This window comes from Castanea sativa, chromosome 1, assembly GCF_040712315.1.
Source record: "Castanea sativa cultivar Marrone di Chiusa Pesio chromosome 1, ASM4071231v1".
Taxonomy (NCBI): Eukaryota; Viridiplantae; Streptophyta; class Magnoliopsida; order Fagales; family Fagaceae; genus Castanea; species Castanea sativa.
Window position 1 is genome coordinate 79,744,058 of NC_134013.1, and position 72,089 is coordinate 79,816,146.

At 33.3% G+C, this 72,089-nt stretch overlaps 4 protein-coding genes and 1 pseudogene across 7 annotated transcripts; 2 read left to right on the plus strand and 3 right to left on the minus strand.

Moving 5' to 3' along the window:
* The first annotated feature begins 13,102 nt into the window (after positions 1 to 13,102).
* Positions 13,103 to 19,820, plus strand: LOC142620742 (uncharacterized). The gene is made up of 6 exons (XM_075794064.1): positions 13,103 to 13,366; positions 16,498 to 17,487; positions 17,892 to 18,065; positions 19,031 to 19,170; positions 19,307 to 19,417; positions 19,530 to 19,820. Exons 1-6 carry the CDS (start codon positions 13,244 to 13,246, stop codon positions 19,609 to 19,611), a joined length of 1,620 nt encoding a protein of 539 aa, XP_075650179.1. The 5' UTR covers positions 13,103 to 13,243; the 3' UTR covers positions 19,612 to 19,820.
* A 243-nt stretch (positions 19,821 to 20,063) lies between these two features.
* On the plus strand, positions 20,064 to 31,449 carry LOC142635138 (cell division cycle protein 48 homolog; annotated as a pseudogene).
* Positions 31,450 to 32,515: 1,066 nt separating this feature from the next.
* LOC142643715 (uncharacterized) lies at positions 32,516 to 35,733 on the minus strand. Its single transcript, XM_075818427.1, has 5 exons — positions 35,244 to 35,733; positions 33,894 to 34,718; positions 33,693 to 33,772; positions 33,507 to 33,578; positions 32,516 to 32,999 (listed from the first exon to the last, which is right to left on the minus strand). Exons 1-5 carry the CDS (start codon positions 35,568 to 35,570, stop codon positions 32,648 to 32,650), a joined length of 1,656 nt encoding a protein of 551 aa, XP_075674542.1. The 5' UTR covers positions 35,571 to 35,733; the 3' UTR covers positions 32,516 to 32,647.
* Positions 35,734 to 48,560: 12,827 nt separating this feature from the next.
* On the minus strand, positions 48,561 to 50,197 carry LOC142607596 (uncharacterized). 4 transcript variants are annotated; one of them, XM_075779163.1, is made up of 4 exons: positions 49,930 to 50,197; positions 49,597 to 49,778; positions 49,390 to 49,508; positions 48,561 to 49,185 (listed from the first exon to the last, which is right to left on the minus strand). In XM_075779163.1, the coding sequence occupies exons 2-4, from the start codon at positions 49,762 to 49,764 to the stop codon at positions 48,888 to 48,890; spliced, it is 585 nt and encodes a 194-aa protein (XP_075635278.1). In that variant the 5' UTR covers positions 49,765 to 49,778; positions 49,930 to 50,197; the 3' UTR covers positions 48,561 to 48,887. The 4 variants fall into 4 exon arrangements, with proteins under 4 accessions (XP_075635278.1, XP_075635262.1, XP_075635270.1 ...); XM_075779147.1 differs by having other exon boundaries at positions 49,390 to 49,511; positions 49,930 to 50,069; XM_075779155.1 differs by lacking the exon at positions 49,930 to 50,197 and having other exon boundaries at positions 49,597 to 49,912.
* A 15,039-nt stretch (positions 50,198 to 65,236) lies between these two features.
* On the minus strand, positions 65,237 to 66,468 carry LOC142639975 (uncharacterized). Its single transcript, XM_075814098.1, has 3 exons — positions 66,030 to 66,468; positions 65,786 to 65,895; positions 65,237 to 65,576 (listed from the first exon to the last, which is right to left on the minus strand). The coding sequence occupies exons 1-3, from the start codon at positions 66,198 to 66,200 to the stop codon at positions 65,420 to 65,422; spliced, it is 438 nt and encodes a 145-aa protein (XP_075670213.1). The 5' UTR covers positions 66,201 to 66,468; the 3' UTR covers positions 65,237 to 65,419.
* Positions 66,469 to 72,089: the final 5,621 nt, after the last annotated feature.

Consider the following 72,089-nt stretch of genomic DNA (forward strand, 5'->3'; position numbering starts at 1 on the left):
ATTGCATTATTGTACGAATCTCAATCATGATCCTTCTCGGAGAAGGTGAGGGTGATGTCCCTTCATCAATTGTCCCGACTCTCATTGTCGGTGGAGCTCGTCTCAGGTCAATTATTGCCTCTTTAGTCTTAGAGCGTTCACACCAATATTCCAGTTTAAGACCTATTTTTTCTATCGATTTTGTTAACGTGTGCCGTTAGGACACACAATAATTAATTATTTTTAAAAATATTTTTTTTAAAATTAAAAAAGTATTGATAATTTTTTTAATTTTTAAAAAAATGTTTCCAAAATAAATGGTTTAAGATCCTTTTTTATTTTACACATTTATTTTTACAAAAAATTTTACTAATGTGTGCCCTAAGGGTTAGGGGTGTTCAAAAAACCGACGAACTGAAAAAACCGCTTCAAACCGACCGAACCGTTGTAAAAATTTCAGTTCGGTTCGGTTTCGATTTTACTATATAAAAAACCAAAATTTTCAGTTCGATTTTCGGTGTCAGATTTAAATGCACCAAACCAACCAAAATATATTATTATATTATATTTTTTATTAAATATATATAAAATAATATAAAATTTCTAAACGTGGGCTTGGCCTTGCCAAAATTACTCAAGCCCACTGTTCTTTTTTTTTAAAGAATTCCACTGCCCATTAGATAATCTAGATTAATTAACTAAATTTAAACTAATTAATTTAAACTAATTAAATTAAATAGAAACTAATAAAATAAAAACCCTACCCTTACCCTACTTACCCCACTTTCACTTACACGCCATCTCCCTCATCTGAGTCTCCCTCACGCCTCCATCTCCCTCATCTCCCTCACGCCTCCATCTCCCTCACGCCTCATTCCTCCATCGCCCTCATCTCCCTCACGCCTCCATCTCCTTCATCACCCTCACGCCTCCATCTCCCTCATGCCTCATGCCTCATGCCTCTGCTGCCGCCTCCACATGCCGGCCTTCACACATCGGCCTCCCCATGCAGCTTGATCTTTTCATTCTCACGGTGACCTTCTCTAGCCTTTTTTTAATTTCTTGATAACCCTCTCTCTTTTTTGTATTTTGGGTTTTGTTTAATACTGAATCAATACTATTTTTTGTAAATCTGATGTTGAGCTGTTATTTTCTTATTGAAAAAATGTGATGTTGAGTTGTTTTTTTCTTTTTGTGACTGTGAATCTGTGAAGTTGACTGCAACCGAATACCGATCAAAACCGAAACAAACCGAAACCGATAGTGTTTCAACTATTTTGGTCGGTTTCGGTTTCGGTTGGCCAGTTAAAAAAAAAACGACCAAAACCGAACCGAAACACCCCTACTAAGGGTATACAATAATTAATCATTTATGAAAATATTTTCTGGAAAATTGAAAAAGTATTGACAGTTTTTTCAATTCTCAAGAAAATGTTTCTGAAAATAGATGGCTTAATGTGTGTCTTAAGGGCACACATTAACCGAACCCTTTTACAAAATATTCATATTAGTTTGTCTATTATTCACATTTATTTAAATAAAATATTTATTTTATTAACACTATAAACAGTAACCGTGAGAGTGAGGTGAGAAAGAAAATGAGAAAAAGAGAGTGAGGAGAGAAAAAAAGAATAAAAAAATTATTTACATGATGAACAGTAACCGTGTATGTATGCACGGTTAGAACAACCATATCAGTCCGTTTAAAAATTTACATCTATTTTACACTAAAAATCTACTTTTTCTATTTTACACTATCATATTTCCAAAACATCAACGTCAATTTATCTATTTTACAAATCTTTTCTAATTAAATAATATTATTAATTAATACCATTCTCTCTCATAAATACACACAACATCAAATCTCTCACATTCCTCAAAAAAAAAAACTCTCACCCGTTCCTCTCTTTCCCTCACTATCTTCCTCACAACCGCCTTACCCAGCCCGCCATCGCCACCAATCCAGCTCGTCGCCTCAACCCTTCGCCGATTTGGCCTCCCTCTCGCTTTTGCCTTTCCTCTTTCCTTCGCCCGTCCCTCTCTTCCTCCACCACCAACCCTTCGCCTCCCACCCCCCAACCGACGACCCTTCGCCTCCCACCCCCAACCGACTACAGCAATGGAAGTCCGGCGGTAGCAATAGAAGACCATCGGGCGACAACAATGGCAGCAAATCCGGCTCCGTTGGGCATTTCACGTGAGTTTTCCGTTAAGTATGGTTTGGGTTGGGTTTTCTGATGGGGTTGGACTGTTTTTGGGTTGGATTTACTGGTGAGTTTTGATTTATTTTGAGTTGGGTTTTTAGTGGGTTTGTCTTGATTTTTAGTTGGATTTTCTAATTGCTTCTCCGTTGATTTTTGGTTAATTTTCTGTTGATTTTGGGTTAATTCTATGTGCTAAGTTGTGGTGTTTGGTGGTGGCGCTGGGTTTGGTGGTTATTCTAGCGTGCTGGGTTGTTGTAATGGTTGGGAAGAGAAGTAGTTTGATAGAGGAGAGAGAAAAAAAAGAATAAAAAAATCGTTTAAACATGAACAGTAGTCATGTATATTTACACGGTTACTGTTCATTTACACAGTTGGGTGTATATTTTGCACAATTTTACACCCACTGATGTAGGTGTTTTTCTGATCAAAATGTATAAAAAGAGCTGTTTTTTGTATTTTACAAGACTATCCATGAACTGATGTTGATGCTCTTACTATTTATTTACAAGACCATTGTGTATATTTAGACATTTTTACAAAGATTGATGTAAGGGGTTTTTGGGTTAAAATGTGTAAAATTGAGCACTTTTTGTATTTTAGAAGACTATCTATGAGCTGGTGTGGTTGCTCTTACCACATTACATTACTTACGTTGTTGTTGTTATCCACGAGAGGTAAGTGGTGGTGTTCATAAAAAAATAAAATAAAAGGACTAAATGCACTTTTTAGTTCCTATATTTTGGGTCCATTTTTATTTTAGTCCCTACTTTTCTATTTTACCGCTTTTAGTTCTTAAAATGAAAAACGCGTTCCATTTTAGATTTTATTGTCATCTCACTAATGGAAATTACTGATGTGGCAAACATAGTGTATTGTTGACACAATAAATGCTGACATGATTATTAAAATAAGAGAGGTGTTAAGTCCATAACATTTTTACAACATTTTCAATAGGTGGTTTAGGGCTGTCCAGAAACCTGGTCAACCCGACCCACTCGCCGCCACCGACCGAACCCGACCCGTCGCCGACCGATCCGACTTCCCCGGCGGTCGACAACGGGTTTGATCCTCAAAAACCCGAGTTTGGCGGGTCGGAGGTCGGTTTCCCTTCTCCAGAATCCGATCCGACCGAGCAACAAGATTTCCGGTGATTTTCGGTAGATCCGGTGAGATCTAGACCATTTTCTTCAAGAACTCGGCGAGATTTTGCCGGATCTAGCTGAGATCTTGTTGAAAATGGCCTAGATTAGGCCGGATCTAGAGAAACTTCAAAGATTTTGGCCGTTTTCACGCCAAATTTTCGCTGTTTTCACGCTAGATTTTCTCCGTTTTCTGGGTCTTCGATGCTGACCGACCTGCTCACCGCCCGTTGATGGTCTGATATGCCCGATCCGAGTACTCCGGCAGTCGGCGGCGAGTGCATTTTTTTGCCACTAAATTTTGGCGGGTCGGTTCCGGGTTAGGCACAAACCCGACCCGAACCGACCCATGGACAACCCTAAGGTGGTTAGTTGTTATTGGTTCAAATTTGAACCTAACATTAAGATTATTTTTTTGCCTCAATAATAACAACCAGTAACAACTTGCATTTAGAATTTGTTGTAAAAATGTTGTGGATATATCATTTCTCTTAAAATAATATTAAAAAAATTATTGAGTTTCGGCCATGAGTCTTGGGTCTTCAACCATGAGTTTTCGGCCATGAGAGAAGAGACAGAGAGCTTGAGATCTTCCACCAGAGATCGCCGCCTCAATCGGAATCTTCCACCACGATGCTGGATTAATGGGTTGGAGTGGAACACTAAAACTTGTTTCTTGTTAGCCTTGATATTGGGGTTTCTTGCCTTTTCTTTTTCTTTGGTGGATGAGGCAAAGAGTAGGAGAAAATTTGGTTATGGGTTTTGTGCGTTGAAGGGATTTGATGTTTTTGGGTAGGCTCTCTTTTTGCATTGAAAGACTTTTGTTTTGTTTTGTTTTGTTTTTGTTTTTGTTTTTTTGGATGAGACGTCTGTTATTGTTTTCAATTAAAATTAAAATTGAGAACCTGATATTTGGAGAAGAACTCTGATGAAGATTGAAGAATATGACCAAAAAAAGAAAAGAAAAGAAAAGAATATTTAATTTTATTACTTAATTTGATTTTTTTTTAAATCATAAGCTTAGAAATTTGTTTTAATTGTTTTCCTGATGTGGTTTTTTTATTATTATATATATTTAAAATTTGAAGTGGCATATTTTAAATACTATATAATTTTGTTAATATTATTTTAATAGTAATGTTGGTATTTACTGTGCCAACAGTACACTCTGTTTGTCACATCAGCAATTTCTGTTAGTGAGATGACGTTAGAGAGTAAAATGGAATGCATTTTTCATTTTAAAGACTAAAAATGATAAAATAGAAAAGTAAGACTAAAATAGAAATGTACTCAAAATATAAGAATCAAAAGTCCAAAAAAAGAGAAAGGAAAAAAGAATTAAGGTGGTCGCTAATCGCAGAGGCTCATTCTGAAGATTCTTTTCATGACCTTGGGCTTGGCCCAATGGGAAATTCATAAGCCTCCAAGCCCAGGCATTAAAGTTGTTTTTTATTTGAGAAACAATTTTGTTTTTGTTTATTTTTTCTTAATAAAATGGTTGAATTCCGACTTTTATCTCTCAAACCTTAAATTTTGTATTTGTTAGTTGACTATCGCACTAAAAATACATGAATAGAGACAGAAGTGTTATATAACCTTCTTTTTTTTTTTTTGAAAGAAAGAGTGGTATGCAACTTATATATGTTCCCTCTTTAAAATGAAAAAAACTCATAAAGGACCAAAGTGGAGTGAGGTGGGTATGGGAAGAATATGGTAGATTAAAGGTATTTTTTTTCATCCCTGTTGATATGGTTTCGGCATTAATGTGATAAAAATGAAAAAAAAAAATATTGGACAATCGTGAAAGTATTAATATATATAAAAAATAAATATTTATTTGTACTACGTAATGCAAGTTTGAAGTCCATATAATAATTTACCTCTCTATTTATCAACCATAAAATTAGGGTTAATTTTGGAATATACGTTGCCCATGCCAAGAGATCGTCTCATCTCATGGAGTGGTTATATATACAATCACTCCCTCACAATATGTAGTCTCTTATAACTCTCCATAAAGATAATTTTTCTTAAGACAAAGTTTAGTTTCAAAATTGGTTGTAGCCTTAGACTACAAACTCACTTAATATCTTTTTATTGGAGGTAAATTTTGACAAATCCACCATTGGATTACATCTATTTCTTATATCCTCTCTATTTACAAAATTTCAAGAAAATTAAAGATCAATAGTTATGTTATCAATACATTTTTAAATTGCAAGTTTTTGTAATTTAAAATTATGCATAAAATATAAGTTTATAGATTATATAGTAAATAATATCCAATTGACATAAAATTTGATATATGTATTAAGAGCGTAAAGAACATGCAATTCAACGTTTAGATTTTCAAAATATGCAGTAATATTTATTTTATTAAGTGAGTTTGTAGCTTAAGGTTACAATCAATTTTATAGCTAAACTTTGTCATTTTTCTTATATATGATAGTCTCATGCCTTTTGGAACCAAGATATAAAACGGTTTTAACTAGAAATCCTCGACACAATTATCAAATATATATTTTATAATTCATGAGAAATAGTTTGACATAGAACTATAAACAAAACTGCTATCATAAATGGAGCCATCACTACGATGACCATGTTATAATTAAAAATCAAGCATTGCCTCTCTCTAGAAATTTTTATAGTTTCTCTCTTACTCTTTTTCTCTCCGGAATTCTCTAGAGCTTATCTGCATTATTTAATTTCAAACACAAATTTCTAAGACATCTAGAAGGTTGGTGAAAAGCATTATTTTGTTGCTAATAAAAAGAATGAAGCTGGAAGCTTCAAAGTTGGTTTCTTGACCAACATAAATCTAGTATAAATATATGTGACTTGTGAAGTGTGTCATAAGCGCAGGATTGAGATCCTTGCAATTTAACCATGCAATTAATCTCATTTTCTTCACAGATTTTTTTACTTTTTAATTTTAATTTTTTACTCATTTTTAATATTTTTTTATTTAATAATTGAGATTGAAAATTATTTTTTTCAACTCTCAATTTCAACCATTCATCACAATTGCATCAAATGCAATATGTATTTAAAATATTGCACCTGATCTCAACCCATAAACACCAAGTATTGTAGAGTGAAAAGTGAAGCAAAGTTAAAAAGAGAGCCATAATGTCGGTAGGTGTTTAAAGAAGTGAGATGTGTGCAAGTATATTTGGTGAGTGAGTGTATTCAAGGTTAGCAACCATGTGTGAATGTAAAAGTGACGTGTGTGCGCACTAGCGTAAATAGTAGTACTTGTAAAGTATTGTAATTAAATATAAATGTGTATTTTTTCATGTGTTTTGGTCAACAATTTAGTATTAGAGTTTCCGCTAACTCAACAGACCATCTTAACAAAAGTATTCGTAAAATTAAAAAATAAAATAAAAAACACTTCTATATTTCTAAGAAAGTATTAGGAAACAGAATTCTAACCCATGATCTATATATATATGGAGTTCGAACAAATGAAGAGATGAACACACACATAGACACCAAAACACCAAAATTTACATGATTAGCTCAAAATTAGATTTCATCCATCCATGTAGTTGCTACATTGATCACTAACGACGTATGCAACACGTTTAAAATTATAATAATGAGTCTAGGAGGATGTTCAGTTTAACATATTCTCAAATATTGAAAGTATCCTCAATAATTTTAGTAACACCAATCTTGTGCGATCCAGGGCCCCAAGAGTCCGTTGACCCCCCCCCCCACCAAATTTTTGGAATAACCAACATAGTAGATAAAACTTCATAATGCACATCCGATTGGGTAAGACACGAGCATTTGAATGTAATTACTTTAAAAAATCATACAACTACTTCCATCACATAATACCACTGTTTTAAAAACCGGACCGGACCGGCCGGTCCGACTGGTTCAACCGGGAAACTAGTGCAGTCCGGTCCGGATAAATACCTCAAAACCGGTCAACAACCGGTCAAAAACCGGGAAAAACCGGTCAAAAACCGGAAATTTTGAAAAAAACGGTTTGATTCTCGGTTCGGTTTTTAAAACCATGCATAATACCATCCATGCATGTTGATGCTATATATATATATATAATTTTTTTCTTTCTTAAAATTAAGAAGAAATATCATATTTAGTATGGATAATTCTCAAACTTTTTTCCTTAATTAAGAAGAAAAATACCATTAGATTTCAAGCACTAATAAATACCTTTTTTTGGGTCTAAACGTAGGAGATGTATCTAAGTTAATTCACTTATTTTTTCTACGTCAATATAACGCTTTATAAGTGTTAAACTACTTTAGAATCATAGATTCATAATACTCATTCGGTGATTCCATAGAGCTTGAGATCGATGACTAGTGAAAAGGAACGAAATGGAAGAGAAAGAAACCAACCAACAAGTAAAAAAGTATGGACTAAACCATATATGTGCATACCCAAAACAGGTATAATGGACTTGGCCTATATTTGGGCTCACAACTTATTTGTGTAGTGGATTTTGTGTTTCCTACTATGGGTAATCCCTTATCAGGCGACCCAATAGCACTCTCTGGTTTTTGTGAACGACTATGGACTAAACCATATATGTGCATACCTAAAACAGGAATAGCGGACTGGGCCTATATTTAGGCTCACAACTTATTTGTGTAGTGAATTTTGTGTTTTCTACTATGGGTAATCCCTTATCAGGCGACCCAATAGCACTCTTTGGTTTTTGTGAACTCCTCTCCCTTTTCTCTCTAGGGAGCTTTCCTCCCTAATGATACTGATACTATCACTATTTTCTTTGTTTCCTCTCCAGAATGCCAATCTCCACCTCTCATTCTATTCTCCTATTTATAGCTTGAGATGGGTGGAAGGGTTATGATTACTTCCTGACCTCTTTCGTGTGGATGGGGTCCAATCTCATTGTTTTTGATAAGAAGATGCTCTGTTGGAAATGGTGGTAATGACATTGAAACTGGTTCCAGCCTCCAAAAGACTGCTTGACAGAGATACTCCCCAAGGCAATATCGGGATGTTCTCGACACGCGCATTCCCAAAAAGTTATAACTAATCGACATAGGCTTATTTCTGATATGTTCAGGAAAAGATCCAATAATGAGCATGAGATTGTGTATTATGCCACAAAACCAGAGCCCAAAGTTTAATGGGCCTGGGCTCATACCCCGTACAATATATAATAACAATCGTCTCGTTATTTTTTTTCCATTGATTTTTTTTTTCTCTGTAATTAATTTTTTATATAACATCTTAGAGATATATCTATTGATAGTGATTAACATGTCATATTTGTTACAAAGTAAAAAAGAGTAAGATACATAGATAGTAGTGCAATAAAAAACAGTAGCAAAACTTATTAAGCTATAGCTCCTGGCAAGTTCTCACGCCATATATAGAGTATGCACAGCACATATGCTGCAACTTCAAGCCAGTATATGATGATCAAGGGTGGTGATGAGGCGGATGTGGTTTGTGCGGTTCAGGAGGGCCTGGTGGTGGTGCATGAGGACACGGATGAGGAGGATGAGTGGATGACCATGTGGAGGAGGAGGTTCTGGATGTGGAGGACCTGGAGCTGGTGGTGGTGCATGTGGTGGTGGTGGTGGTGGGTGGTGGAGGGTCACGCATCTTTTTCTTTTTTTTTTTCTTTGACACGATGTGGCAATTGGCAAAACATGTAGAGGTTGCTTGTGGAATTTATTATACTAATGGCCGAGGATAGAGGTTAGTAGCTTATTTCACAACTGCAAGTCATACCCGTGTTTGTTTCTGGTAGCTGGGCTACCTAAAATTCATGGATTTCTTTAGATGATTCTAGTCCCATACTCCCATTGATGAGACTTGAGAAAAGCATTCATTGCAAATATGTGCTTCTAATAAATATTTTTTGAAGAATAATGAATCATTGTTGGCCATCTGGACAGTATGAAATATGACTCATACAGTATGACAAATGATGCATTGCTGGCTGTTTGATAAGCTAACTCATATATAGGCGTATGGCTTGTGATTAATCAAATAGTGACCCTTTTTCCGAGTCAAATTATTTGGTGTTTTTTCCTCTCACATTTATGATGAATCTCATAATAAATTTAATTAATGGGATTCAGCATGAGTTTAAGAGGGAGAAACACCATGTTATCGTGTTCTAATAACACCTAATAATTATTAAGTCTTAGTAACTAGTTGGCTAAAATGCGACTCACCTTTTATGTTTGACAATAATTTATTTAAGTTCTCCAACTTGCTTTCGTTTATTTTAGTCTCTAAGTTTTAAGTTTATTCAATTAAAGTTTAAACATTATGTAGTACTTGAGAATTCGAGAAATAACATTTCATTCATAATTGGTTACAGAAGGAGTAGGTATTCAATTTGGTAAGGTAAAAAGTAGAGTTGTAACTCAATGGTTAGAGCATTAGTATCCGCCTCAATGCATTTTTAGACAAATTGACTCGAAAAATTCTACTTTTATTACTTTAACTAATCTACTATTCATAGACCGTTACATCAACCTCAATATTCTATATTCATTCCATTTAAATATTATTTCCCCTCTTTTCCAAAAATCAATCCAAGCAACTATCGCAATCCAAAAGCTTATAAAGAATCAACCCCCAAATCAATCACAACACCCACAACAAATCAATCCAAACCAAAGAATCAACCCACAAATCTCCAATTGGCGAACCAATGGCGATAACGTCAATGGAGAGAGTGTGGCCAACATTGACAGAGAAAGTCAAATCAAAGCACCACCACCCAATGCACCTCGTAACACCACCAAACCATCAACCAAATTGAGAGAAAAAGGGAGAGAAAAAAAAAAACTAATTTTTTTAGCAATGATGATGAACACTTCAGTGATAATATTGAGGTATATATTGTTCATTTGTTATTACCGTGCAATGCATTGTTGGGCCTGATGTGCATTGTTTTTGAGTTGATTATTTAGGATTTTTGCTAAAATTAACGTATAAAGAGACATGTGCGAATGCTCTTAGAGTTTTGGTATAAATTAACTCTTGAATTTGAATATTAACGAGTGTTTGTGTATTAGTTTAGTTCGAGGACTATTACGATATTGTCTCCTAGCTTTTTTTTTTTTTAAATTTTTGAGAGAAGCCTCCTATCCCCTAAAACCTCTAATCTTAGACCCTATAGGTGAACCTTTATGGCTCAACTCATAGTGTTTTTTTTTTTTTTCCTAAAGAATATACTATAATGATATGATAATGTTCAAGCAGGATTGCACAATTAATCACCCCTTATCTTCTTCTCAAAGAAAAAAAAAAAAATCACCCCTTTATCTTTTATAAATATAAATGGTCTATTGTACACATGTAGAGGTCAGTGAAATCATTTGTACTTTGTAATTGTTTAGAGCTCACTAATGTTGAATTACCTCCACCTTATCATAATTTAGAATATAAGATGGTTTTGAGTTGGAATTTATCACTGAGTTTTTGTTTATTAAATCATCCTTCCATCAATTTCTTTGTCATGTCAAAATTTTTGGTGGAGTTGTTTTAATCAGATTAGTGTGGATTGTGGTCATGCCTACTGATCACTCAATATAGCCCATTTTGTATTTTATGAAAGAGATTAAATTTTATAAAAATGTGATGTAAAACCCAAGATGTTTTTATACCCTCCAATCCTAACATGCCATGTTATCTTATCATACATTAAAGAATAAGCACAACCACACTTAATTAATTCTGATACCCATTTGAAAATCCAACCAAATTGAAAGTATATTGAGATATTATTAAATGTGGTAGAATATATTGAATTTTAAATAAAAAAACGATTTGAGAATTTTTTATTGGATGATTGTATAACATAAATTTTACGTTCGTCCATACTAAATTCGAACTCTTTTACAAAATCCAAGCCTACCCAAGACCCCAAATTGGGCCTATTCTGCTCAATTTCAGCCAAAACGACTTGTCGGATTCATGGTAGACCTTATCAAGACCGAATAAACGACACCACACTGCTCTCCCTTTCTAGTTTTTCCACAGTCCACACCACACACACACACACACACAAATGACACAATTCCATTTCCAAGGTCAATAATTAAAGACGAAGCAATTGCTGAGAGAGTATCAAGAAGTTTACCTTGACCCTCCATAAAGAATAATTGAGCTAGTTTAAGGACAATATTGACTATTGAGGTGACTTTCTACCATCAAACAGAAAGTCATGAAAATCATAAATTTTATAAAGTGGATTAGTTTGGGACACGACCATTAAAAAAAAGATTAGGTTGAGCCTGCTTATTGTAAATTTAATTTAACGGATAATTTTGTAAAAAATAATATATATTTTTAGCCAAAGTAAATTCTACAATCTACTACAGAGTACAGACATGTTTGATTCTGTTTTCAGAAAAAGTATTTAAAAACTAATTACAAGTAACAGAATAAATTACTGACAGGATGATAATTTCTATAATAAAAATCTTAAAATAATATTTGAATATTCATTTGGTAGTATTCTGTTGCAATTTGTTTCAATTTTTTTGTGAATTTAGAAGTAAGAAACATCACATAATGATAATAATAATAATAATAATAATAATAATAATAATAATAACTATTTTGAAAAATTAAGAACCAGACAAGCCTTGCTAAATTTGCGTGGATTCCACTCATTTTATTTTAAAAACACATTTTAAGTAACATCCACTTTTTAAGAGCATTTTTCTTCGGTTGTGCAAAACAAATGCTTTTGTTTACATTACCAAAAACCACTTTTTCCTATTTTGCAAAACCACTTTTACAATACATTATACATTTCATTTTTTATTTTGCATACATCATATATATATATATATATATATTTTTTTTGTTTTCTGTTTAGAGGAGTTTAGAGGAGAGAGAAAGAGTGAATATAAAACAATGATGAAAAAGTTTTACATAACCTACAATGTGTGTGTATATGAACATAGTAGGATTGTGTATGATTTCATGCAAAAAAAAGAAAAAAAAGAATGGAGCTAGTCTTTTCCCCCACTTGTTTTAGCTACATTGTTAATTATTTTGCATTTTAAAAGGTTTTACATAATTGGATGAGGATGCTCTAACAATGTAATTTGAACATTATTTTTTTTGGGCTTTATTTTACTCAATTAGTAAAATCATTTGTCATAGAATAAATGATTTAGGTTCTAATCACGCTTACACCAAAAATCAATTAACATATTAATTTCATGAAAGAGTATCATAATAATAAATAAATAAAAATCATAAGTAAAAGAATCATCCAAGTTTAAGCCCCCTCATTCAATTATTAAATTATATAATAAAGAAACTATGATGTTTCTATTTTTTTTAAAGGGTAAAATACAATAATTACTCTTGAAATTCAAACTAATGCCAACCAGATTCAAGACATTTTAAAATTGATCAACTCGTTCCCCAAACACAGACAAACATTGAAAAATTTTGTCTATATTAATTGTAACAGTTTAATTGACTTTCATATAAGTTAGTTATAACGCCATTTATGAGAACATTACGTGCCATTTGTGTTTAGAAACCAAATTGATCACTTTTAAAATACCTTCCATTAACCTAAACCTTTATGTTACCCCACACACAAAAAAAAAAAAAAAAAAAACTAAAAGTACCATTTATCTATCATACCACATGGCAAATATTGAGCTTCTCATTATTTTGTAAATAAAATATTTGTTCCATTTAAAAAAGAACAAAAGAACAAAAGTTAAAAAAAAGGGAGATGTACAAGACAAGACGCGCTGTCTCAAAAGTCTTTGTCTTTAATCCCAAAACAATTAAAATTTGAAAGCAAAGCAAAAGCTCCAACTCAGAGAGAGAGAGAGTTGGGTTGGGTGTGTGTGTTTTCCATTTTCCATTATCATCGTCATCATCATCATCTCTCTCTCTCTCCCTCTCTCTAACATGGGTTCCAGCAATAGTCGACTGGACTCACGCCCTTCTCGGCCTCCTCGAGTCAACGGCACCAATCGCTCTAACCTCTTCTCTCTCATCTGTGGTGGCTCCTCTTCTCGCGCTACCCATCAGGTACACCATTTTCAACCCCCAAAAAGCTTTTTATCTTTTACTTATTTTTACCAATACCCATTTCGTTTTTTGTGTTTATTTTCCATCAATTCTTGAATCTTGATATTCAAGATATGGCTTTTTGATGATTTGGGTTTTGCTCAATCGGTGCCAAAGATCGTCCCCATTCATCATCACCATCGAGGAAACTTGTTCTTTTTAAGCTGTAAATCTAATATCCAATTTATGGTTTTTGATTGTTTTCATCATCATCAGTGTGAATTTGCAATTGAAAATTTTTGAAGGCTTTTTTGGGTGATTTGGTACTGACCAATTGATGCAAAAGATGGGTTCCTTATTGGTAATTATAGGGTTTGTTTAGTTATTTTGATTATCGCTTTATATGAAGGAAAAAAAAAGGTTTGTTTTCTAGTTATTTATTTATTTTAATATTTGTTTCTTGTGTTTTATTATATGCATGAATATGTTTATTGTTGAATTTATGGTGTTAATTGTAATAGTTTTTAATTATGTGGTGTTTTGGAGTCTTAAGCATCTGGAATTTTGGTGAATTGTGTCATTCATTTGAAGTCTTAACTTACCCGAACTTTTGTCTCTTACTATTTCTTAGGTTCACAATACAATCACGCCATATAGAAAAGAAAAAGAAAAAGATTAGATATAGGATTTAGGGTAAACTATATAGTTGGTTTACTAAATTGGACACTTAACTCGGAAAGTCGAAACTATAATTTTTTATTTATTTTTAATATTTTTATGATTTCAGCATTTAGTTATGTAAAGTTCTATTAATTTTAGTGAATGGTGGAATGCTCTTTAGGGCAGAAACTTCTGATCCTGGACAATTAAAACTTATTGAACTGATCTTAATTGAAGGTTCTTGATGTGGTAATTTTCCTAAAGTGGCTGTTAAATTTGTGTGGTTTCCTTCTTAAGCTTGGAAGTGGTCCGTCATTGCATTGGATGTCATATTTATGGAATCTGCCTATGGTAAAATAATAATAGCAGTTGTTGTTCTAAAGTTCTTAGGAATATATATATATATATATATATATATATATATATATATATATATATATATTTGGACGGTGGGAATGAAGAAATGTAATTCTTATACAAAGTAGTATCATTTGTTTTTTAATGATGCTTGGTCAATATGCTTATGAAGACAATCTGTAATTTGGCATTTTTTCTTCTTCCTCTTTGGAAGGTGATGAAGAATGTCCACTGGGTGTGTGGCCTTTGAATGGGTCTCTCTGGGAATCAGCAGTGATATAATTAACAATCATTGAGAAGAAGTTCCTAAGGGCCCTTTTGCAGATGTGCTCTAGTATGACTTCTATAAATTGAACAGAGCAGGATATTTATTTACTTATAAGATACTTTCTTGCTTCAATTTTCCATAATCGTCATAACTTGGGGTCCTCTTCATCTTTAGAGTGTTCTTGGGACAGCTGAATGGTTTTGCAGTTTGGACCATCTGTGTGGGTAGAGAGCTTAAAACAGTATTGTTAACTCAACTGTGAGGATGTAGTGAGACTTATCAAAAAAAAAACTGTGAGGATGTAGTGAGGGTGGCACTATTTCAGTAATTCCTGCAATATTGTGTTATCTGGATAAGTCTAATTTTTGGTATTTGAAATAAATCTCTCTCTCTCTCTCTCTCTCTCTCTCTCCATGTTGGTAAAACCATAAAAGAACCAGGTGCACTTAAGCAGTGTAAGTGTGCGCTTGATTGAAGGGAAGCGCACATTTTTGATTATTTAAAAATTTGATAATAATTATTAATGTACAATACAACAATCAAGTGATCAAATATTCATATATATTTAAATAAAACATTTTATTTAATTCGTATAGCATTTATATAAGCCCCTCCTTTTGCAATATTACCACAAAAATTGCAAGTCAAGTCATTTTTAGTATTTGGAAAAGCTAGATATGAGTAATTATGTCAAGATCCTTCCTTGAATCTCTGGTTGCCATAATGCGCTATGACTGCTTACTATCATTAGTTAATAATTTAATCACTTAATAAGTATAAGTCTATAAAAATTAGTCAATATAAGTCATAAGATCAATGGTGGACTATGGAGTGATTGTGGTCCTGAATGGGTCTTATAGAATTTGTAAAGTTGGAGAGGTTGGGAGGTGTATCTGTGAATGGTAGCACACCATAACATTGAATTTATATACCAAATCAATAGTTTATATCAATAGTGTTTAGACTTAAGATCTTATGGTTATAATTCAGTTTTGGTTTTTTTTTTTTTTTTGAAAAAAAAGCGTGCTTCTTTGAATGCGTCCTCACTTTAGAGGCGAAAAGTGCTGGAGCTTTGGCATTTTGTGCTTAAGTGCGTTTTTATCAACGCTGAATCTCTCTCTCTCTTGGATGTGCGTATCTTGTTGGTAATTTGCTGTGTCCTTTCAGAACTATATATCCTGAAAAAATCTATATCAAGGGATTCAGGCACCTTTGCATGTGAATGTAATTTAGGACCTTTAACTCTATTATATAAGCAGGACAACTTTTTTAATTGAATTGATGATGGTTAGAAACCAATGGCCATATTATATAAGCGGGTGAATGGTTTGCTGCTGTTTTGCAATGGACATAGACTTTTTATGTTTAGCTTCCTGATTGAAACACATGAATATTTAGATTTAAAAGATCCTGAAGGGAAGAGATCCTGAAAAGTACACAGCTTTTATACGGAGGCTTTTAGGCAACTTTGCATGTGAACGTATTTTGGGACCTCCGACTCTATTTTAAACACAACTATTGTAATTGAGGTGATGCTGGTAAAATCCAATGGCCATATCATATTAGAGGGTGAATGGTTTGGTGTTGCACCAATATTTTAGATTTAAAAGAATCGGAAGAAATGAGAAAGCAAACAGGTAACAGAGCCTTCTAGTTGTCCAAGCATTAATGTGATAATCCCTTAGTCTCTATCTAAGCAACAATATCAAGTGATCATGAATTATTTCAAAATTTAGAATATTCTATATATGTGGTCTTGAACATTCAACTATTCATATTGTTCAATTTTCTTGTGACGTGAGTTTTGCACTTAAAAAAAATTATTAAATGATGAAACAACTAATTGGAGGATATTCTTCTACTGCAGTTGGAAGATCGTCCAGTTGAATATCTGGTGGATTCTGCAGAACATTCTAATCAACTCATCAATGAAGTTCAGAACATCACAGGGGAAACCACTCTAAGTACTGGTACTGGAAGGTTCTCATGCTCAAATACTGAAATTGGTGCCTCATCTGAAAGCAATATTTTGGCTAGTGAGGATACTTCAGTTGAACATGGTTCAGTATACATTGAAACTAATAATCGAGGGAAGTGCTTTTCTGAAAGTAAGGAGCTAGTTCCTCCTCGTCAGGTAAGTGCTGGTCATAGTCATGATGAGTCTTATAGGGATAGTAGTACTACAGCTAGTACTTCGTTAAAAGAACAACAATCTTCAGACCCAGTCTCTGTTAATGTTTCCACTAACAAGGATGCAGTCAATGGTATTGATGATTCAGTGGACAGGAGAGTACCTCAGACATGTCCCAAAGTTCATCCTAGCAGCTCATCTTCTCAAGAGATAGGAGATTCAAGTTCCCGTAGAGTGTCTGTTGAGAATCACATTGGTGAAGTAACTGCATCTGATTCTGATTCTGTTCCTCATGAGTCCAATTTACCAGTAACGTTTCGATCATTGGGAGATGGATCTCTTCCAGAGGCAATACCTTCAGGTTTAGGATTCCTTGTTTCCAATAGGGACCGGAGCTGGGCAGATGGAAGTGTACTTCAGGTTGATGTGGTGACTATCTCTTCCAACATTATTTCAAGTAGCAATGCCGATGAAGGTAATCGGGAGGTCAGAAGGAACAGTAGAAGACTGTTTTGGGATGCTTTTTCAAGACGCAGTTCTAGAAGGAACAGTGATTCTCCGGCCATTCTTTTGTCAACGGATGATACTGATGATTTAGGATCTCATGATAGATGGCTCCTTGATTTGAGTGGTGACTTTTTTGATGATGGTGTTGGAAGTGATCGTGGATATCTGGGCAGTAGAATTCACAGATTGAATGAACAACGACGGCATTCAAGATCCGAGGTGATTCTTGGAACTCGTTATTATATTCTCTCTATGGCTTCATTCTATTGGAATTGTTTTAGCTCATGGTCAGTGTGGTGTAGTTTTTGGAAACTATTCATTTCCGTTATATTCTCATAAGTACACTTTTTACCTACACCTGATAATGTTTGTTGAAGTTTCTCATTATTATTATACATTGTCAATGTAGTTATTGTAATGGGCATATGTAGCTAGCTATATTTTGTGTACTGTCTAATCTTACTTCATGCTCCTTGGCAATTTTTATCAACTGCTCCTGCATAGCTCTTTGTAAATCAGGGAAAGACTGTATGTAGTCGTTGTAATGGGGCAGCTAAAGTGATATATGGTACTTTTAAATTTTACTTTTTGCTCATGAACTGCTTCTGCATAACTCTTTGCAGATCTGGGAAAGACTTCGTGGAAGCCTTGATGACAATGGCAGGCTAAATACCACTTGTCCATCAGGTCTTCACCAAGATGGTAGATGCTCATGTGAGTCACTCTCGATGAATGAAGAATCTAGTACTCGTGCAAGTATATCACGCATAGTCATGCTTGCTGAAGCTTTATTCGAGGTGATTTTCTTTTCTGAACTAGCTGATTGCCTGTAAAGGGACACTTTCTTTTGGGGGTTTGGGGGGGGGGGGGGGGTGGGGGGTTACTTTGCACCAGAAACTGAGGTATAAGTGTAAGGCCAAATTTTTTTACACTTCCTAATATGCCACCAAACCCTTTTTTAACAATTAACACTTAGCACTTTATCAAGGTTTCTGCGGCCATAATTTGGAGAAGATGGGTTGGGGTGTGTGGGTGTCTTTGGAACTATATTCCATCATATAAACTTAAGAATGTTTGGGGTTCTATAGGAATATTTCACTTTGTTTCATGTAGCATTTGAAAACATAAATAGGTTAACTTTTGTATCAAATTTGGATTTTGGTTTGTTCAGAAATGCTCCTGTTTCTGTGATTTAGTATGTTAAATCAGCATTAATTGGGGACATTGGGAGATCCACCAAGTTAAAGATTAGGCCTAGGTTTGATTCTTTGATGGTTCAACAGTTCACTATCCTTCAACGCTAAATCTTCCCTATGATATTAAGTTTTCTTCTAGTTGTTTTAATTTGGTATTGTTGTCATTCTATTTTTTGTTCTGTTTTGAGTCTTTGTGTCCCTGTGCTAATCATGAATCGCATCTATTTGATTGTATATTTACTTGTTTTCTGATCCCTTAGTTGTAAGAGATGGGATAGTTGTGAGATTTGGGTCCTCAGAGAATGTGAAATTCTTGCTCATGGCTACTTGGATAAAATTCTCCGTTTATCAATGATCCTTGAACCAAACAGTGTCTCCTTCCCCCATAAATAAGCAGTGTGGTGTAAGGCCACAGACAGATCCTGTGTTGGTTCTTGAGTTGTATTTTCCTATCCAAAATATTCTTATTATTCTTTCAACTGTTGAAGTATTGGATCACAATAACGTCTGTGGAATTCCACTGATTATATTGGTAACTTAGTTTTGTTGTAATGTGTGATTTGCAGGTTTTGGATGAAATTCACCGTCAGCCTGTGTCACTTTCCCTATCTATGGTTTCACTCCCAGCCCCTGAATCAGTTGTTGACTCTTTTCCTCTCAAGAGTCACAAAAAGGTTGAGACAGCTGAGGGCAGTGAAGCAGAACAGTATGATTCTTGTCATATCACTGTCATTTATGATTATGTGTGTGTGTGTGTGTGTGTGTGTGTGTATTTGTTAGTGAACTATCATGTGCATTGAGCATGCTTGTGTACGTGTTGGTAATGAGTTATATTTTGATAGGTGTTACATTTGCCTGGCTGAGTATGAGGAAGGGGACAAAATCCGAGTTCTTCCTTGTCACCATGAGTATCATATGTCATGTGTTGATAAGTGGCTTAAAGAGATCCACGGGTATGTCATTGCCACTCTGTACTTCTTCCTTTATTGTCTTTTTTCTCCGCCATTCATATTATAATCCTTTTTTCTCCTGATGCATCTCTCTTTCTCCATTGGTGTTTTACAGAGTATGTCCACTTTGTAGAGGAGATGTTCGTGAGGGTTTGACTGAATCTTCTGTTTCTAACTCAGAAATCCCTTCCCTTTGATAGAATTGTACATACTGATGTAAATAGTGATAACCTCTCACACTGTCACGCATAAAATGTGTATTCACGGTCTTTATATGTTGAACTGTATCACAATTTAATGTTACTTTTTCTTATTTTGTAGCTTCTGTTCCTCATGATCTGGTTTGTGCAACTTTTCATACCAGTTTAGAAATTGAGATTTTGCTGCTCGGCCCTTTAGCTTCTTCATTGTTATACCTTCTATTAAATGTTTATAAATATGATTAATCTAACCTACCCAGGCCCATGCATGATGTTGACTCAGCTGCAAGGTTCCTGCATGTATTGCTATGGTTTTTAGTAATGTCATGTTGTAGTCTCCTAAATGAATGTCTAGAAATGATCACTGTAATGGAAGATGCACCTTTACATATTTTTGGATGGGACTTGGGAGGGAGAGGACAGCAGAGTGAAGTTGAATTAAAAAAGAAATGTTTCTTGGGGATGCCATTTACAGAATTATTGAATACGACCTCTCAGAGCAGGTTATGATCTTTAAATAAGGGAGACACTCTAAAGGATATTTCAAACAAAGTATGTCTAGGTGGTATGCTGTGAAAGCACATGGGACAAATTGAATATTTTGCTGCATTAGTTATCAGCTGCAAAGGCAAAGGTCGATTTTCTTCAACTGATTGGTGGTTAGCCTTATATTGAGTGAAAAAATGGCTCTTGTTACCATTGTTTTGGATCTATAATAATGTGAAATAACCCCCCCCCCCCTCCCCCACACACACACACACACACACACACACACACACACACACACTTATATTAATGAGATTTGTATATTAGCCAAAGTTTAGAGAAAATTCAATTAAATTTTAATTGGATTTTCAATTTTGCATCATGTGTTTCATTTAATTTTTAATTTTGTGTTAAGTGAATTATTGAGTGTAAAAATCGAAAAGTTTAAATCTAATTAGATTCTAACTTGGATTTTAATTGGATATTAGCCAAAGTTTAATTGGAGTATAATTTTCTGCTATGTGTTCATCTAAGTTTTGAATTTTGTGGCAAGTGAATTATTGGATGCGAAAATCGAAGAGTTTAAAATTAATTAAATTCTAAATTATATATATATATATATATATATATGATGGTTTTAAAAATGTATGGTTTAAAAAAAAGTGTAAGTTAATACTATGTATAATTTGAATATCTTCTAAAAAAAGGTATAATTTGCATTATTGTTTTAAATTGTATCTGTGCATATGTACATGCTACACACTAGTCTAACATAAGAGAAGTACTGCGTTCACAACATTTTTACAAAACTTTCACAACAAATTATAGGTGATTAGTTGTTATTGGTTTTAATCTAAACCTACCATTAAAATTATTTTTTTGCCACACCAATAACAATCTATCACTTAGAAATTTTTGTGAAAATTTTCTAAACATAGTATTTCTCTAGCTCATTGAACCAAAGAATATACAGAAGACATCCTAGAAATATATAAATAAATATTTTTATATTTTTTTAAATATAAAATTAGAGATATTATGGACAATTTTTTTTTCCTTTTTGAAGAAACCATAAATGTGGATTTGATGGTTAGGAGTTAAGAATTATTTAATTTATATATATATATATATATATATATATATATATACTTGATATAAATAATTTGTTAAATATAAGAAAATAGCATGTGTTAAATCATGTTATAAACATATATTTTTTTAAAAAACCATTACAAACATATTTTATGTGTTTATATATGTTATATTTTTATTTAATTTCTTTATGCATATTTCGGTTTCCCCCTTAAAGAAATTTTGTAGTTTCGTCATTGGCTCAAATGCATGCCATACCATAGAGTCATAGACATTATTTGGAGGGTTAGCAGCGTGAAACAATAAAGTAAATAAGTTCCTATTCTTATTGGATTTACTTCACAGTAAGATAAATCAAAATCTTTCTATCAAAAAAAAAAAAAATCAAAATCAAAATTTGGTTACGCTCCAACCTACATTATATGTGTATTTATATATTAGCCTCTGAGCACGATCATTTTTTTTTATTATAAAAGTTAATAATTTGTATTCATTATAATTATGGATTATTACATTTTTTAATCACAAAAAAACCTAGAGGTGTAATAAAAAAAATTCCACTTGTAAACACCTAATACTCATCACACCCATTGTAATTTTTTTAAAGAGTATTTTTTGATAATCACAATTCCTATGGAGTCTCGTTTCAGTTCAATCAATAGAGAAAAATTAAGAAACGAAAATTGGCTGGACAACATCATCTGAATTCTACGTCCACAGAAATTTCCAATGACTTGTCAAAGTCATAGTAGCATTGGAACGTTTTAGAAGAATTGACAATCAGGTTATTGTGAAAATGGCCGGTTCTTGTGCGTCAAAATGTTTTACAAATTTTCACTTCAATTTTGTATTTCGAAACTTGAATTGATGGTTCGATTTTTGCTCTTAGTATATCATTCTAATAGTAAGGAATTATGATTTTGTTTGAAATTAAACTTTTGTTCATCAGATCTAACGGTCAAAATGACGTTTTTATTCTTAAATTATAAAAGGACAAATTAAAATTTACTCACTTGTGGTTTGACTCGAATTTAAGTTACTTACTTGTGATTTAAAATTTGACACTTTATCCACTTGAGCTCTATTCCGTTAAGCTTCCATTACCCATCTTTGTATTTGCCGTTAGAAAAACAAATTTTAATTCCAAAATATAACATAAAATATATCAAAAAGCAAGGTTTAAAATTTTTCAAAAGATGGATGAATATTACATAAAAAATTCAAACAAATACAAATTAATATCAAAACTTCTCTCAAACAAAGTTCTAATTGTGAAAGATTTTTGTGACAAACCCATCAAAATGAAGCAAACATCCACAATTAGCCTAAAAGACAAAAAAAAAAGGGGAAAATAGAGCATGAATATTGGTTGGGTTTGAGAGCGAGAACTTAAACTCCACTGAATCAAACAATGTATTTTGGTTTTTTCAAAAATGTACAATTACTGAAAAAATGGGAGGTCACTGTCCCACAACTCTTTGAAGAGGTTAAGAAAGAGCTTGATCTTGTTCCCACTTCCCAGTCCCACAACTCTCTTCTGCTTGCCCGAAATTTTCTATGAATATGAGGCTGAGATTAATGAACAGATCAAGTGGGTCTTTTTTTTTTTTTTCAAAATTTTTTCTTATTATTCGGTCTGAAATTTGGAAAATGACAATGTTACATTTTGTGTGTTGGGTTTGTGATTTTAATTCGTTTCTTATTATTGTCAAAATGACAGTGAAGAATACAATGTCTACTAACGTTGCGTTGAAGGGTGTTGCCAAGTAAGGTCTTTTTTTTTTTTTTTTTTTATATTTTTTTTAAAGGAAAATTAAATCCTCAATTTTCATTTTTTTTATGGGCAACTTGATATAGTGTGAAAAGATTTCTTCAAACCCTAACCTTTTGATCTTTTTTGTCATGTTTTTGTATTAAAATGTGTTTTTTAACAAAAAGTAAAGAGATAGGTAACGGAAGCTTAACGAAATAGAGCTCAAGTGGGTAAGTGTTAAATTTCAAATCACAGGTAGATAACTTAAATTTGGGCTAAACTACAGGTAGGTAAGTTGTAATTTTTTCATTATAAAATTATCTTTTTAGCTTTAAATTTTACTTTGAGGTTAAACATCGGTTGAAAAATAAAAAATAAAAAATAAAAGACTCCATTGTGATTTTTTTTTTAAAAAAAAAAAAGAGAAAGAAAAAGGGAGAGAGAGAGAGAGAGATAGAGAGAGAGAGAGAGAGAGTTGGTTACCCTTGTTTTTTTTAGTTATTCTATAGTGGAGTTGTTTGGAAGTTAAAAATATGATTTTACTATATTGTTCTTCAATTTTGTCCAAGGTGTAGGGGTATTTTTGAATTGTGAAAAAGAGGATTCAAAACAATGGAGGACCCTTAAATAGTAGTATATATGATTTTTTATGTTAATATTGTCAATAATAATTTCAAAAAAAAAAAATCATTGTAATTTATATATATCATTAATAATAAGTGTTTTTATTTATTTATAAAAAAAACCATGTCCTAGCACAAAAAATTAATTATTTTTTATAGTAATTATTTCTCTTCTAATTTTTTTTCCTCTTGAGTTGTATGAAGTAATTTGCCACTAAACTAGGATTATTTAAATTTTAAAAAAGTGAAAATTAGTGGGCTTTTCCAAGTACAAGTGTATAACGGCCCAGAGGCGATTTAGTTGAGAATCCAAATCCGAATTCCGACAGAACTCGGTGAACAATGTTAAGAGTCCGAAACTTGTTATGAATTTCCACCGACCGTGACTCCACGTTTCCTTATCCCCACAGAATTCGGTTTTTAACAAAGGTTAAGGTTGAACTGTTCTTATAAATACATACCCCCACGTACTCCCCCAACACTTTACTCATGCTTTTGTTCTGTTCTGTTGTTTCCTTTGTTTCTATTAAGTCCATAACATGGCAGAGCAAGCATCAACATCCAAGGAACGACAGCTCTGTGATCTTACTACACCCTGATACCATGATACCATGCGCACCCTCAACTTCTTTCATGGTGACACTGTGTTGATCAAGGGGAAGAAGAGATGGGACTCTTGTAAAACAGCGGAAGCTCACCAAAATTGATTGTGAAAATATTTTAGGCTTGAAAAAGATCTCCAAACTAATCATTAGGAATGAAAAAAATAAATCCAAACGAATAGGCACAAAAATACCAAGATTTACATGGTTCATCAATAGCCTACATTCATAGGCGACGACGAACAAATTTCACTATAACACATTTGGAATAAAACAAACTGGTGTAGAGGCACTCTCACAAACCCAAATTCCAAGTACACCTAAATAGCTCTCTCACACAAATACAAACCAAATGTTCACATGTACCAAATATGAATACCAAATACCAAATGCAAATTGCGCACAAACCAAAGAGAGAGCCACAAATCATATCCAAAAGTTGCAACACATCAAGAGAGAGCAAATCACCAAACCGCAGAACCAAAACTAAGCAGTAACAAACTTGTCTCACTATTCCAAATTGCAACTCACAAATATCAAATAACCAAACAAGAGAAAACCTCTTTTTCACACGAGTCGGCTAGTATATCCAAAATCAAGAAGGACTAGACTTCTTTTTCACACATAAAAGGAGAATTACTGCTATTCCAAACAGATCTCAAAATCAAGTGGTAGACAAGATTTCTGATAGAGCTTGATAACTTCAAACAACAATAATCCAAAAAGAATAAAATTCCTTTATTATCCAAATCCAACATGGAGTCGAACTCCTAATTTAAGCCAATATTCTATGAATCTTCACCTTGACTTGAATTCCATCAAGCATCACAAATGAAACTTGCAAACCTCCAAATACAAATCCTTAACAAGTCTCCACCTTGACAAGACATCTGCCAAACCACAAATGCAAAGTGCTAAATCAAATTAGAGCCTAACCAAACGAACAAAGTGCAAATTATCCAAAACTATTTCCAAATATGCCAATAGAAGCCAAATGCACCCAAAGATGGTGCCAATCCAAATAAGAGTCCAAACAAAGCGTATATCACTACAAATGAAACTTCTCTGTGGCCTCCAACAAAGCCTCTATGGGCTAGGTTGTCAAAATCAAGATCCTATATAAGATCGAGGGAGGTAGATGGGATTGAAAGATCGGATCGTGGATCGTAAGATCCTACATTATTTGAGAAAAAAAAAACACATTGATATCTTAAATAATCACATAAATTATACGTTCATTTATAAAAATCAAATATTTGCATCTATTTGATGTAATTACTATATATCACTACATTCATTTGTAAGCATCATTTAAAGAGGCCAAAAATCTCAAAACGTGACACTATTGTGATGTTATTTTTCAATTGGATCCAACTGAGTTATCTGTCAAGTTAAAGAAGATTACAAGAAATCACAATCATTTGAGATCGTCAAAATCATACGATCTTATATATCCTGAACGATCGCAAAGATTCTTGAAAGATCCAGATCATTTTAGGTATGTGGGATCATAAAATCGTAGGATCGTAAGATCTAAATCAGGATTTTGATAACCATCCCTACGAGCTAATTCAAATTGCAAATACCATACAAGTCCAAGCAACACTTGAACTTGTGCAAAGTTTTAATCACCATGTCACCACCAAAAATAATATCATGATTCCTACCTCCAAAAGAAGCAACCTTAATAGGCCAGGCCCCCATACATCACTATGTACGTAATCAAGTATACCCTTAGTATGATGAACTTCTAAACCAAAATTGACCTTATTTTGCTTCTCCAAAGCAGAAGGCTCACAAACTTCAAATTTGCAGTTCTTAGCACTCTCAAATAAAGTATTATCATTGGCATGTTCCAAAAGTCTAGTAGTGTCTGAGGTAACCTCCCCAATTGTTACTCCACCTACAACAGTACTCCCTTTAAGGAAATAGATGTTCCTTCGACGTGTGCCCATCATCATTACCAAAGCACCATGTTGTATCTTCAAAGTTCCATTCTCCATTGCAATCTTGAAACCCATGGATTCTAATAAACCAACTGAGATGAGATTCATTTTCAATTCAGGTACGTATCTAACCTCATTCAGAAAACGAACTGTTCCATCATGAAATTTCAGCTTGATTTTTCCTTTCCCCAAAATCTCACAGGTTTGATCATTACCTATGATGACTGAACCAAGTTCTGACTCTTCTAGGTTGTAAAACCATTCCTTCTTCTTACACATATGAAAGGTACAAGATGAATCCTAAACCCACTCATCTAAATGGCAAACAAATGATGAACTAGTCAATGCAAAATCAGAATCCTCATCACAATCATGTGCTACATTTGCATTAGAATCCCTCTTGTCCTTGTTTTGCAACAAAGGACAATCTTTCTTCCAATGCCCATTTTTCTGACAATAGGCACATTATCTTTTGCAAGTTTCTTATCATTAGACATGCCCTTAACAATCAAAGCCTCAGTCATCGTGTCCGTTTAAGCTTGCTTATCTTTCATACGATACACGTTATTAGTCAAAGCATTGGACACATCATCAAACTTAGGCTGCATTTGTTTTGGTTGAAAAGCATTCCAAGAAAATATTTTACACCAAGCTGTGTGTTTGGTACGCACAAAAAATTGGGTCAACAGAAATTATTTTACACGTTGACTGTAAAATAACCCTTCCCACACGTAAAATCATTTTCGTTCTTATTTTACCTTCAAATCTCATTTTCCAGACTGAAAACAGAGAGAGAGAGAGTAGCCCAGATCGCACCACTCTCCCATATCGCACCATCGCCCCCAACCGTAGATTGCACCGGTCTCGTCGCACCCCAGCACCGGCGAGTTCACGTCCCAGCACTGGTGGGATCGCATCCCAGCACCGGTGAGATCGCGCCGCCTGAAGCACCACCGAGATCGCACCCCAGCACCGGCGAGATCGCACCCCAGACACCCATCGCTGATCTGCCCTGCTTCTCTCTTCCTCACTCTGCCACCCATGTCATCGATCTACCATTTTTCTCTCTACCCATGAAGAGCAAACCACTGCAAGACGAGCGACCCACCGTGACCCAGCTGCCTTCGCCGAGCGATCTTGCCTCTGCCGCTTCTAGATCGAACCCAGTTGCCTTTCTCTCTTCCTTCTTCTCTCAATTTGATCGGATTTGATGAATATTTTTGTTGGGTTTTGTTTCTTTTGTGTGTATCTATTGAGAAATGATATTATATATTTGTTTGGAAGCTGAGAAAATGTGAGCAACAAGTAGAAAATGTGTTTTCTATAGTATCTTCAAGAACATAACCAAAGACCTGAAAATATTTTTCAAAGTATTTTTTAAAATGCCACCAACCACTTGAAAATATTTTCATTTCCCAAAAATATTTTCACCAGAAATTATTTTACACTAAAACAAACGCAGTCTTAAAATCTTTTCCATACAAAAGTGTAGTAATTAGATGATCATAATTATCAAGCAATGAATTCAATAGCAAGAGTGTCCTCACTGCTAATATCAACTTCCAAATTTTGCAGATCAACAAGTATTTTATTGTAATTATTCAAGTGCTTAGACATAGAAATACTTGCACGATATTGGAAACAGAAGAGCTTCTTCTTCAACTAGAGACGATTCTCCACACTCTTAGTCATATACTTGTCCTCCAATTTCTTCCAAAGCTCTATAACCTTCGTCTCCCTCATAACAAAGTACTTTTGATTCTTGGCCAAACACAAACTAATGGTGCCACAAGCTTGTCTATTACTCTTTTCCCAATCCTTGTTTGACATCCTTTCAGGTTTGTCTTCCAAAGTAAAATCCAACTCTTGTTGGACCAATACATCCATAACTTCGCATTGCCACATGCCAAAGTAATTCGTTCCATCAAATTTCTCTAACCATCATTTGCCAAAGCTTTTCTAGAGGAATCTGCCAAAGATTTTGTAGAGGAATCACCTGACATCTTTCTCTCCAATAATCAAATCCACGAACCAATCACCAAAATCTCCAAAGATAACAAATCTAAACGCCTAGGTAGCAAACCTTGGCTTTGATACCAGTTTGTAGTAAAATAGTGGAAGTTTAAATTACCAAGATTAATTGTGAAAATATTTTAGGCTTGAGAAAGATCCCCAAACTAATAAATTGGAACAAAAAAATAAATCCAAAAGATAATAGATACAAAAACACCAAGATTTACGTGGTTCAGCAATAGCCTACATCCACGGGCGACGACGAATAAATTTCACTATAACAAATTTGGAATAATATAAACTGGTGTAGAGGCACTCTCACCAACCCAAATCTCAAATAGCTCTCTCTCTCAAATACAAACCAAAGAACCAAAGGTTCACATATACCAAATGCGAATACCAAATACCAAATGCAAATTGCGCACAAATCAAAGAGAGAGCCACAAATCATATCCAAATGTTGCAACACACCAAGAGAGAGCAAATCACCAAACCGCAGAACCAAAACCAAGCGGTAACAAACCCTTCTCACTATTCCAAATTGCAACCCACAAATATCAAATAACCAAACAAGAGAAAGCCTCTTTTTCTCAAACACACTCTTTGATTTTCCATAGTAGCACTATGCTTGAGACTTGAGTAAGCTAGCATATTCAAAACCAAGAAGGACTAGACTTCTTTTCCACACATAAAAGGAGAATCACTCCTATTCCAAATAGAACTCAAAATCAAGTGGTAGACAAGACTTCTAATAGAGTTTGATAACTTTAAACAACAGTAACTCAAAAAGATTAAAATTCCTTTATTATCCAAATCCAACAAGGAGTCGAACTCCTAATTCAAGCCAATATTCCACAGGGACACGGTTTGCATTGTTCTTGATGACGCTGCTTGTGACAGTTCCAAGGTTTTCATGAACAAGGTGGTGCGGTCTAACCTCAGAGTCAGGCTTGGTGATGTGGTTTCGATTCATCACTGTCATGGTATTAATTACGGCAATAAAGTTCACGTTCTTCCTATTGATGTCACCATTGAAGGCCTTAAGGCCTTACTGGGAGTATCTTTGATGCCTACTTGAAGCCTTATTTTATGGACTCGTTTAGGCCGGTGAGGAAAAGTGATCCTTCTGTTGTGAGGGGTGGGATGAGGAGTGTAGAGTTTAAGGTTATGGAGACTGATCCTGCAGAGTATTGCATTGTTGCACCTGAGACTGAAGTTTACTGTGAAGGAGAGGCTTTGAGGAGAGAAGATGAAGAAAGATTGGATGAGATTGGTTATGATGATATTGGTGGTGTAGGAAGCAATTTGGTCAGATTCGTGAGTTGGTGGAATTGCCTTTAAGACATCCGTAGCTTTTTGAAAATATTGGAGTGAAGCCTCCCAAGGGAATTTTGCTATATGGGCCTCCTGGTACTGGAAAGACACTCATAGCAAAGGCTATTGCTAATGAAACTGGGGCTTCTTTTTCTGTATTAATGGTCCGGAGATTATGAGCAAGATGGCTGGTGAGAGCGAGAGTAATTTGAGGAAAGCTTTTGCTGCAGCAGAGGAGAATGCTCCTTCGATTATATTTATTGATGAGATTGACTCTATTGCTCCCAAGCGTGATAAGACCGGTGGAGAGGAGGATTGTTTCACAGCTTTTGACATTGATGGATGGTGTGAATTCCCGGGCACATGTTATTGTTATTGGAGCCACCAATAGGCCTAATAGTATAGACCCTGCATTAAGAAGGTTTGGGAGGTTTGATAAAGAGATTGATATTGGTGTTCCGGATGAAGTTGGGCGTCTTGAGGTTCTTCATATCCATACCAGGAAGATGAAACTCTCGGAAGATGTGAACTTGGAAAGAGTGGCCAAGGAAACTCATGGACACGTGGGCGCGGATCTTGCGGCTCTTTCTACCGAAGCTGCACTACAATGTGTATTAGAGAAAAAATGGATGTGATTGACATGGAGGATGAAACCATCGATGCTGAGGTTCTCGACTCCACGGCTGTCACCAATGATCACTTTAGTGCTGCTCTTGCAACTAGCACTGCCGCCTCTGCTTTGCTTGAAACTTTTGTGGAAGTGCCTATGTTAGCTGGGAAGACATTGGTGGACTTGAGAGTGTCAAGACAGAGCTTCAAGAGATAGTTCAATATCCAGTGGAGCATCCTGAAAGTTTGAGAAGTTCGGGATGTCACCATCTAGAGGAGTTCTCTTCTATGGTCCTCCTGGTTGTGGAAACACCCTTTTGGCCAAGGCTATTGGCAATGAATGTCAGGCTAATTTCATTAGCATCAAGGGTCCTGAGTTACTCACTATGTGGTTTGGAGAGAGTGAGGCCAATGTTAGGGATGTTTTCGACAAGGCTCGCCAGTCAGCACCTTGTGTCCTGTTTTTTGATGAACTTGACTCCATTGCTATTCAGAGAGTAAGTGGAATTGGAGATGCTGGTGGTGCTGCTGATAGAGTATTGAACCAGCTTTTAATCGAAATGAATGGGTTATCATCCAAGAAAACTATTTTTGTCATTGGAGCTACTAATAGGCCTGATATAATCGATCCAGCACTTCTAAGACTCGGTCGTTCGATCAATTGATCTATATCCCTCTGTCGGATCAGGCTTCACGGCTTCAGATTTTCAAATCTTGTCTTAGGAAATCACCTGTGTCAAAAGATGTTGACCTTACAGCTCTTGCCAAGCTTACAGGAGGCTTTATTGGGGCTGATATCACAGAAATATGTCAGCGGGCTTGCAAATATGCCATTAGAGAGGACATTCAGAAGGATATTGAGAGGGAAATTGGCACTATGGCAAAGGATTCTGCAGATGAAATAGCTGAGATCAAGGAAGCTCACTTTGAGGAGTCATTGAAGTTTGCGAGGAGGAGTGTGATGGATGCTGACATCTGCAAGTATCAAGCTTTTGCTCAAACATTGCAGCAATCCAGGGGCTTTGGGTCTGCTTCCTATAAAGATCCTGTTGTTGATGATGCACCTCCTGCTACTTCGAGTTCCTCCACATCTGTTCATGCCATTCCAGAGAAAGTGCTTGGAATTCAAGCAACTCAAGGAGACATGTTGCAGTCTTTACTGACCGCTCAGGCTGCACACGGTCAGCTCTTGGATACACTGATGGGCAATATGGCTGATTTGCGTATCCAGCTTCATCAGTTGAAAAGTTCGTTGTCCTCCACACTAGCTCCTGGACCTTCTGATTGAGTTTGATTTGACAATGCGTGACAAAAGGGGGAGTATATGCAAAGTCCAATGTTCAAATCTGTTTGCATCTTCAGCTGATGGGGTTGATGATGCTGAGGTTTTTGATTAGCTGCCTGATAATGTTTTATTTTCTTTCTATTTAGGATTAGAACTTTGATATCCAGAGAATCAGAATCATACAATTCTTTGTAGCTAGAATAAGAATTATAGGACTTTAAATTTAGTTTTCTCTCCCTTCTTACTTTCTGCAATGACCTTAGCTTTAATGCATTTGCTGTAACTCAAAACTATAATGATTGTAGTTGTTTCTGCAACAAGTGATTCAATATAATTCAATTTTTACCTTTAGCTTCCTTTCTGTTGGTCTTGTCAATTGTGACTGTTTACTCTTAATTCAAATTACATTCCTTATTAATAATTTTTTAAATTGCAACTGTATGAGAAACACTTCAGAAATGTTTTTCATAAGCAAATTCTGTGTTTCATGACTTTTTGTTTTATGTTTTCCTTAACCACATTAAGAGATTGGTTAAAAGAAAAGTCCTTGGATTGGCTAATATATAAGCTCTTATAAAATGGTTTGTTTGGTTTTAGGTATGAAATGCACCTTTTTATGCCCTACAATATAGTGAGCTACAGTCAATTTGATTGGGGTGGCTTTCCACTGATTTTAAATAACCAACTTCATAACATATGACAACAATCCAAAAGGGGTATCTAACCAATCTGCCTATTGGAGTAGGAACTTTGTTTTCTCTACCCTTTTTTATTCACACAGTAGATTGTCCCCATATGTTTTTGCTTGCAAATGAAAATATTAGACTTATTTCTTACCAGTTTCTGCAGTATATTTTTTTGTTTTTGTTTTTGTTTTTATCATTGTTTTTATGCAACAAAGTGTAAGATACTTGAGTGATACTTCTCATTTTTCCTTATTTTCTGCTCCCTAAGTTGTGCTTTCAGGTGTAATCTTCATAATTCATCTTCTTTTATAAATTCTGTCTCTGAATAAATTCTCCATTCATTGTGAAACGAATGGATACAATTTTTTGTAGCAAGAAATCATTGAAGTGGAGCCCCAAAAAAGAAAAAAAAAGGGTGGGGGGCAATGAACTTAAGATTGTAACATAGTGGCTTTAAACAATGTTTCCAAAGTAAATTATGGCACAAAAGAATTTGAATACCTTTTTTTTTTTTGAGAAGAAAAGAATTTGAATACTTGAAGAGTCTTTCATGGTTCATATGGTACATAGAAGTAAACTGATAGGGTACTCTCGGGAAAGAGAGAAGAAACATATGTAAAAAACTTAAAGCATCAAAGAAGAGCCATGCCTTGGTGTACAGAAGGGATTCTGGTCTTGGAGAATAGCTGATTCAGATCTCAGCTTATTTCCATTGCTTTCTGTGTAATCATGAAAGAAGGGATTGTTTTGGAAGCCCTTGCTACTGTTAGCATTACTAGAGAATGGATTATCATTATTATGACTGAAGAGATTGGGATGACAGTTCTCATCATCTTCAAATGTTGTCCATCGCTTTGAGTTGCTGCTATGTTTCTCTCTGGCAGCATTTCGCATATTCTCCATCTCTCCGACGTGGTCTTTGAATTCTTTCTTCACGACATCCAACACAACATCACCATATCGATCACACCACGATCTTCAACATTAAAAAACAATCCAAAAGAGAAATAAGTGATACTGTGGGATAAGCTCTAGCTAATTGTTTTGTTCAAGGCTAGAAGGACTGATTTCAGTGAGTGGAGATGGGAGAAGTAGCCCTATGATCTACTGTGTGATATCTAGCCAAAAAGTAGCCTTGTAGCTGCCACTATCTAGACAAAGAGTAGCCTTATTGGTCGAATAGTCTAATGATCTAACTGCTACTTGGGTTTGTTTTAACTTCTTCACATAACTCTTTCAATTTTTTCATATGTAGTAGAGCCCTATGATCTATGTGTCATATACACCCCTGAGGCCTTATTAGTAGTCCTTATAGGTCGAATAGTCTAGTGATCTAACCGTGAATTGGGTTTGTTTTATATATAGGTAGCTGTTTCTTCAACAATGTAATTTGTGAATAAGAAAAAATCTGCATAGCCCTTACAAAGAATGGATTAAGGGCAAAAAAGAAAAAGAAAAAGAAAAAGAGAGAAAGTTGGCTCACTTGGGAAAGAATTTTTTCAGGTCAGCCTTGTCGACAGGAAGCTGGGTTGAAATTGCATCAATTTGATCATTTCTGATAAAGTCACACAAGAAGAGAAAGTTAGCTTATTTGAAAGACAAGTATGGTTGCATTCACACACATACCAAAAAAAAAAAAAAAAAACTCAAATATGGGAACAATGCTTACGAGAATTGAAGATTGGGGTTTGTGGTGCAGAGTTCTGTTTGGATTCTTGACAGCTCCTTCTTTATATTATCCCCTAAAACCTTCATATAGAAAAAAAAACAAGTTCAACTTCAGCACAAACTTCCAAATAAGCTCAACTACATATTTAGCCAATTAAATGAAAAAACAAGAGAAAAGATTCTTATATAAACTATTCCAAACCTTATCTATGAAGAAATCAGAAGGAGAACCATCGGAATGTAACTTCCTTTTGATCATTTTCGTGTCAGGCCCCTCGCCCATAGGGCTTGAGACAAGCCTGCCTGACTCCAAATAAGCCTGACTGTCTGATCTTTCATTGAGAGGCAGAGGAGCTGTCTCATCATCTGAGTCATTTCTCTTCCATTTCTTAAACCCCCATTGCTTTTTTACCGATTTTGCTGCTTTTTCCTCAGAACCAGGACCATTATCATGATCACCAATACCACCACTACCACCCCCATGCCCTTCTCTCTGTTCTTTATGAAACAGAGTCCTAAAAGGTTTCCTCTTCACTGACTCCGGTGGTGGCAAGCTTTCGGGCATTAGAATTGAATTTGTCTCACTTTCTTTGTGCTTCAAATGACTATCCCAAAATGGGTTTTCTTTGGATTGCCACATTTCACTCTTAGCAGATGCAGGGGAAGTGAATTTTGACTCGGTTGAGCTTAAATGAACAGAGGCCAAATCGAATATGCTCTTCTCTTCTTTGTTCTTTCCCGGTTTGTGAAAGCTGAAAGCTGAGGCTGCTCCTTTGATCTGCTTAATTGCCGAGCCGTGCTTTGATTTATTCTTGGAATTGGAATTCTCTTTGTTTAGCAAACAATGCTCATCCTTCAAGTCAATCACAGACCATTCTTCATCTGAGTTTTCTTTGGAATCTCTTGGCCCTGCAACAATTACATCTTTGGCCTCAATTTCAGCTCCTTGAACTGCCAGTCTTTGTAACAAAGGCCTCTTTGAGGAATGGTACTCATCAGCTGAAATGCATTTTGCATAAAGGAGTTCCTGAAAAAAGAACGAAGGGAAATAGTTTTTCATATTTAATTCCCTCTACGAAACAAAATTTGAAGGCTAACCCATTTGCTAGGAGAGTGAACCAAGTAAAAAAAAATTATTTGGGTTTTTTGTCACTAATTTTTAAAATTTTCTTTATTCATTCCTAAATTATTAAAAACGTTACATTTTTCATCCTTCCTTACTTTGATTACCTTTTATCCTACACGTTTAACTAACACTATTTTTAACACTGGAGAATTTGACATGTCTAACATTGACAACTACATTTGGAAAAAAAAAGGACATACATAAGATCAACAGGTGAAATGAAATAATTGATCAAACTTACAATATAAGAGATCTTTTTAAAGTTTAGCGATGAAAAAAGATTTTTTTTTTCATTAGTCTTGTGACTCTAATCTCAAATCTTAAGCTCAATAAAAAGCCTAATACATAATGATGGGAAATTTCAAATTTTTGCTAATTCAGGTTCTAAGCAATGAAAATTTAAGACAAAATTGTAAAGAAATTTACCTGCAAGAATAGCAACTTGTCTCTCAAAATAACCGGCTGCTCTTGCTCTGCCGGAGAAGCGATAAGGGTCTCAAGCAAATGAGTTCGAAAAGTGGAAACCTCCGTCTCAGCCAAAATCCCTTCTTTGTGAAGACCCATAAGGTTCATAATCTGGTGGTAAGAATCTTGCTGCCATTTCAGATTATCCGACTGCAACTTTGAGAGCTTTCGATCTGAGGCCGGCAAGCGTGGCCTCTTCTTGAACCCAAAAGGCAGAATCGTCTTGCATAGAGAGGTTATTGAGTCATGGAGAGTGGAGTAGTATGCGGGTGTGTAAGAGTACACCATTTTGGAGTATTTGGTTTCTTTGTGGTGTGAACTTGTTAGTGTCTGAAACAAAGATTTGGGATTTTTTTTGTGAGGTGCCAGAGCTGGTAATTGAATTTTTCAGGAAATTTTTTTTTGGGATTTCTTTTTTTTGTGTGAATTCCAGGTTTTGTGGGTTATTTGTATTGGAAAGAACAGAGGATTTTGTGTGTTATAGTGTAGTAGTGGTTGTTTTCAGATTTGAATTTGGGTTTTCTCCAAACGGTCACTAGAAACTAGCCGTTACGTGGAGGTTGAAAAAAAGCTAAGGTAACGTGTCCAATGATTGAAGGGCAAACGTTGTCGTTTTACTTGGTTATTATTATTAGCCTTAATATTTGGGTTGGGCTAATCTTGGCCAAGTATAAGCCTGGCCCAGTTATATCCTTCGTGAAACTCTACCCTACCCTGAGTCACTCTTAAATTATTGCACACTTTTATTTATTTATTGTTGTTGTTGGTTTGTTGCTATATTATTGGGTACTTCTCCTCCCTCACATGAGGGTGGGCTCTATGATGGGACCCACTCCTCATATAATAGGAGGGAGTACTGCTTATGAAATATTCAATAATTTTCTTATATTTCATATTTGGTTAGAGAAAATTTTAAAAAAATTTATCCCCAAGGCATCGTAAGGAATTGAGAATTCGAATTTGTTTCAATTTGGGAAATGGAAACGGTATATGGATGCTCTAAAAGTATTGGCTTAAGAAATATTTTCAAAAACTTTTTTATGAGAAAAAAAACAATTGATTTATTTTTTTATATTTTCCATAAAAGTAGTATTAAAACTTTCTTTATATCTTCTTCTTTTTTTTTTTCTTTTTTTTTGAGAGGGAACACATCAAATTTTATTAAGAAAATCCAGCAATGTCATCAAGAATAAACAGAAAGCATGGGTGGTGTAACATTCTTCATCCTTTCTTAAAATAGCTCTTTAACAAAATTGTCCCTCTATTATCATCATCATCATTTTGACCTTTAGTCAGTATCATTATGTCTATTCTCATCAATATCAAGGGTTGAATCAAATCATCACATTCTTTCATCAGCAGCACACATGTAACATGTTGTCCTTACTAGCATAGCATCACCTTCTTCATTAGCAGCACAAATGTAACATGCTGTCCTTACTAGCATAGCATCACCGCTACAACTAGGGTTCTTCAAAAATGTCAAAAGTACTAGAACCACAGCCTTCTTTACCAACCTATTTACCCCAATCTCTCTCTCTAGCATATTCCTCCTACAATTACACATCCTCAACAAAGTCATCATCTCTACCCCTATCCCTGGCAATCTCATTACCACTAGGGCATCCTTATTATTGCTTGCATTGGTAGTTTCATCATAGGGCCAACTCAATACAATTTTAGATTTTAGATAATAATTTTAAATGGGGCATTTTTTAATTTAATTGATAATTTTTTTGAGTAAAAAATTTAATTGGTAATTAATTTTACATATCAATACAACTTCTTGAGAAATACTGTAAAAAGTTATTAATTAAGTTTCTATATTTAGATTTTGCAAACATCTTCTTTTCAATTAATAAAATGGTTAATTCAATTAATTTAAAGTAGGGTTTTATCAATTTTAATTAAAAAAATATTTCTACCAAAACAATATTGAGATGGAGATTTTATCAATTTTTTATTTATTTTATATATTGGGATTTAGCAAACCCCCCCCCCCTTCTTTTTCTTTATCTTTTTGTGGAGACCTTAAAAATTAGGCTTTAAGTCGCCCTTGCAAAAATAACTATCATATCATCAAGTGGGCAAACACATCCAAACAATGCACCATATTTAGCTTTATAGCTCTTGAAGAACACTTGCCATTAATAAAATCTCTTGTCGTCAAATAAGAAATTTAGGATTCAATCTCCACCTATACAAAAAGTCTATTGGTGATTTAATCTAATAATAAATAGTAATTATCAGGAGCGGACACTATAAATTAAAATTCTCTCTAAAAAAAATCACTTGCCATTGTCAAAGCATCATCATTAGATTATATTAACCTACCATTCTCCACGCTTATATTCAAAAATCTATACCACAATCTACCATAACTAACTACCCTAACTATTTAGTATATGTTTGGATAGTGTTTTTTAGTGGGTGTTGTGCGTTTGCGTTTAACTTTAAAATTCAGCAATTTTAACTTTAAAACTGAGTCTCGCGGCACTATTCATACATTTAAAAATTATTTTGCTACAGTGTTTTCAGTTTTCAGCAATAAACGATATCCAAACAGGCCATTAGTCATTTCTTTCAATTTTATGACAGAACAATCATCAGATCATATTTATAAAAAAGAAAGTTTAGCAACAAATCTCACAATATTTTCACAAGATCCTTATTTTGAGTTGTGGTGGATACTAGTATAATTTTTTTTTTAACCCATGGTGGGTAGACATCTCAATTTATTATGAAAATGTTATGAAAGTTTGTTGAGTCTCGACTCTCTAGAAGAACTCTTTATCAAAAGTATGCAAATAGCAATATTACCCCCTCATATACCTAAGTGGATCTTGCAAAAATTTCCACCATTACCAACTTCAACAGAAAATTGATCCACATCTACACATAAATGATGTATATGTTTCAATAGACTAATGATGGAAAATAGCAATACCATAAGACATGTCATTTTTCTAAGAAAGCAAAAACAAAAATTCCAGTAAAAATATTCCAACAGTAATTGACCACTTAACACTTCTTCAATTACATAAAATGTCATAAACATCATGGACCACTACAAAATTTCTATGAATACAATAACACTTCCTCAATCCATAAAATTATAAGGAACACATGGAGGTAAGCATCCAAAAATTGAACCAACTTTTACATATACAGATCAGATGACATTGGTCTAAAATGAAGTTAAACAACAAGGACAAAGAGTAACATGGCCAACAAACAGATGTCTAACAAACAAATTAAGAGCACGTGAGTTTCTAAGTATGGCATAGATTGATATCATACTTCACAAAACAAAGACTAAAAAAATAGAGACCATGCAACCATATGTTCCCAAGTCCATTGTGTAACACATTTTTCTTTTCCCTAAATAAGAGTAGGAGGGGCAAAATCCCACATCCCACATGGTATGGACGAGCACATATACGGGTACAAATATAACAAGACAATTTTTGAAAAAAAAAAAAATGAGACAGGTATAGCAAGATCTTGCTATATTTTTATTTTTATTTTCTATATATTATTAAGTATTTATTTTTCATATAATGTTAAATATATATCAAATTAAGAGTAATAATGGATAATAAAGCAAATCCATGATTATTAAAGGATGTTTAGAAATTAAAATGCAAAGCAATAATAAAAATATTTATTAATTTTCAAATGCACTATTACTATTTTGAGCATGAATGCTTTTTTTTTTTTGGTTTTGTGAAAGGGTATTTGATTCTTCTTGTTTAGATGTCTCTCTCTCTTCTTCTTCTTCTTTTTTTTTTTTTTTTTTTTTTTTTTTTTTAAAGAACACGACTAGAACATGCATGTAAAAATGTCTTATAGACATTATATGTGTCTAGTGTTTGGCTCGGGTACAATACCCCAAATGAAGTATAAGTGCTTCCTAGATTCTTTTATACTATGGGATATAAGTTATTCTACTAGAACAACAAATGTTTTAGCACAGCATCCTTGTATGGCTTGGTGTCCATCTCCATCTCCTCCATCCCATCTTAGGTGTTCCTTGTAGTGGAAAGAGATGAGTTTGGAAGTTTGGAGGGAGAGAAGAGTAGAGGGGAGTAGAGGGGATCTGGAAGAGAGTAGTGGAGAGGAGAGTAAAGGGAAATGGTTATACTCCACCTTGTTTGGATGTTTTTAAATTTAAGTAAGGGGGGAATAATTAGCCTTTTCAAAATTTGTAATTTTGTTAATATGATAAGGGTAAATTTGGTAATTCATTTGATCAAGTATTTTTATGCTCTACTCTCCCTCCAAATCTCTTCAATTTGGGGAAATTAAAAATGAGGGTTAGAAATAGTTAGAACCCCTCCAAACCCTTCCAAATCCCTCCCCCTCCTCCCTTAAAAAACATTTAAATAAGGTAATTTAACTTATTTTTCCTTCCTCTACTCTACTCTCCCCCCATCCAAACAAGCTATTAGGTATTCTTTGTAGTGGAGAGAGATGAGTTTGTTTGGTACAGCTTTTAAACTTGCTCACATACAGCGTTAGAATTTCACTTTTTCCTGAGTGTAAGTTTTTTTTATCCAGTTTTTTTTATAAACACTTCGGTGAATCTCTGTATTGGCAAAATGTAATGTCGGGCCATTCTTACTTGTTTTACATGTGGAAACTAAAACATGGTTATTTGGCAGAAGTAGTGGTAATAGTTACAGTACTGATAGTGTTATGTTAATGGATTTATGACATGGTGTTTGGCTGCTAGTCATGGATGTTACAGTCTTACAGATTTGTCATAAAGATTATATCACACGTTTGCACTCCCTTGTCCCATCCCAGGAGAAAAAGAGAACACTCTATGACCATTTTTTTTATATCAGCTTTTTCTATAACGTGCTTATATGGGGGTTGATTATACGTACGACTTGATTCTCAATCTTTATACATCAGCCTCTTAAATCCGATTTTGTGAATCATATTCAATTTGAATAATTGTCGGTTCAGTTATTTTCTTCGAGACAGAAACATGAGTGCAAAGATTCAAAGATATTTTCAAGTTTCATATAGTGATTAGTGACCCCAATACTAAGGACAAACGAGAGCCAAATCAGATTTCAGGTTATATCTGCCTCATTGGTTGCCTCCTTCACCTTTAGGCAAGAATAAACAAAGCTTCTAGGATATGCAAAAAAAAAATTCCTGTTCATCAACAAAGATGACAGGATATGAGTCATATGATACTGATCTTAAAGTAATCCAAAAAAAAAAAAAATAGAAAGATTAGTGGGGTTGATCCATATAAATTAGTGGTAGAATATGACAGTACTCCACTCTCAGGAAATGACATTACACTTCATCAAACACGTACAATTTTCATTTCACAAACAATAATTTAATAAGTCTCTTATGCGATAAAAGCTCTGGTACAAAGTCTTAGTTGCATCAATGCTATTGGATGGAGTCGATGGACAGACTTGTAATAATTACTACTTTTCTTATTAGATTTCATTTCCTCAACGGCCCACTAGCACTGTGGATAGGCAATAATGGTGAATTATTGGAGGCACATTATTTGAAATTCAATTTTTCCCCAAGTGGGGTAAAGACTAAAGAATAGACTGAATCACCGATAGTGATTTTTGCGGCAATCAGAATTGCTTCCATGTCCACCATGAACCAAAGGTCATCTTCAAGAAAGAATCACTCCTTGTCTGTTTATCCGGCATTTAAGTTTAGAATGGACAGTTGGACACTATAGTTCTCTCTCTTCCCCCAGGGGAGGCGCCACCCTAAGGCCAAGGTGGTCCCAGGACCACCTTGACCTGATTTTTTTTTTTTTTTTTTATATAATAATTTAAAATTTTTTATTTGTCTATCCTTCAAAAAAAATTTAGGAACACTTTCAATTTTTTTTATGCCAATAAAATAAAATTTTGCTTCATAATTTGTTCTACATTCAGTGGATAAATGATTGCTTAGTTGTATACATTGAAAGAGCTGTAGCTTGTAGCATTGATAATAAGATTATCATACAACGATTTCAAATATGAAAAACTCATAGAAGACAATTGTAAACTTTATGTATTTGCATGTTTTTTTTTTTTATTGTTATTGTTATCAATATATAAAATTTTTTTTTATTAGATTGTATAATTTATGCTTCTTAAGAAATACTCTTAAAAGAATTCTTAGAGCCGTCACTGCTGTTACCCCTCTTTTTCAAGGGAGCATCTCCTGGATGCAGCATCCATATCTTCTTTATGTCCCTACTACCTTTTGGCTGATATCTTATGTAAAGCTTTTATCTAGTCTATACCCAAAGGAAAACAGGAAACAAATAAATAAAAAGTTCTACCTAATTATCCAAATCGTTGGCGAATCTCTTCATGTTTCAATTATTCAATATGTGCTGAAGTGTTTAACATGAGCAGTTTTAAGGACTAACCTTATGTATAATTCCTTAGGTATTGCGGTTAAGTCTTAACCTTCATAAAAATTGGCCTTTTATTTTATTAAAATGGGCTTAATATAACTAGAGTTATATTAAACCCATTTTAATAAAATAAAACTTTAGAGCCCCATTAAGATGATGTGGTCATGTTCAGTTGTAGGTTTTAGTAGACTTTAATTCTATTGAGCTTGTAGCCTAGTCTAACGTGAGACAAAGTATAAAGTTTTAAACCGAATCAATAATAGGTAGATGCTCATTATAAATATTAAAGTTAAGTTCCCTCTCTAATTCTGATACCAAACAAAACCCTAACTTGCCCCATCAAGAGTTGTCTTGAAAGGAGGAGTTAGGAGAGGAACTCCTGCTTGAACAAAGTTTCTCTCCAAACTAGTTTGGAGAGAAACCCTACAAACTTATCATATATCTTTATATTGAGTGCGAAATTTGAAAATCTAACCGTTACATTGCATGTTCTTATTACATTCTTAATGCTTATAAAATTTCAAGAAGATCAAAGATCAATTGCAATGTCATCAAATAAATGTTATAATTTCGAGTTTTTGTGATATAAAGTTGTATATAAAAAATAAGTTAGTTGATCAAATAGTAAATAACATCCAATTTGAATGAAATTTGATACGTATGTTAAGAACATAAAGAACATGAAATTTAACGGTTAGATTTTCAAAATTCACACCCAAAAAAATAATATATGAGAAGTTTGAAGAGTTTCTCTCTAAACTAGTTTGGAGAGAAACTTTGTCCATTAAAAATGTAGAGGCCTAATCCTAGTCACGTTTAGAGTTTGTTATATAACTCTAGTCCAAATTCATTATATATAATCCTACTTGTAATGTAACCAAAATGATCCTAATCCTACAAGTAGTGCTAATATTGTAACCCTAGATTAGTCTAGGATTTCACCAATTATAAATATCCTTAAATGTGTTCATCACTTCATTGTAATACATAGACTTTTTTATAATAAACTAGTGTGGGTTGCACATGCTGGCCCTTTAGTGAGATAATTAATATAAATTTTTTTTGTTGAAAAAGTACGAAGTCATGTACTTAAATTTAAAATAGCTATTTGAATATCTATGTATTATGACAATTTCTTAGAACTTATTTATTAAATTTAATATCTACTCACCAAAAAATGCTACAAAGAATGATAATGAATGTCATCATCTTTCTACAATATTTAAATTTTCGCAATGAATAATAATATATGCTACAAATTTTTTGAACATCTTCATTAAATTAAATATTTGCAATCATCTACAATGAAGATTTTGTTATTCATATTTCATTCTTTATTATCTTATTTTATGATTCTAACTACGGTGTTTAGCTTACTTATTTTTAATGAATATCCTTTTAAGTATGAAAATAAATTAAAATAAGAACAAAATAACGAAAGACATATGTCATCAAAGTTTTTATTAGATAAAATTATAAGTGTAGAAGATATAAACCTAATAAATTAGTGTTCTCTAGGTAACAAATAGAACACCATATATTATCATTCTAACTTTCCAAGCATGACTACCAGTCTACTACATAAAATTCAAAATGCACAAAGAAATTTTTTGGGACATTAAAATTTAGTAGAAGTATATTAGACATTGCACAGTGGAATATTTTAGGAATTACAAGATTTTGCTAGGGTTTAACCAAGAGAGAAACAATAAGAGTATATGCTCATTTACAAATTATAAATGATGAAATTATTCAACTTTACTTTAGGGGGGAATGCAACTACCCCGAACATAAAGGAGGAAAGTGTTACTTCGTCAATTTGTGTGTGTGTGTCTTATGTGTGTGTAAAAAAATGTGTGTGTGTGTGTTTTTATTTTTTATTTTTTAAAAAAAAACTTGAAACAAAGTGAAAAAAAAAATCAACCTAAAAAAATTATGCATTAAACAATGAATTTTAGTTCAACAAATTGAATAAACCAAAAAAGAAGTCTAGAAACACAACAAGAAGTCACGATATTTGATGTGCATTGATAATAGCTTAATTTTTCATATTTATATCATTGTTAGAAAGCATTATCATACTTATTTTGAGGTAATTCATGCATTTTATATTTGGTTTTGGAATAATGGTGAATAATCAATTTTGTGCTTAATTGAATCTTATTGCGTGAATTTATCTTTTGTAGGAGAATGAAATTAAATAAGTGGATTTGTGCAAAGAAGAAAGCTAATGGACTTTACTTTTACAAGGGCCATGATGAAGTTAAAGAAGACCAACCCAATTAAATTTAAGTCCAATTAGTGCAGGAAATCAAAAGAAATTTGCATCAAATCCAAGTTCAATTCGGATTAGGATTTTAGCCTGCACATCAATTAGTATTTTTCGCATAACTTTCGGCTCAGATGTCCAATCTAGATTATTCAAGTTGGGCTGGAAAGTTAACTTAAAGGGCTACAATTTTGTAGTTTACAAAAAGTCCAAATTATGACGTTAAATAGGCCAAAATTGTCGGTTAAATGAAGCCTAAAAATCTGGAATTTTCCCCAAACGGGAATTCAACTTGTAATAGGATTCCTTGACCTATTTAAAGGCTCTTTAGGGCAAAATTCATAGGGGGTGAGTGCTAGGGCTGGGGGCTGAACATAGAGAGTGCGGCTTGTAAGTGCACAATTGCACCTGGATCTAAAAATATACGTGGGCTCAGGCCCAATGAGCCTTAAACAATTCAATTTGTAGAGTGTGGGTTCGCAATCTAATTCGATGGTGCTCGAAACTTGATGAACGGACCCTTTGTATATTATTTCTCTTTTTTTCTTATAAAGGTTACAGCTTCTAGTCCTTCTTAAGTTCTTTTTCAAAAAAGGCCCCCTTCTCTGCTACCCCCTTCTCCCCTTAAATACTTCCTCTCCTTCTCCCTTTATCCACGTGTCACCCAAAAATCTTTTCTACCACATTCTTGAAATCTTTAAATACTAGCTAGAAGGCTGAACTCCACTGTTCAGGGGTCACTTCCCAATTAATGCGGCCAGGGAGGTAGGTGCAGGGTCTTTAATGTGGAGGCAGCAGCCTTTTCCTAAGATATTTCTCTTACACCGAAATGTCTAGAGGGTATTTGGATTCCCTCTGTAACCTACAGTCTTTCCAGAACTCTACCCTGATCTTTCTAGCGAATCTCCAAGTAGTCACTAGTCTGTCCAAGGAGTGACTCTTCCTCGGATGAACCCTTGGGCCCTCGGTTTGTGAGCCAACTCATGGCCCTAAAAGCCTTTAGTCAAGAACGAACTAGCGCCCACTGATAAAGCCCAAGGCCCAAATACCCACTTAGGTTCTTTCACTCCCCACACGGCTACTTCTTTGGTTTTCTTTCATGACAGTTAGTTTTATTTTATTTGTCTAGTTTAATGTTTAGTATTTTATTCTTGTGTTTTATTTTAATTACTATGAGTAGCTAAATTTATAATTAGGGTTGAGGATGAAATCTTGTTAAAAATTATTAGTAATATTTATGTGATTTGATTTCTCCCACAATAGTTGTTCTTTAATGATTTAAATTGTTCTTGCTTCATATCAATTGACTAAGATGAGGTTCTAGATATGAGTTCAATCATGTTTTTCTCATGATTTAGGATTTGTCTTAATTAATTGAATGTTTGGTTTATTAATTCTTGATTATAAAATTTGATATCGCTTGTGATTTATCTGTCAATGGATACAATTTATTATTTGATTTTTAGAATTGGATATATCTTGTGATTTGTTTGGCTATAGATACAATTGATGATTTGATTTTATACTTAAGAAGCAAAGAAGAACATGCTTTTGATTTTTAAAATAAGGATTTTAATGAGAATATTTTCCATGATAGCAAGATTGATTTCTAGATTATTATGTAGTAGTTGGGAAAAATTAATGATCATAAATATATGCTGATATGACTTACAAGGCGGATTCCAAAACCTTAATTCCTTTCCCTTGATTGTTTACATCTTCTTATTGTTTTATATCTTTTGCTTAGTTTAACTATTTGCTTAGTTTATTTAATTTCAAAACAACCAATTTTTATTAAACTAGATTAGGATTAATTTGGTTAAGATTTGATTAATTTTCCTACGTTCATTCAGGTCCCTGTGAGTTCGACCTCGTTCTTGTCAAACTATACTTCGGTATGGTTCGTACACTTGCGAGTATTTTAAAATTTCACAACAATATTTTTACAATACCTTTATTTTTAGCTATTGTGGGTCCTAGTCTGATATTTTATTATTTTATTTTAAATCTTAGGTGGTAAATTGCTATTAGTTTTAAATTAGGCTAACCACTTTTAACCGTGTATTTAAAAATAAAATAAAATTCCAATTGAAGAAAATTATGCCTAAAACAATGAGTTTTGGCTTACTAAATTTGACTAAAAAAAAAAAAAAGCCTAGGAACACAACAAAATGTCACACAAAAAAGAAGTTTAGGAATATAACAAAACGTCACAACATATTCGTAATATTTTTTTTTTATTTTCGGTTGTGGTAGGTCCCAGTTTGATATTTTATTATTTGATTTTTACATCCACAACATTTTCACAACGAATCTTAGGTAAAAAATTATTACTGGCTTTAAAATTATGCATTAAAAAAAAACAAAAAAACAATACAAGAAAATTGTGCGTGAAACGTACAGTGAATTTTGGCTCACCCAATTCGATTATATATATTAAAAAAGAAGTCTAAGAATATAACAAAATATTAAAACATTTTTACAATACTTTTATTTTTAGGATCCGAATAGATATATTTTTATTTTATTTGAGAGAAATACTACATCTATAACATTTTTAGAACAAATTATAAATGACAAGTTGTTATTGGTTTTAAATTGAACCAATTACTGATATCACTTTTTTATCCTTCAAAAATACCTTGCTACATGAAATTTGTTACAAAATTATTGTTAAAATGTTGTGGACATAACATTTCTTTTTATTTTTTTATTTTGATTTATAAGGAACTGAGATCTCGCAATCGTGAAAATATTGTAACAAAAAGAAGATGTTATAACATTTTCATAATACATTTATTTTTAGTCGTGATTGTTCTCAATCTCTTATTTTATTATTTTATTTTAACCTTTAAAAAATTGGCACTTCAATAATTATAAAAATATTGTAAAAATTTGTTGCATCAATGTAATTGTGTATGCACATATAATATTTAAAAGCACAAGCAAAACCAGTGTATTGTGAAAAAAAGGCCAATGAACAGTGCAAATTGTCAATAATTGTGAAAATATTGTAAGAATTTATTAAATTAGTGTAACTGTATATACACATATAAATATTTAAAAGAAAAGATAAAAACAGTACAACCAAAACTGGCGTACTGTGGTTTGTGGAAAAAAAAAAGCCTAATGAACAATGTTGTGAAAGTGTTACGAAAAATGTTGTGGATGTACCACTTCTTTTTTCATAATACCTTTAGTTTTAGTTGTGGATGATTCTAGTATGATATTTTATTTTAACCTATAAGGAATTAGCATATCAACAGTTGCAAAAATATTGTGACAATCTATTGTGTTAATTAGCAATTTTATATATAAAAAAATAAAAAAGAGTGGACAGGATATTACTAGTGAAAAAAAGCAGAGAAAAAAGAAAAGAAAAAAAAAAGAAAGCAGTGGGGAAAAAAAAAAAGGAGCAACTGTTCAAAACGTGGAAAAAAAAAAAAGTGACTAACTAAACCAAAGCACTGTTGTAGCTACAGTGCATGTGCGCATTCGCGCTTTTATTGTAAAGAAATGAAATCATCAATAACTTTTTGGGGTGGATGTTGGCCTCTTAAGACCAAACCACATTGATTTCTTATGTTCCATTTCTTTGTTTTCTCTCTTTGCTTTGTTTATTTCCCTTTTCACATATATATTTTTTTCATACACTTTATCATGTTGCCAAAACTATGTATCGCACTATCAAACATGGTATCACCTTATTTGTTATTTAAATTAGAAATATATATATATATATATATATATATATATATATACATATATATATATATATATATATATATATGAATAAAAAATGCTTAAATTGAATCGTAAACCTAATAATTAATGTTATGTTTCGTGCATACGTGTGGGGGTAGAGGTTGTAATAGTGGAGAATATATATGTAAGATAATTGTTGATGGAAACAACCCCATAAAATTCACTTGCAACATGTTTTATGAACGCCAAAATAACGTTAAACTAACAGTGAAAAGATTCAGATGATGAGGTTAATGCCGAGAACTAAGAACCTTAGCTGTCATTTGGACTAATTGCTTTGTAATTATTGCATTGGGTGCAAATAATATTGTCAAATTTGGTTAATATATTCGTCATATCCGCCTTTAATACCCACTAGAAAAGAAAATAAAGAGAGAAAGAATGTGTTGAACCTATAAGAAACCTTTCATTAGCATGATTCGTCATATCATGTTTGGACTGATTCTCTTAACATGTCACAACCATGATTTTAAATATTCTAAACTAAACTAAACATCTTAAGAAAATCAATGCCGTCCACCTCCTTGCCATGATATATTTTTTTACTGATCAGTGATCACAATCTGAAGAGTTTAGAGCAATTTTGAATTTCCCCTCTGTCCTAACCAAGGAAAAAAAGGAAAATAATCCTCCTTCATAGTACTTTGTTGTGCTAATAATGCCTAAGCCTAGCAACAATATGTAAGAGTGTTCTTGACAAATTATAGACAAAAAGCCTGTCAGATTCTTAAAAGACCATTTAATTATCTCATAAAATCTGCCAAAAATCTTAATTTAACTATAAATCATATTATAATTTGGTAGCCGACAATAATTAACAAACAGGGAATGTAAGCGATTGTTTTCGGACAAATTAATGCACATTGGATCTTTTGTCAATGTTGAAACGAACAAACACAATTGGTAGATTTTAGCAAGACAAGCGTCACAATGACGATCACACTTTGCATTTAAGGTGCTATATGGTTTGCACCAAATGCAACTTTAATTTAAGGTATTTGAAATAGTACCCAAAAGAAAATGAAAAATTATTGTATATTCTCAGAGTACTATAAATGCGTGCTCTCTCCTCTCAAATGAATGATGGATCCTATGAAAGAGAGGAGTACACATCTATAGTATTCAGGAAGTAACTAATAATTTTCCAAAGAAAAGAAAATAATATTAATTACTGGAGTATTATTCCCATTCTACAACAAGGGCAATGAGCATTGTTCTCTAGCCATGGCACCAAGCATCTCACATGGAATCTATGGGCACAAGGCAGGTGCACTAGGTTCTCACCAGCTTTGAACAGTTCCAAGCAAACGGCACAGTCATCTTGGTCCGAAGCCTTCCAGCTCAACTTGGTCCAACTGAACCTTCTTGACCGTCTCTTCTTTGACCCAAACACCTCTGTGTGCAATTCTCCCAGTACCATTGACCTTTCCTCCGCACACCTTAGCCCGTCTTTGTTACTGTTATTCCTAGATTCAATTATATAAAATTGGGAAACAAATTATTAATATATCATTCAAATAAGCTGAGAGGGTTGTGGATTCTTGAATCTAAAAGAGATTAATTTTACATAGCCAGCATGCGTGTGTGTTAGCAAAGACCATAAGGTTTTGCTAACATTTGTTTGGAAAGTTGAAACTTGAAACCACAAAGCTACTTATATTTATATATACCTTTTAGTTTCTGATGATTTCCTTGGTATTCTTAACTTCCCATCTAATCTTTCCTTGGCTTCTCTGGCTACTTCTTCTAGCTTCTCATCCTGGCTTACTTGGTTTAATAAAGTTCTTTGCTGCTTTTTTTGGTTGGTGTTAGCTTAATGACATTAGTAACAAATACTCAAAATAGAAAGACAAATAAACTTTGAGAGAGAGATGTACCAGTGAAGAGGTATAGGAATGATGAGTATCATGGTTGCTTGTGTACAAGCAGAAAGAGGAGCGCCTTGTTCCACCGTGCACAGCCATAATTGGTGAATCAGACCAAGCCACACTCTGATGGAACCGCCTTCTTCGAGCACATTCGACTCCTGGAAGGCTTCCAGCCATTGATAACAAGCAACCTAAGCAATTCAAAAGGAGAAAAGGGAAGGTGCTATTAATTTACAATTCATCTTCAAATTCTGATATTTGTATGCCTTATACGCAAGCTATATCCGAAACTAAGAAGAAAAAACAAATGTGTCCATATGATGGGAGAGCAAGAAAAGATACCTCAAATGACAGTTAGATAGGAAATTCTGATTGAGATGGAGTACTCTTTAAATGTGAGAAAATTAAAATTTTTACTGTTACAAATCATTTGAAAGATGGTGGGAGACAAAGCTGGGTCCATGACATTATGGCTGCACAACAATCTTTATCTCACAAACACAAAGTCACAAACACACACTCGCTCAGATTCTTTCTAGATGATTTGTTTAGTTATACTTTAAGGTAATTATTATTGGATCAAAACTCAGAAGGGAAAAGGAAGGAGCTAAGGAAGCTGCAACGCAATTCACCAACCTATGATCAACATCTATTCTACTCGGCTATATATACACAATCCACACTTTTTTGTGGCGTGGTAAACGCACGTGAAGTGACTAACCAAATCGTCATCTTCGTGTTACATTTAGACTCAATTTTTTTTTTTTAACAATATTTTTTGCAATGATTGAAATGGTAGAATGACAACCATTTCAAGAATTACGGCAAATGACCGCTGCTCGCTTAGGTACACTTAGATTAGGTTAGAGTAGAATTTCATCTCAAATAATAATAAAAATAAAAATATGAATTTTGTCAAATATAGTAAAAAAAAGTTGTGTTCGTGACATTATTGTACGTTAAATATTGTTAGCGTTTTCCCTGTAATTAATATGTTATTTGCTAAACCCCGAGGGGCAACACAATTCTATGGGAGTTCAACGATTTTTTTCTAATGTTGGTTTAGCATGCTATTTTCTGAACCTCAAGGGACAATTATATGAGGATCGTGTTTTACACGGTGCTCAGTGTTGTATAATTGGTCACAAGCAATGAGTCTTGACCTAAGGTTGATTGCTGGTATTAGGATTGGAAAATCAACACAAAATTTAGTCATTTTGTTATAAATGAATCATTTACATATACAAGTTGGGAATCTTTATATGCATGAAAAATATGTTAAGAACTCATAATTGAATCCGAATTTTGGCACTAAAACGGTAAAACCCTTTTTATCATCATTGTCATCATAATAGTAGAACATATAGAGAAAAAGCTTGAAGATTGTTAGGTGGTATGTCGATGTCCTCAAGTATTGAAGTTTTTGTCAATTGTGATGTAATAAAACCAATTCTCTATCCCCCTCTCTTTCTTACAAGAGATCTTAAAAGAACCCTCCTATATTCCACCCTCACCAGTTGAACCTTTTAGATTGAAAAAATTAATATCATTAAGCTACGAGATCATTTGCAAATTGCAATGCAACTTCCTTTTCTTTTTTTTTCTTTTTTTTTTTTCTTCTTCTATTTAACGTGGTATCTTATTCTACCACACAGAAAAACCATACAATTAATAGTATTTTATTCAACCGGCAGAGAGAAAGCAAACCAGAAACAAACATGAGTGGTTCATTCATTGAACAATCTGAAACCCAATCTTTAATTAATACACCCGAATTTTAGAACAATTTGTACGTCAACTCGAAATAAAAGTCTTAAGAGAAACCGCGTATTCAGAAAAGAAACCTAGCTATACTACATATACCGGATCACTACAAAGGAAAATAAATTAAAAGATATATAAGAACCTTATTTTTCAGGTCATGTCAATGTTCACCATTAAAAATAAAAATAAAAAGAGTCATGTCAACATGGTGGAGCAAGGATTTCAATTTAGGGGAAAAAATAGAAGAAAATGTTTATAAAAAAAACTTCAAATATGTTAATTGATATTAATCATAAAAAATTGTAAGTGTAATACAAAAACTAATGTTAAAAAAAATATAATTATAAATCTAATTTAATACTATAAAATAAATTGAAAAAATAATTTGTTCTAAAAGTATTTAGAGTATGGCAATATACTTAGGGGTGTTCCACTAGAATCCACCACCAAATTCACCAGATATAACCGACTTAACTTGAGCTGACCGCGCCAACCGACCTGATGCCTTGGCAGTTGGCAATGAGTGCTTCCATTCAAAACTTGCTGACTCTCGGTCAAGTGGCGATTCTACCTCTCCGAAACTCAATTCGAACTGACCTGAATGCCACCCCCTTTGCTTCGTTAATATCTACCTTTGCTCTGCCCATATTTGCCTTCACTCCACGTAGATCTACATTTGTCGTGCTCTTGCCCAAATCTCCCTTCACCATGGCTCGATTTGTCTTCTCTGTGCTCAAATCTCCCATTGCCGAGCTCAAATTTGTCTTCATCCTGACTGGATCTCCCTTCATCGTGCGTAGCTCCACCTAGATCTGCTAAGTTCTCTGCCAAGATTTGCCACTTCAATTTCTTTTTTTTCTTTTTTTTTTGACTGTTTGCCACTTCAATTTCAACCGAAACTAAATTTGCTGCACTCGACAACCGTCTCGATTAGATCCAATCTCCACTTCGGTCGACGATGGGTGCCGTTTTCTACTACCCTACAAGTCAAGCCCAAACCCAAACCGACCCGACCTGTGGGCACTCCTAAATACACTCGTAAAGTTGTATACACGTCTAACTGCCTTAATTGCTTTGTAAAAATTAGGAAAAATTCAACATTTCTTTCTCTATTTCTTTAAAATATTTAAAATTTAAGTTTATGGCAAAATTTTAGAGTTTAAAATTGAAATGTCAAGAGGTGAAGGAGAAGAAGAAATGCTAGAGACTTTAAGATTTTGAACCTTACAAGGATATTAGAATTTCTTTTTCCAATAAAAAAAAATGTATACAACGTAGGACCAGACAAAAACTCTTGGAAGAGTGCCTTTGATATTAGGCCTGACCGCTGGTTGGAGAATTATTTTAGCTCATCTCACAGGAGAGCTCATATTCAAAGGGCGGACCTTGGCCCTATTAGTGTTATGACTTTCTTAGCCGCCCTTCTGTTCCGTAGCCGACTTAGCCGATAGCTTAGTCCTGCCTGCATAAGAATGTATTATGGGTACGGAGAGCTATCCGGACCGATTCTTTCTCGAAGCCTTTTTATTTTTATTAGGAAGCCTTTTTATTTTTATTATGTTACTGTCATGGAAGGCAAAGCATCCAAGACATTTCTAATACTAGTGCGTGTAAGATATTTAATAAGGATGATGTTGGGGGGTCGGGTGGACTGCCCAGTCTGCCCCCTTTACATCAATGTAGTTGCAATAGTGTTTTAGTTTAGTGAGTTTTTTTTTTTTTTTTTTTTAAACCCTTTTGTTTATTCAACTGGCACTATAGTTATAGTGCTTTTTTTTTTTTTTTTTCTCAGTAATTGGTTTGTGTTTTTTTTTTCTTTTAAATATTAATGTAAGCTGACATCTATACTGTTATACTAACATAACAAATTTCACAATATTTTTACAATTATTGACGTGTCAATTAAGCAGCAATGCCGCTACAGTGATTTGGCACTGTGCATCCGGTGCAAAACACTGTGCAGCACTTTAGCTGCAACAATGTTTTGGTTTAGTGAGTTTTTTTTTTTTCCCCCTCAACCCTTTTGTTTATTCAACTGGCACTATAGCTACAGTGCTTTTTTTTTTCCCCTCAATAATCGGTTTGTATTTTTTTTTTCCTTATAAATATTAATGTAAGCTGACATTTATACTGTTATACTGACATAACAAATTTCACAATATTTTCATAAATATTGACGTATAAATTTTTTACAAATCGAAATAAAATAGTAAAATAAAATATGAGATTGGTTTTTTTTTTTTCCAGTAATTGGTTTGTGTTTTTTTTTTTTTAAATATTGATGTAAGCTGACATATATATTGTTATACTGACACAACAAATTTCACAATTATTGACGTGTAAATTTCTTACAAGTCGAAATAAAGTAATAAAATATGAGACTGTAGCCAACCACAACTGAAAATAAATGTTTTAAAAAAATATTACAACACTTATTGTTATCACAATACACTGTAGCACTGTAGCTACAACAGTGCTTTGATTTAGTTTTCACAATTATTGACATGTCAATTTCTTACAAGTCAAAATAAAATAATAAAATAAAATATGAGATTTTAGTAATTGGTTTGTATTTTTTTTTCTTTTAAATATTGATGTAAGCTAACATTTATATTGTTATACTGACACAATAAATTTCACAATATTTTCACAATTATTGACCTGTCAATTTCTTACAAATCGAAATAAAATAATAAAATATGAGACTGTAGCCAACCAAAACTGAAAATAAATGTTTTAAAAAAATGTTACAACACTTATTGTTATCACAATACACTGTAACACTGTAGCTACAACAGTGCTTTGGTTTAGTTAGTCTTTTTTTTTTTTTTCTTTCAGTAATCGGTTTGTGTTTTTTTTTCTTTTAAATATTGATGTAAGTTGACATTTATATATTGTTATACTGACACAATAAATTTCACAATATTTTCACAATTATTGAGGTATCAATTTTTTACAAGTCGAAAAAATAAAATAAAATATGAGACTGTGACCACAATTGAAAATAAATGTTTTGAGAAAATGTTACAACACTTATTGTTATCATAATATTTTTACAATTGTTGAGATCTCGTTTTCTTGAATATCAAATAAAAAAAATACTAAATCCACAACATTTTAACATTAATTTCACAACAAATCATAAGTAAGCTATTATTGATGGATAGCCTTGGAGCTACAGTGCCTAAAGTTTTTTTTTTCAGAAATCGGTTTGTGTTTTTTTTTCTTTGAAATATTTATGTAAGCTGACATATATATTGTTATACTGACATAACAAATTTCAAAATATTTTCACAATTATTGACGTGTCAATTTTTTACAAGTCAAAATAAAATAATAAAATATAAGACTATGACTAACCACAACTGAAAATAAATGTTTTGAGAAAATGTTACAACACTTATTATTATCACAATATTTTCACAATTGTTGAGATCTCAGTTTCTTATAGATCAAATAAAAAAAATGTTAAGTCCACAACATTTTAACATTAATTTCTACTGTGCCTAAAGTTTTTTTTTTTCCCAATAATCGGTTTGTGTTTTTTTTTTTTTAAATATTTATGTAAGCTGGCATATATATTTTTATACCGACACAACAAATTTCACAATATTTTTACAAATATTGAAGTATCAATTTCTTACAAGTCGGAATAAAATAATAAAATATGAGACTGTGACCAACCACAACTAAAAATAAATGTTTTGAGAATAACAATAACAATGTTATCAGTTTAAAACCAATAATAACTTGTCATTTAGAATTTGTTCTAAAAATATTATGAATGTAGCATTTCTCTCAAATAAAATATAAAAAAAATATATTCAGATCCTAAAAATGAAAATATTGTGATATTTTGTTGTATTCTTAGACTTTTTTTTTAATGTAATCAAATTGGGTGAGCCAAAATTCATGGTTTCACACACAAAATCTGTATTAATTTTCTCACTACTGGGGCAGCATGTGCCTTGCACGTGCAGCCAACACTAGTTCTATTAAATACAATATACATTCTTCATTTATTTTTTTTACCAATTCAATAGAGAGAGATGAATACAATATTGATATGCATATGTGTTAGGATTACTGCCATTAAATCCTATTGTATGATGTTATGTATGTTATTATTTATGACATTATTTATGACTTAATGTTATGTTTAATAAAGTTGTTTTCTAAAAATAATGGTAACATGAATATTAGGACATTATCATATAATCCATGAGATGCATTGTATGTGATTGATATGATTTAGTTACAGAATATGTAAATCACAAGTTCCTTGTAAACTCAAAATGTAGTTCGTAGTCGGCGATGAAAATTAGGCATATCATCTGTGAAGACTATAACATATTAACTAAGATGATTTGTCTTGATCATGGAAATAGAGATTTCTAGTTGGTATGTTGATGTGCTTTAAGAGTTAAAACATATTGAACTGGACCGTGTGAGATTTATTATTCTTCCAACGACTGTCAAATGAATAATAAACTCACGACTTATGTTTGCATGAACTCTTAATCCTGAGAGAATAATAGACTTGATCATGAGGTGTAGGTTACTTTGATATATCAGGAGTGAGATCTAGAGTAACGGTCAAAACCTCAGTATGTTGGACAACCACATTTAGTGTTGATAGAACATATATTCTCAAGATGGAATTCATAGTCTCTTAACGGAGATACAAAATATTCCCTTGAGATAAGTTTAATGGGTTTGTTATTCAGAATGTTAGGTCTAACTACTTTAGTAAATAATTACTAGAGTATATATTTATGAAATTGGATTTCATAAATATATGATGAATAACTTAAAGGATTAAACCGGGTACTCAAGGATAAGATGTAATAAGTTACAAAGAAGTAGTCTACATTTATGACTTTATGTTACTATGAAATTTTAATGAAAGAGTTATATGTACAATAAAGTCTTGTGATATAATTTATAAATAAGGCCTAGAGTGCAACTATATTTATATAGTGATATTAAATATAGTTAATAGTAACTTTGGACTTGTCAAGAGTTGACAGAAAAGCCCAAGGCCTATTGGAGCTAGTGTCTTATTGGTCCATTTTGGTCCCATTCCAAGCCACACACTTAAGCCCAATTGGAAAGGCCCAAAAGGCCAGCCCCATTAGATAGTCAGTTAGATGCAAATGGAGAAACATACAGAATTTTCTGTAGAAAATTTTGTAAGAACACGATTGCGAAGTGGTGTAAGAAGTATTAGATACTTTTTGACATTCTTCCTTTGGAACTGATTGAGAGACCATACATCTTGGGCGTTAGTGGAATTGGAGTGAAGATTAAAAGTGTTCCTAAGTACTTCTGATCTTCGGTTTTGAAATTCACCGCTCCAAGGTACACTCTTTTGTTCTCAAATTCTGAAACTTACATAGTACATGTTAACATTTATGAATGATATAGATCCGTTTGTTTTCCGCTGCTCACATCCATTTTTTAATCAATATATACAGTAGTCACGTATATTTACACAATTATTGTAACTTATTATTAAAAAAAAATAGTTACTTTAACTAGAAAATAAAAATTTGCATAATTTTACATGAGTTGATGTGGGTGATTTTTGGAACTTAATGTGCAAAATTTACACCTTAAGCTATTAAGCATTACTTGATGCGAGTGCTGTAATCATAAAACCCTAATCACTTGATCAATGACCTTTGGCTTGTAATCATTAAACCTTGATTAGAGTGCTCAAACCAGGAGTAGCTTCAACAGTCATTGGCACATGTTTTAGGTTTTCTTAGATACCTTTTACTTGTAATCATGAAACTCTAATAACTTCGATGGGTTGAATGGGCTGAAATCACGATCTCTGAATCCGTAGTTCGATCAATTGACTCAATTTATCGAAAGCTGGGCTTTACTATCAAATAGCTATAGCTATCGGAATCTGTCAAATACCTGATTTTGGCACATTCAAAATTCGACAACTAGGTAGCAGTCTTGTCAACATATAAGGACTTTAAAAGCACTATTAATTACAAGACACTTTTTTGTTCATGGTTACCCACCTAAAGCTTAAACCCAACATTATCAAAAACTAAAACAGTGTTGGAAAGAATTTTACCTCAAAAGGTTCAAATTCCTAACTTTAGCTTAACAAGTTTTATTTAGCTGTAGCCTGTAGGGGGAAAAGATTCAAACAACATAACGACTCTTCACTCGTGCTTAATCAAATGCAAGCTCTTGGATTTGAGTTAAGGCCATACTCATGTCTCATTACATCAATGTTTTACCTTGAAGACTCCCATATGGTTATTTCCTCATTGTAATATCTTAAATGGGCTTAAAATCTGGAAATTATCCCCAATGATCTGAGGTAGAGTCTATGAAATTTATAAAAGTAAAAAAAAAAAAAAATAGTGGCAGGATTCAAATGATTATCTGCTTTATGATAAAATGCAAATCACTCATTCATATAGAAGTCATTATAAGAAATTCATATAGAAGTGCATATAGCCATGATCTCGTACTTTTCTTTAATTAAGTAAAAAAAAAAAATGGAACAGAGAGAATCCCTAGATTTGAATCCCTAAGATTTCTGCTGATCTGTTTATCACTTTGTTCATCAAAGGACAAACCTGCATTGCTGGAGCTCACATTGAGTTTGTTTCTAGGCCTATGAGGCCATGAATGAATTGAACATTTCTATAACAAATTTATGAATTATGTGAAATTAAGAGGAACCAAGTTTTAGGCCGTACAAGTATTAATAGTGGGTGAGTCAGCTAAGCAACCCTCTGTTGCTCTTTTCCTTGTCTAATTACTATAAATTAAGCACACCTTACTCCATCATTAGTCATAACTGTTCCCCGATTCATAATGTGACTCACAATAATTTTCCTTGTCTAATGTGACTTTCTCAATTTCTCACTGACTAACAACAATCTATATATAGGATTCGAAGCAAAAAAAAAAAAAACCATAAAAAGATAGATGGTAGATGTGAAGACAGCTGAACTTTATTATATTTTTAATTTGATTAGTGTTGGCATGCACTGATGCACGTGTTTGGTTAGAATAAATATACTAGAATTTGTTATTAAAAATTTAGATCAATATATTATTGAGAAATTAATTGCAATCTAATAATAGAGACTAAGGGCCTGTTTCAAGGGAGTCAATTTCGTACTGGAGATTGTACCGGTTTAACTAGTAGAACGATATATTTCGGTACTGGTCAATACCGGTGTACCATTTCGGATTTACCACTATTTTTTATATTTATAAATATATATAAATATATATATATATATGTATGTGTGTGTATATATATATATTATAATAAATATAAAAGTTTACCATAAAATATTACCTCAATTCAGAATAAATTATTCATGGTTTAGACTTTAGCATTAATTAAAAGAAAAAAAAACACAATATAAAAAATAGAAAGCTTAATTGTTCATTGTCTACTAAGACAGAGGGAGTGAAGTGAAGTAGAATAGGCTAATTTTAGGTCAAATCCACTCTACTCTACTTTATTTCCCGTCTCTTCTTCTCAATTCAAACGGACCATAAGAGTAAACCACATTGCCATTTTGATGGGTATTGCAATATTTTTAGCTAGGACAACTTTTACTATTTTCATAAAGAAAGATTAAAAGCAAGGTACTATCTGACTGTGTTTGTATAAAACAGTTTTGAAAATTGTTTTCAGATGATAAAATGTATCAATAATATGTTTACGCAGCACACTTTGTTATTTCCTCTATTTTCTTTTGTAATGTCAAGTCTATGAAAGTCCGATCTTACATCATTTAAGTCTGAATCACATGATACTAAATTTTGCATGGGGTAATTATAAGGACACAGCACATAAAATTCCCATGAAAATTTTCACAGCTATGTTGCCCTAAAACACCGTAATTTGTTATTAATAACAGCGTAGCACTATCATTGTTCCTTGTTTTTTTCCTTCAATGAATAAGAATAATAACATAAATAAGGGAACAAGGAATGTTCCTAGCCCAGCTTAGTCAGTCTTCGGGGAGAAAACCCAAGAAAGAAGAGATGAGATGGAAATGAGCTCATCTCAATTACAAAAAGCTACCCAACGGGAGAAAGAAAATTAACATCTCTAAGTACAATAAATATATATATTTCACCAATATATATATATATATATATATATTGGTGAAATAGATACAAAAGTTTACTTACTAAAATTTTGTCAAATTCTCCCCATGTGTTGCTTAGTTAGTTTGAACTCTGCAGTTTAATTCACTTGTTATTCACTAATCATATGCTTTTAGTGATTAAAGGGTCCATTTATTTTTATTTTGGAGGGGGGGGGGGGGGGGGAGAAGGGTTCCTTACTCCTTAGGAGATAATTGTCCCAATATTATGAAGGAATTGGTCCAAATCTATATTGCCATCATGAAGTGTGCTATGAAGTGGAACTATGTTTGGTCTATAGGCACGGATCTTAGTTCAAGAAGGCATATTCATATGATTGTATCCTTAGTTTGATAAGTTCATTTATTCTTATTATGGTTTCTTTTTTTTAAAGAGAATTTTTATGTCTACATTATTTTTAAAACAAATTTTAAGTTGCAAGTTGTTATTAATTGTTGTTAGTAGGAAAAAAAAAGTAATTTCAATGATAGGTTCAAATTATAAGAAAATTCTTAGGTACTCCCATAGCAAGGAAAAATGGTACTCCCTTCTCTCATATTCATGGTGGACCCCATTATAAATTTAATGAGTAGGCCTCATCATAAATGTGAGAGGAGGGAACACCATTCTCTATGTTCCAAAAGTACCAAATTATAACCAATAACAACTTGTCATCTATGATTTGTTATGAAAATATTGTGGACATTACACTTACTGTTGGTAAAAGTCAATTTTTAAACTTAAAAACAGTCCTTCAAGCTCTTGTAATAAGCATGTCATTAACTTAGATTGAAAATACCCCCTTGATGCAGTGGTTACTTCACAAGTATAAATGTTTGTGGGGTGTGAGGGGTAAGGGCCGGAGTTCAAGTCTCCAAGAGGGAGTTTCACACACATATACACTTAGATTAGGTTAGAGTAGAAACTCTATCTTATATAAAAAAAAAAAAAAAACTTAGATTGAAAATACAACATCAAATTGAGCCTACATAAATTCTAGGCTCAAAATCGCATGAATGTTGTTGGATTTTCAACTTATAAAATAGTGTGTTATTACTTATTAGTTATTATTACTCGTGTTCCATAATTTTATTTACATAAAAGAAAAAGTTAAGGAATACCTTGAGGATATTGGTTTAGAAAATATTTTTAGAAATTTTAATGAGAAATGAAAAGGGTAATTAACTTATTTTACAACTTTTTATATTTCTCATAAAAGTAGTATTAAATTTTTTTTTTTTTAAACTTTATTAACAAATGTCATAAGGGCATATGTTAATCATACCCATAAATAAAAGAGGAGCATAAACCATTTACATAATTGTTTTGCTTGTATAAGCATGTCTTAAACTGTTAGTTTTCTATTCCATTTTGATATATCTCAAAATAAAGACCTCTTTGAAAAATCAATAAATGAAATTTTTTTTATATACAAAATAGAAATTTCTACTATAATATAATTTAAGTGTATATGTGTGTGAAACTCCCTACTGGAAACTTGAACCCCGGCTTTTACCCCCCATACTCCACAATCCACACTCCACAAACACTTATAATAGTGAAGTGACCATCGCGAATTATTAAAATATCATTTATTTTATTTAAAAAGTCATTACCCCTCGTTCATTAGAATTGAACTTAACTTAATTAGGAGAGTTTTAGAAAATTTTGCTTTTTTTTTTTTTTTATCTTTAAAAGACAGTGCATTAAATAATATTCTCTTAAAAATTTAAATTTCTTAAAATTCCTCATTTTCGAATTTTGCTATAATTGCTCCCTTCTTTAGGGAGCATTGTTCATTCCCCAAACCTTGGTTAAAATGGCCAAATACCACTATTTTTTAAAATATTTTGCAATCTACCACTGTTTCCGAACTACCACTAATTGGAAACTCGAGTTTAGGAAACTCGAGTTCCATAAAAAAATTTGAAATTTTTTTTATGTAACTCGAGCTTCATAAAGAATAGTACGGCAAATTTGAAGACTATATTTTCAAAGAACTCGACTTTCTGGAATTTGAGTTATATGGCAAACTCGAGTTTCACAAACTTGAATTTTAAAAAAAGTGGTAGATTACTAAATATTTTGCAAAGTAATAGATCTATGCATATTTTTCCAAATAGTGGTGTATAGTCATTTTGGCCCCCAAACCTCTATATTATTTTTCCTCTCTCATTCGTTCAAAGATGCATCAGCCTCAATTGCCCAGATCTTAGCCATTAGTTCGGTGGGGGCCCTGTCATTGCATATCCGACCGTGGGGGTTTGGTTTGTGGATTTTGCTTGGTTGTACATTTGATTTGGGTTATGAGTTGATTTATGGGTTTGATTTGGGTTGTGAGTTGATTTATGAGTTTGATTTGGTGTAGAATTTAGGTTCTAGAGCCCCAGTTTGTTTGCTTAGAATATGCAGGGAAATTAAGAAAATAAAAAAGAGAATATGATAATAATAAAGGGATGATTGAAAAGTGAATATTAAAATGAAATAGGGTTCAAAATAGGGAATTTAACATGGGTGTTTTGAAAACTAGGGGTCCGTTTGGATAGAGCTTATTGCTGAAAACTGAAAATTGAAAACACTGTAGCAAAATAATTTTTAAATGTGTGAATAGTATCGTGGGACCCATTTTTTTTAAAAAAATTCTGTAAAGTGAAGTTTGTGGGTCCTATGAACAGTACACGGGACCCACAAATGTGCTGAAAGTCAGCAAAATGCGGCTACTGTTCATGCACAGTAACATGAACAGTAGCCTTGTCCCCCTGACCCGTGCTGCAGCAGCAGAAGAAGAAGAAAAAAAAAAAACAAAAAACAAAAAACGCAGACGCAGACGCGGAAGAAGCTGTATCCAAACTCAGCCTAGTTAGCTAAAATAAGAAAGTAGATTTTTAAATTTACATACCCAAAAAAGGACTAGAAATTGGATTGCATTTAATTCCTAAAATCCCAATTCCTAACGCATTTGGCATGTAAAGTAAAGCATTTGCTGTCGTCGTGTTTATCTTTGGTCAGATTTTATTGGTAATCCAAAAACTGGAATATTTGTCATGTCCCTAACATATATCATTAAATTTGTGATGATCATGAGATTGCTAATAAGTTGTCCCTAACACAAATTGAAAATTGTGATCAGCCATTCTTATCTGTTATTCTAGAATTGCAAATTCACCTAAGTGTTTCCAAAAATGCCTCACCCTGTCATGTGATTGATTTATTTTTGTCTAATGCTTGTGGGTATAAATATGCCTGGGTAAAATGTGTGTTTGCAGATCTCAATATTAATGTTTCTTCTCCATGATCAGTACTCATGTTGCCGCACCCAACAGTCACATTATCCTCCCAACTCTCTTCCTTTTATCAAAGTATGAGAAAGATTTTTGAGGAGACATGGAGACTACTAAATCGGATCAATGATTTACCAGAAGATTTTAGCATTTTGTATATAAGTATACATACAATTGAATGGCAAGTACTTATTGCCCTATAAATTTTAGTGTCTTGTGTATCTTTTTTATCTGAAATTTTTTTTATCAGCCCTTCATCCACTACAAGAGGGGTTGACATGTGCTATTTGTGATTTTCTTTAAAATAATTGGAGAAGTGTTCTTCTATGTTACTTTTAGGTTATGGTACCCACCATGATTATAGCATTTAATTTATTTCAAGTATATAGTTTTTCTTCTTCCCTAAGTCAAAATTTGCTTTGTTTGTGTAAGTAATTTGTGTCATATATTGCTCATGATTGTTTTAAAGCCTTCTTTAAAAAAAAAAAAAGTTCATGTATTGTAATAGTTTAAAAGCCAACATAAAATTTAATTTCTTTGTTTTATTATGAATGGATTATTTACATATACAAGTTGTTATAAGAACATCAAATACCAATTATGAAAATTTCAGTAGATGATTTTCTTTTCAGGAATCAGACAAACTGGGATGGCTGCCACTGCAGATGCATACACTTGCTCCTCATGCTCGTGGCATCATGGAGCAAGATGCCTGATTGGATTGGTATGTTCAATCTACTTCTTTCTGTGCTGCTATTTTTGCATTGCTTGAGAATTAAATTTGAAAAATGTATGCATCGTCTGTAATTCTACAACAAGTTAATACTTCTTCATTGAATCCTATGATTTTAATTTTATTAATGTTCATGTCTCTTCCAAAATCTGTTATAGAAGCCTCTATGGAATTAGGAAATATTGTGCGGTAACTTTAGTTCTTTGCAATAAAAAAGTAGAACATAAGAATGTAGAAATTGTAATAGATACTATCAGACAAATTCATTATTGTGGCTGGAATCATTTGCAATCAATGCATTTTTCCAATCTGTATTTTGGGTAAACAGTGCCATTTTCTGTTAATGGACCATTTTCATAATAGAGAAAATACTAATTTCAATTTCTATCTATGGGTTTGACAGAGAACTGAAAATAGAACCAAATGTGTTGGTATTGCTTTCGTATAATCCATAATTTTCTTTATTGGCATTTGGGAATTATTTAATTCTCATAATTCAGCATGTTGATATATATATAAGTTTAATATTTTCCTTTGGGGATTAATCAACTATGGATATATGTTCCTCTAAAACAGCTAGTGCTTATTGAAGATTTTGAAGGCGTGATAAGCCCGGAAACATGTGGAAGGAGGGATCATATGTTGCCCTGAACTTAAAAGATTGGTGGAAGGAAGGATCAAGTAGTTTCATAACTCCAGAAAACATGAAGGAGGAGAGATCTAATGTCACAGAGGGCAATGAAAACCTCAATCTTGCAACCATGTAATATTTTAAAAATGTAACAACCTCACAAATCCAGCATGACTATGTAGAAAGTATCCCAAAAACATGTTTTTCTTGTGTTTGAGCCATCATCATGGTTAACAAATCTATTTATTTAGTGATGTATGGAAGATTGGAATACAAAGTTTGTATCATCCAATGTGTTTCTCCGAATATATTAGTATGTACCATCCAATGTATCTCTCCAAATTTATCAGTCTACTAGCTTTTTCGCGTGTAATATATGTGAGATTTTTTTTTCATTAGATGAGACCAATGTTTTTTTTTTTTTTTTTCATGTGCTCTTATCTATCTAATTTAAGTGAAGATCTATGTAATTATCTGTAATTGGAATGAAAGAAATTTCCATTATGAGAGAGAGACTCCTTTCTCCTTATTTCTCATCTATGGTTTACTTTTTTCAGAGTAATGCTATAGACAAACTATTTTACAACATTTTTACAAACTGATAACAAATTCTTATTAGTTCTATTATAGGTCCATCACTTTTTATTTTCTTTTAAGGAAGAATATAATCTCATTACTAATATCACATTTTTACTTACAATAACTATTTGAAAAATACTAAAATCACATCAGCAGTTTGTAAAAATAATTTGTGTATGTAGCATTCCTATTGCTATTGCTTTTATAGGAGAGAGAGAGAGAGAGAGAGAGAGAGAGAGAGAGAGAGAGAGAGCTATTTCTAAATCCATGTTTTACATATTTACTAAATTGAATCTTTTGGCAGCATTGAACTCGCACCAAAAATAGAAGGTTGGATTTATAGCCAAATTCATCAAAAGTAGTTCACTGACTGACACCTCTTAGCTAAAAAATTGTTCAAATCCCCACTCCAACTATCCAATTATCAACAATAGCTCAATTGATACACACCTCTTAAGTTAAAGAAACATGTTCAAATTCCCACCTCCAATTATCCAAAAGAATGTTGACAGCCACTTTATAATCCAAAACCAAATATCATTATGTAAGGTATCCACATAGTACAACAAAAACTACTGGGGTAAATTTCCATAATTCTATTTCAAACAAAAGGGGCAAAAACTAAAAATCATTCAGCCACATGTTACCAAGCAACCTTATGCCACATTCATCCATTCATTCAAAACAAAAAGGGCTATCTCAAATGCAAACAGCGCATTTGCCTTCTACCGAAACATTCCAGCTAAATTTCGCCCAATTTAACAGCTTTGAGCCACTCTTCTTTGACTCGTACAACTCTTTATCTCTCTGCAACTCCTCCACACACCTCAAGCAGCCTTTGATGTTACTGTTATCCCTATAAAATTAAATCAACCATAAAAACATATAAATATACGTAACTATGAAGATTGAAAATCAAATTTTAAAATTTTAGCTCATTTCAGTACTCTGACGCATGTTAGCAAGAACTATAATAATTTAGCTAACTTGCGCCTTGAATATATATATATGTGTGTGTGTGTGTGTATATATATATATATATATATATATATATTAAATCCTTACCTTTTGGTGTCGGATTTTCTTTGTGTTCTGAGTTTCAGCCTTTCATCTAATCTTTCCCTAGCCTCTTTAGCTACTCCTCCCAATTCCACATCCTGATACGCTTGGTGTTGCTGCTTTTGGATCAAATTTAAACAAAATTATTCACACAAAAAAACAAACAAAAATAAACATATTTATATGTGGATTAGACAATATATAGAGAAAGAGATTGAGATTTGAGAAGGGTATGTATGAAAGTAAGTACCTTTAAAGAAAAAGTGGTATGATGGGTTTCATTGTTGGTAGGGTATAACGAAAGATAGGACCGCCTTGTTCCACCATTGGCAGCCAAATTTGCTGATTCCGGGCCTCCTGCAACGCTCTGATGGAACCGTCTCTTTCGGGCACATTCAACACCAGGTAGCATTCCAGCCATTGATTTACAACAACAACCCGAGCTTTAAATAAAGATAAATAAATATGATTTCGTTTTCTATTTTTGTGCAAATATTTGTGTGTGAAAGAGAAATATATACCCAGATAGAAAAGATGAAAACTTGGGAAGGGAAAGAAAGTGTTGTGTACTTGTATTCAACGCCTGTGTCTCCAAAACAGAAGAAAGCTAAATAGATACCCTGAAAAAAAGGAAGGAGATAGGAAGGAAGGAAGGAAAGTAGTCAAAAACTGTGGGCTAACAAAAACATAAAGATAACCTTAAGTGGTTTTACTTTTACGACCTCCAATATCAAAGCTCCTTAAAGAAACTTCCTTGAAACTCAGAAACTGTGAGCCACGTAGCGTGACTGACCACACCCAATTTTTTTGGCCTAACGTCGGTAAAGAATAATGCTCTGTTTGTTTCGATAGAAAATTTTAAGTCCGTTTGAATACGGTTTATTTTATTAAAAATTGAAAACTGAAAATATTGTAGCAAATAATTGAAAAACGCGGGTTGATTATTTTTGGTCCGAGCACTGTAGCTCAGCTGAAAATGCGTTTTTACTTTCTTTTTTTTTTTCTTTTTTTTCTTTTTTTTTTTCCTTCTATTAACTCCTCAGTCCTCACCCACACTACCTAACACCTGCGTCTTCGAGAATAGAGTTCCACGCTCGCCAGAGAAAGGAAGAGAGGAAGAACTACATCGGTCCAACGCTGGCGAAGAGCTCAGAATGTAAATCCACAAGGAAAACAACCCAGTCTGACGCCGGCGAAGATCGGGTCCCTCGGTGGTGGTGGATGCATTTGATCGGCGGTGGATTTGATGGGTTTTCTGGGTAGATCCGTTTGATCAGTTGTGTTTGCTGGGTTTGACCGGTTTGATGGGTTTGATTTTTTTTTTTCACATGGGTTTGATTTTTTTTTTTCACATGAGTTTTATTCATATGGTTTTGGTTTCACTATTTTGATCTTATTTTTTGATGGATTTGCTGGGTTCGATGAAATTCTGGGTTTGATCGGTGACGAACACGAAGAATGGGTTTGCTGGGTTCATCATGTTCTGGGTTTGAGAATGGGTTTGCTGGGTTTGATCGGTGAAGAACACGAAGAATGGGTTTGCTAGGTTGATCATGTTTTGGGTTTGAGAATGGGTTTGTTGGGTTCGATGAAGTTCTGGGTTTGATCAGTGAAGAACACTAAGAACGGGTTTGCTGGGTTCATCATGTTCTGGGTTTGAGAATGGGTTTGCTGGGTTTCGATGAAGTTTTGGGTTTGATCGTTGAAGAACACGAAGAACGGTGTGTTGAAGGAAAAAAACGCTACGCGTTTTCAGCTTAGTCTTGCATTTAATTGGAAGCTACTATAGCAGTGGGTCCCACGGATATACAAACGCCAGACGCAAAACGCTCTCTTTAGACACTATCCAAACGCCACCTTTGTGTAAAGATAGTTTTCCATGTTTTCTAATGTTTGGTAACATAAAAAAAGATGAGTCAAAGGAAAACTATATTTGATCAACATAAAAAGTATAGCTTATTTTTAGAGATTGTTTTCCATTAATTTTTTTTGGAAAACAACTATATCTCACAGTAAGCTAAATAAGAAAAATTAGGAGGTTATTTTTCAACTCATTTAAAGTTGCTACCAAACATTAGAAAATGTGATAGTTTTATAGAAAATACTTTTTGGAAAGTGACTCGTTTTTTAGAAAATGTTATTGATGAAACAAACAGGGCGTAAAGAGTAAAAGCATTCTCGTTAAGGATGGTAAATACTAAAACCATTCTCATTTTTTAGCGCACTACAGTAAGTTGTTATATTTTTTTAATATTTTTTTTCTCTCTCTTCAGACTATCACTATCACTCTCACTCTTACTCTCACTCTCTCATTCTCGTTCTCTCTCATCTCTCTTTCTCAGATTCTCCCTCTAGTGGGTCTGATAAATCTCGATGACTGCAAGTGGGTCTGGGTCCGATGGTGGTTGGGATTGGTTGAGGCCATGGGTTGAAGATCGAGGTTAAGGATCAGATCGAGGATCAAGGTTGAGGTGAGGATCGGGGTTGCAAGGGTGGTGGGTTTTGTGGCGATTTTGTGGTGGGTTTATGCTGCAGTTTGTGCCGTGGGTTTTGTTTTTTTTTAATTTTATTTTGGTGGTTGGGGGTTGAGGTTGTGGTTGGTGGTGGTGGATGTGGCTGTGGCCGTGGTTTATCGGTGATGAGCTTGAAAAGCTCAGGCCATGGAGGTTTTGAGAGCAAATATCAGAGGGAAGGAGAAGCTTCTAGACCAGGTTGAGAAAGATGGAGAGACAGTGGGAGTGAGAGAGAGTGAGAAATAATAAAAAATAATAATAAAGAAAGAATATTTAAATGAAGTGTTAGAAAAATAGAAGTTTTGATGTAAGAGATATTGTAAAGTGGTGTGTTATATGTTATAAAGATAGGTTTTGAGATGGTAAATGCTAAATTTTTTAGTAGTCTTAATGAGAATACTCTTAAGACTAGAAGGTCGTGATATTATATTGAGCTATATTAATAATAGAAAAATTCTAAGATCACGAAAAATTACATAATTTGTGTTGTAATTCTGTATGTGGCATATTGTGAATGGTGGAAAATGAGTGATGGGTTAATTTATAAGTGACAAGCAGTCAATTACAGTCTAACACGTAAAATAATTGTGGCAAAAATTGTGACAATTTATTTGGTACTAGAATTACTCATATTAATATATGGGAATATTCAAATTCACGTGCTCTTTGCACGCACATAGGATGAAATTGTGGCTTCTTGATTTCAATTCAATTTTTTATTTGTGTAAGAGTGTGTATGTTAGTGACTATGTAATAGATGCTACTTTTAAAGCGTTCACATTAGTATGTGTATTAATAATAAAACAATACGTAGAATTTACACAATTTTATCTAAAATGACTCACACTAATCCGTATATAATTATGTAAATTTACAAGTTTGATACAATAACTGTCTAAATTTACACTGACACTGCTCATTTTTATTTAGTTACTTATTCTTTATTTACGTATCTCGAGAATAAAGGAAGTGAGTGAATGGTGGCTGATGTGTATAAAGAAAGAGAAACAATTTTAAAAATTTGAAGTAGTATGTTTTGAAATATGAGTATATAAAATAGAAATAGTAGATTTTTGTGTTAAAATAGACAAGAATTGTTGCACGAGTTGATACAAATACTCTTAAATTTTAATATAGAAAAAAAATTAACAAATGATCTAAGTACGTTGATTCTAAACATTTAAAAAAATATATTTATGAAAAAAGAAAAAAAAATTTACAGTTTTTTACATTTTTTATGAAAGAGGTATCAAATTTTTTTTAAAATGATTCATTAATAAATGTCCTAAGCTAATTGAAACTCACTGATCACTTACACCCCTTTTATTATCTATTAATCTCAATATGTTTGCTAGACATATTGTTTTACTGTCCAACATATTAAATATGTGTAGAGCTTGTTGCCGAGCTTATTGTTTTACAGCTTACTAAGTACTTGATAAATAATTTTATGTTAGAGCTTCTGCTTGATGATTGTAAGACTATTGGAAAATTTTCATAGGTCAACTGCCCAACACATTTTCTAGGAGGCAAACCAATAAGCTGATACATTGACTAAGTTTGGGGCCACCCTATCTTCTAACTATGTTAATTTTGTTAATCCACCGGCTATGGTGGACTTGCTGGCTTTTAACAGGGCCAAGCTTTATTATAATAGACTTATTCGTAATTAATTTATATCAACAATGTTAATTTTGGGCCTTTGGGCCTTGGTTTTTTTTTTTCAGATATATCCGGCCCACCCATTTTAGGCTTGGTTCAAGGTAGTTATTGTGAATTCTGGGGAGCTGTCACGAAGCCAGAAAATGAGGCTTGAACAAGAACAATGAAGCCCAAACATCGCACAAAATCGAGAAATTGGTTGGAAGCCACCCTGACTTAGTATTAATCAAGCTTATATATAAAGTTATAAACTTAAACTTACAACCTATTTTTGGCTCAAATCTCTCAACACATATCCAATACCATATATATTTATATATATATATATATATATATATATATATATATATATATATATATATATATATATATTTATATATATATATATATATATAGTTCTTTTAAGCCAAATGAGTAAATGAATCCCAAACGAACACTTTTATTGTTGTTGATAGAGAATCGAGATGAAAGTGGCAGTAGCAATTGATGAGGGTTTAAGAAATGAGAAATAAAAGCCGACTATTGCCTCTTGTGTAGGTTCAAAAAACTTCGGCCGCTACCAACTGATTTGGCTAGCCAATAGGCCCCAAAGGGCCTCCAATAGGCCCAATTAAAAGAATTCAATAGGCCTTCAAAGAATCTCTAAAAATATTGGGTATTATTTAAAATAAAACAGGAAATTTGGAGTCAGATTATTATTATTATTATTGAGAAAAAACTTAGATTAAATAAGTGTGTTAAAACAAATTGGTTTATTGGTATGATGATAAAAAAATAATTATAAGGAGTATACACCATAAATTGAAAGTATCTCAAAAAAAATGTGTAAGTTATTTGTCTACCTTTCTTTAAAGACTTTTTGCTGAACCCTTTTTTAAAGACTTGTAGATTATTTGTTTATGCATGACATTTTTAAACTTCATTCCGTTTTAAATCACAACTGCACTTTAGCTAATTTTCAACAAAGTACTCATCCAATCACATACCAATCTTAATTCTGTTCAAACTTCAAAGTTACTAATATAATGCGAGGACACCATACCATCATAGTGTTTTACACAAAATGTCTAGCGAATTATGGAACTAGCAAAATCTAATTGGTATATATATTATACACCAATAGATACATTGTTGGAATGATTGCTAGGTTCTGGATTTAATATGATTTTGCTCAATAATACATTGTGTATTTTGATAGTCCACCTGTGGACTTAAATTTGTTGTTGTTTTATGACTACTTGGGTTTGTATTATGTAAGGGTCATCAAATAGCCCATGGCCCATAGCCTGACCTAGAAACCCGACGGCCCACCGGGTTAATGGGCGGCCCTGCCCGTTGTTATTGAGGTTCATGGGTAGTCCACTAGCCCAATGGGTCAAGCCATAAGCTAGTTTTTATGCCCATGGGTACCAAATGGGCTAGCCCAGTAGCCCAACCCGTTGCCCAGCCCATTGGCCTAACCCATTGGCCCAGGCCAATAACTCATAATTCATAACAAAAATATATAGGAAGTGTATGAAGGATTGATCTTGAGATATTATAGGGAAATTTCTTAAGAAAATTCTCTCAACCACTAAGATACTCAAAGTAATTGTGCTAAACTTAGTTTACTAAATATATATTTTTCTAGTAGTCTAGCAAATTTGAATTAACCATTTGACATTTTTTTTATTAAAGATAAAATAAAAAACTATTTAAAGCCTTAATAAAAAAAATTAAATAGGTTTCCATCAACAAAACAAAAAATTAAATAGATTTGAATGTAAACAAATTTGTAATTAAGTATTAAATTCTTTAATTCTTTCCTTTAAAAAAATAGATTGATTATTTCCTTATAAAAAATTGATTCTTTCCTTATAAAAATAATAAAATAATATGCTAATACAAGCCTATGGGTAGCCCATTAGGCCCAACCCAATAGCCCAGCTCGCTAAAGAAAAAATGGGCATTGTTCATGGGCAGGGTCATGGGCTGAGGTTTTCTCTTTCGGCCCAACTCGACCCGGCCCGTTAACTAGTTAATAATCTATTATACCCAGCTCATTGTGCCCATGGGCCAAGTAAAAATGGGCCGGGCCGGCCCGACCCGGCCCATTAACGACCCTTAGTATTATGAGAGGCTACGCTCTCTAAACT

Coding starts and splice junctions, on each gene's coding strand:
- LOC142620742 (XM_075794064.1), top strand. CDS start 13,244: ATGGGTTCCAGCAATAGTCGACTGGACTCACGCCCTTCTCGGCCTCCT. Junction 13,367..16,497: donor CTTCTCGCGCTACCCATCAG/GTACACCATTTT, acceptor CTTCTACTGCAG/TTGGAAGATCGTCCAGTTGA. Junction 19,171..19,306: donor GAGGGCAGTGAAGCAGAACA/GTATGATTCTTG, acceptor ATATTTTGATAG/GTGTTACATTTGCCTGGCTG.
- LOC142643715 (XM_075818427.1), bottom strand. CDS start 35,570: ATGGTGTACTCTTACACACCCGCATACTACTCCACTCTCCATGACTCA. Junction 33,773..33,893: donor CTGATTTCTTCATAGATAAG/GTTTGGAATAGT, acceptor TTCTATATGAAG/GTTTTAGGGGATAATATAAA. Junction 33,000..33,506: donor CTGAAAAAATTCTTTCCCAA/GTGAGCCAACTT, acceptor TTAATGTTGAAG/ATCGTGGTGTGATCGATATG.
- LOC142607596 (XM_075779147.1), bottom strand. CDS start 49,764: ATGGCTGGAAGCCTTCCAGGAGTCGAATGTGCTCGAAGAAGGCGGTTC. Junction 49,512..49,596: donor ATTCCTATACCTCTTCACTG/GTACATCTCTCT, acceptor AACCAAAAAAAG/CAGCAAAGAACTTTATTAAA. Junction 49,186..49,389: donor AAATCATCAGAAACTAAAAG/GTATATATAAAT, acceptor AATTGAATCTAG/GAATAACAGTAACAAAGACG.
- LOC142639975 (XM_075814098.1), bottom strand. CDS start 66,200: ATGGCTGGAATGCTACCTGGTGTTGAATGTGCCCGAAAGAGACGGTTC. Junction 65,896..66,029: donor ATACCACTTTTTCTTTAAAG/GTACTTACTTTC, acceptor ATCCAAAAGCAG/CAACACCAAGCGTATCAGGA. Junction 65,577..65,785: donor AGAAAATCCGACACCAAAAG/GTAAGGATTTAA, acceptor TTAATTTTATAG/GGATAACAGTAACATCAAAG.